Consider the following 72,089-nt stretch of genomic DNA (forward strand, 5'->3'; position numbering starts at 1 on the left):
TATTTACGTAGTTGTTCAGCAAATGTATATTGACAGTCAATTATATTCCAGACTCTGCTGTGCTAGAGGCTGGGGAGATGGGAGACAATCTTTAATTCTGAAAGGATTTCAAGCTGATTGGAGATGGAATACAGACCCCATCCCAATTAACAGAGGAGAGAGACAGACAATAAAACTTTGGGATTTCTGAGGAAGTATTCCAAGGTCCACAGGCTGAGAACAATTTCGTGTGCAAAATGAGACTAGACCTCAATGGGTGGGCGAAAAAGACCTTGCTCTACTCCAACTCCCTCCATCTGCTCTCTACTTCCCCACAAAAATGAAATATGCTCTTCCTTGAATTTTGTTTTCACCATGTGATGGATTTCAAGGTTCTTCTCCAATTGTCCCCACACTCTGTGGCAGGGAGACCTGAGCCATGCTGAAGGAAAAAACAAATGAGAAACTGACCAGTGAGTCAAAAATGGAAGAGAAAGGCTTTTGAGGACTACCATCTGCTCACCCACCCAAACCCAAGAATTTTTGGATGAAAATGAAGAAGAAATGAGTAAACAAGCAAACCTAAATGGTTTATAAAGCTACATCTTGAGGGCAAGAATAGGCATCTATGCAATTTGGGATTGCAACGAAAGTCAAAATACAAATTGCAAAACAATTAAAAAATACAAATTGCAAAACCTCAGGATAAAGGTTGAAACCCCGGTGCAAACTTTCCAACCACAGCAAAGAAAAAAATAATAAAAGAATTATGAAAGAGACAAAAGAATTTAAGACACAGGCAAAGTAAATGTTAAATGCTAGAGGAAATGGAAAATTTAAGAGGAAGCACAGTGAAATCTGTGGGACGATCTAAACACCGACTCATAACCCTCCCAACTTTTCTGAGAAAATCTTAAGAAAAATAATCAACATTCATCAACTCAGAGCCTAGGAAAGCAATGCTTGTGGCCCACCAATAGGCCAAAGAGCAAGAACATTTCGGATTTAAAGGGCCCAAATCCACCATGAAGACTTTGAATAAAAAGCAGAATTCAAATCAAAAGTAGAAGTAAGCAGCGAAACGGGGCCACCACTGTCAACTCAACTATATATTTTCAAGTGTTAAAAATAGCAAGGGGAAGGATATAGTCTCAAAAACTTTTCTTTTAATGGAAGCAAATGCCAACTGAATTCAAAATAACAAATTCCAACAAAAAAAGGAAAACACAATCTGCTGATTCAAATATAATTCATTAGTAAAAATAAGGTTGTTGAGGAGTAGAGTACTCTGGAAACCCCTGAGCAAAAGTGGAGACTAAACAGATAGCAGGCCATTGGAGGGTAATGATTTTCTGATAGTGGTAAAGAGAATTACAGGTACTTAAGGGGGCATACATAGAGTAGAGGGATCTGTAATATATCCTCAGCCTTAGAACTATGATTGTTATGGGGGGATAGTTTTTTCAGGTTGATTCATATTCTCTCTCCCTCTCTAACCCTCTCTCTCTCTCTCTCTCACAAACACACAAACACACACACACACACACACACACACACATAAACCCTGGTACTCAATCTTCCCCCTTTTTTTTCTTCAACAAATTCACTTGTCTTGCCCATTACCACTTCTATACCAAATGTTTCCTGATAATGACATTGTATTTTAGCAAACCCTAATGTTCCTTGCAAAATTATTTGATTAGTTCCTTAACAAACAGCTAGGTCCAGAGGGTATGACACATGGGACAGATAAGTTCTGTGAGAGAAGGCGAAAAAGAGGAAAATGTGAAGTATTTTCAACACCTACAGTATAGTCCCTGCTTTTCTTAGCCCTGTTCAGTAGAATCACAGAGGTGTGATTGCCCCAGGTTTGACCTTGTTTGGGTCCTGAGCCAGTTCTGACAAGGAGAGGAGGCATATTAGGTGGGGGATCCCTCCGGTAGGGTTACCACTAGAATCAGTTAACCTGCTGTAGAGGATAAACCTAAACAGGCTTCTGATCCACGAGCAATAACAAGGATTTGAAAACAGTGATGTCTGTCTCTCTGAAACACTGTATTCCCACTTGTTCTGAGTCTAACTAAGAACAGCAATACAGAAAACCTTCCCAGACACAATGGACCCTTGCTGCCACAGTGGCTCAAAGTCTTTCCACATTAGGCTTTGAATCCATGTCTCTCTACCTTCCCCCATGGATTTTCATATATCCCTTCCTACTCCATGCTCCTACCCCTCTCCTTGCATGCTTCAGTACTGCATAACCCTCTCTCAAATGCACATGCCCAGTTAGGTATTTTCCTTTGCCTAACTGCCCCTCCCTCATCTGCTTGATGAAGCTCAAATCCCTTGCCCAACACTCTACACTCCTCAATGAAAAGTGAGAGGAAAGAATTCAAATACTCACAAGAATAGAAATACATTAGCTGAAATTCACACAGTCTCATATCAGGTCATCCTCTGAGACCTGGCTGTGGGGAAAGGAAAGTAAGTCGATGAACGTCCTGTGTGCTTAAAGAGTGGGATGGATAATTTGCACATCGCCTACCACAGAATCACAGTCACTCCTGCACTTGATCGCAGACATCACCAAGGCAACTTGACAAAAAGGCACAAGACCTGGACTGGCTTGCTTTCTCATCTCAGCTCTGAACTACTATGCAACTTCACATCCATGAGCCTCCATTTCCCAATCTGCGAAATAAGAGCTTAGAAAAGATGATCTCTACCGTCTTTTCCATTATTTAAAAAACCTGCAATTCTAAAAGATGAAGATAGAACACTTCCTAACACCATACACAAAAATAAACTCAAAATGGATTAAAGACCTAAATGTAAGCCCAGACACTATCAAACCCTTAGAGGAAAACATAGGCAGAATACTCTCTGACATAAATCACAGCAAGATCCTTTTTGACCCACCTCCTCGAGAAATGGAAATAAAAACAAAAATAAACAAATGGGACCTAATGAAACTTAAAAGTTTTTGCACAGCAAAGGAAACCATAAACAAGGTGAAAAGACAACCCTCAGAATGGGAGAAAATATTTGCAAATGAAGCAACTGACAAAGGATTAATCTCCAAAATTTACAAGCAGCTCATGCAGCTCAATATCAAAGAAACAAACAACCCAATCCAAAAATGGGCAGAAGACCTAAATAAACATTTCTCCAAAGAAGACATACAGATGGCCAAGAAGCACATGAAAGGATGCTCAACATCACTAATCATTAGAGAAATGCAAATCAAAACTACAATGAGGTATCACCTCACATGGGTCAGAATGGCCATCATCAAAAAATCTACAAGCAATAAATGCTGGAGAGGGTGTGGAGAAAAGGGAACCCTCTTGCACTGTTGGTGGGAATGTAAATTGATACAGCCACTATGGAGAACAGTATGGAGGTTCCTTAAAAACCTAAAAAAAGAACTACCATATGACCCAGCAATCCCACTACTGGGCATATACTCTGAGAAAAACATAATTCAAAAAGAGTCATGTACCACCATGTTCACTGCAGCACTATTTACAATAGCCAGTACATGGAAGCAACCTAAGTGTCCATCAACAGATGAATGGATAAAGAAGATGTGGCACATATATACAATGGAATATTACTCAGCCATAAAAAGAAACGAAATTGAGCTATTTGTAATGAGGTGGATGGACCTAGAGTCTGTCATACAGAGTGAAGTAAGTCAGAAAGAGAAAACAAATACCGTATGCTGACACATATATATGGAATCTAAATAAATGGTTCTGATGAACCTAGGGGCAGGACAGGAATAAAGATGCAGACATATAGAACGGACTTGAGGACACAGGAAGGAGGAAGGGTAAGCTGGGACGAAGTGAGAGAGTAACACTGACATATATACACTACCAAATGTAAATAGATAGCTAGTGGGAAGCAGCTGCATAGCACAGGGAGATCAGCTCTGTGCTTTGCGACCACCTAGAGGGGTGGGATAAGGAGGGTGGGAGGGAGATGCAAGAGGGAGGGGATATGGGGATATATGTATGCATATAGCTGATTCACTTTGTTATACAGCAGAAACTGACACAACATTGTAAAGCAATTATACTCCAATAAAGATGTTAAATAAATTACTTAATTAATGAGTTAAATAAAATTTTTAACATAACAAAAACCTACAATTCTGCTGATTGTTTAGAGGAAGAGACAATAAATTTGCCTAGAGCCTTTGAGGTCACTGTGAAGGAGGAATGCACCATTTAGTACATGAAGATAGCAATTTATCTTATTTTATTTATTATTTATAAATTTATTTTTATTAAAAATGCCCTATTAACATTTCCTGGAAGACCTAAGAGTGCTCTTCAAATATGTGGGAGGCTCTCACATGGGTGCTGTCTTCCTCAAATAGAACTGTTTTATATATAATCCCATAAGGCAGGACTGAAACTGATGGGTAGAAGACAGACTTAAGTTTAATATAGAATAAATGTTTTATTCATTTCGGGATGGTCCAGATACAGAATCAACTAAAAGAATTCCACAAACGCATCACTTTATCCCAAGGAGATCTCTGAGAATGGAGAATGGAGTCAAACACTCTGCAAGTATTATTTGATGATTGCTCTTACACTGACTTTCTTGGATAAAGGATCCTTCCCAATGCTTCTTACTGCTGCCTGCCTCAGCCAACATCCTGTCCAACAGAAGGGCTTTTTAGCTCTCAGATCAAAGCCTCCCTGTGTGCAAAGTGCCCATTGTTCATTAGTGAAATGTGACTTGCACCTGCTCCGCTGAGGTGTACTGCTTTCACTGCATCCCTCTCGGTTTCAGCAGGCTGTAGCAAGATCACAGGGCCAGTCACTTTGGTGACGAAGGAAGCCACGCTCTGCCAGTCAAAAGCTGGACCAGCTGTGCTGGGCCTGTGTGAACCAGGTGCCTCCTGCTTCCCCAGGAACCTGCTGCCAAGCCTTGGCAGCTGGGTGGACCAGCAGCTGCTCCTCTAGCTTCAGTCTTGCTCTCTCTCTCCTCCTCAGTCTGAGAATCCAAGTGCAGTCCCCGGGGAGGCCCATCACAAAGAGGAGGAAAGAGAACTTTGAAAGAGGGAGATACAAGGGCGATGATTACAGCCGGTTGACTGAAGGCATGAAAAGCAGGAAACACAGTCAACATGAGAACTATGACAAACTTCAACCAGTCTAAGCGTCTCATATTCTGAACAGCGTCATCCTTACGATGGGAGAAATACACAACAGAAAGGCAGAGATCACAGTGAGAAAATAAACTGTTTATTAATAACATCATTGACATTACTATTCAGCATAGCTTTTAAATCCATGCCAGTACTGACCCCCAATAAAACAACTGATCATGATAAAAAACTAAGAGCCTCAATTTAGATTATCAAGCAGTGCCCTCTGCCCTGCAAGGATACTCATTTTCAGGATGCTTCATGAAATAATATGGACAACAGCAGCAGGGAATAAGATTTCCATTGGTTCCTGTGAGCTTGCCTTGGTTATAGGTTCACTCAGTGTCATGACTCAGGAAACACTATTAAGCTATAACTAAATTGTATGGATTTGAGTTGTGAATTGCATGTTGTCTGTCCTTTTCTAGAAAGTATTTAAGCACCACCAAACCACTCAGCCAAGGGAGTGACTTCCTCCCCTAAAATGCTCTTCCTTGCACATTGCCCTTGGAGATGTGGCAAAGGGCTCCTTCCTAAGCAGTACATCCCAGTCTGGGGCAGGGAAGCGGGGGGATGGAGGAGAGTGTAAATGACACTGTTGTGCAGTGACTCATCCTTTCACTGACTTCATTCACTTCTGTGTTTGCAGCCAGTTGGACAGCTGTGTTGGCCATGTGAAGTCAGAGAAATTTTTTGTTCCAAAGACAGGAAGATGGGGGGGAGAAAAACAGATAAAACAGTGGATGCGTGTGTGTGGAGCCATAATTGCTGCATGACTTCAGCTTCTCTGACCAGCTAACAGTCACCGCATTAGTCACCAGTCCTCAAAGGATAAGACGGGGCTGGCTGGACCCAACATGAAGTGAGACGGGCCTGGCAACTGCGGCTCAGGTCCAGGAAAATTTTCTCCCTGTGTCACAGGGAGGTGAGGGGCAAATGCTTACAACTAAAGGATAAGATGATTAGCTGAAAACTGAGGGGAATCAAGCTGTTACAATAGTAAGTGAGATAAGAACCTGGCCCTCAAAGTGTCCACAATCTAGGGGGAGAGGCATCTGTGATCAGCCAGAAGTGTAAGCAACACTCTGGGATCACAAAGCAGGAAGTAACAAAGAATTGCTAGACGCTCGCAAAGCAATGCAGGCAGGACCAGCATCCTTTTACACGTCAGTTGGACCCTCAGCTCCACCTGTACGCTCTCCCTGTCACTGATCAACACTTACTCTCATTTCCCACAAAGACTATTCCAAAATTCCAACATTCACTTCAAGCCTCAACCTTCCAATACAAGGGTCAGCAAACTGGCTCGCAGACCAAATTTAGCCCACTACCTCTTTTGTAAATAAAGTTTTGTTGGAACACAGAATTCATTTAAGGTAACGTCTATGGCTACTTTCCCACTAGAATAGCAGGGTTGAGTAGCTGTGGCAAAGACCAGATAGCCTGCAAAGTCTAAACTATTGATTATCTGTCCTTTCAGAAAAAGAGTCTGCTGACCTCTGCTCTGATGCATAGCAGAAAACAATGTCTCTTACTCCATCAGGAAGATGTGAAGGTGAATTCTCTCAACTTTTGACCCAACACCTATAGCTGTTCCTATTCCCATCTGGGCCTGTCCAGACTCAGTGGACAAAGGTGCCTCCTTGGCTATTCAAGACAAATCTGTTCACATTGGCCCTTGATGCCATCCTCCCTCTTTCCTCCAGGTGTTTGCTTTCATGTCTTTAATCTAAAATCGGAGGATTGGTCTTCAGCCCACTTTTCACTCTATTGCCTCTCAGGGTGAGAGTCTGCCTTCTTTGATGGGATTTCCAAATTATCTCTATGCTCTCCCTTCCTGCAGCTTTGACTTGTAGTTCCAATGGATCGCTAACCTCTGCACCCAGATATGTGAGAACCACAAAAACATCATGTCCCAAACTAAATCAACATCTTTGAAAGCTTCTCCTCCCTCAACCTCCCTATCACTGCTGCTGACTCCACCATCCACCTAGGAATCTGCAAGCCAACTCTGACCGCCCCCCTTTCCCTCCACCACACATACAATAAGACAAAGATGCTATTGAATCTACCTTCTAAATCTGCCCACCTTAAGGAAAAACCCAGTGCTCACTGCCCTACTGACTGCCCTAGTCAGCCTCCTCTTCTCTCACCTGAACAACTACAGGAGCCCCTTAATCAGGGATCCTGTTGCCTCCTATCTCATGCTCCACCAGTCCAACCCTCACACTGCTGCTTGAAGGCTCCCATCCATGCAAATCTCACCATATATCATCCCTGTTTAGAATCCTTTACTGATTCTGTATGGCCTATGAGTTATAGATCCCTTAGCCAAGAATTCTCCATGATATGATCTATAGCTCTCTTTCCAGCCTTACCTCCTACATGTTTGCCCTGCCCTAGGCCTGTAACACAACCTGATGCCACCATGGTCCTCTTCTGAACCCACCAGTTCATGAAGGCAAACAATAAATACCCACTAGGTTTTAGAACTCTCACTCTGGGCCTCAGCCCCCTTAATTGATCCATACCTGACTTTGCTCCAATGCCATCTTCTCCTGACTCTACATTTTTGCCTCTGGGATTTCAACTTGGATCCCACTATGGCCTTTTGAGTTTAGCATTTATAGTTAATCTTTCTGGTGAATCTAGACTTTCTTCTAACAGTCTTTGACTTAAGATTGATGTTCCAGTCTTGGAATCTTTGTTTGCTTTGGACATGAACATCATATACCAACACTTAAAAACTCTTTGGATCCAATTCTAAGTTGTAACTCAGCCAACATTTAACAAGACTAACCCCAACACCCAGGAATGAGACATTAAGATACCTCTGTCTTTATATTTGCTTGCTCAGTACTGAATTATTTACAGTTCCCTTAAGACCTCCATGGTGTTTCATGCCCATGCTCTGTTTGGAATGATATTTTAACTCTTGTTCACTTGGATAAATACTAGATACTCCACATTCATCTCAACCTCACCCACATAACCTGCAGCTTAGTGGAAGGTGCTGATCAGAGGAGAAATATGGGAGAAATCCAAGATGTAAGAAGAGGGGAACATCAAGAAGTTAAATTAATAAAATTCGGGAGAAGCTATAGGACAGCCCCATCTTGAGAAGAGAGAAAGAAAATGAGAACAAACAAAAAAAGTTGTAACTGTAGAATGACTCACATGTTTTTAACTTTTAAAAACTTAAATTAACAAAATACCAAAAGGATTCTGGCCAAGTAGAGGTAAAGAATGAGCTAAACTAACATTTTCTCTGGCAATAGAAACAAACCTCGTAATAACAGCATTGTAATGAGAAAAATCAAATGTAAATGAATACAGAATAGAGGCAGCATGTTTTCCAATTAGCTCTACCTTACAGGAAGATCTGGAGAGAAATTTGTGGGGTGTTAGGAACACAGACAAAAAATATGGAACTAAATGGAAATAATAAGACAAGGAGTTAATTCAAGAGTGTATATTCAAGAGAGCTTTAAGACATAGCTAGTTCTCTGGCTGACCTTGGTCTGAGCAGAGCTAAGTAAAAAAAAGTCATGAAGCTGGGTATCCTCAACATCTTATCTGGTCTTTTCAGGCATCACAGCTTGAAAGAAATCCCCAGGCATCATGAACCTGGGCTGAGGGGAAAAAAGGATGCTGGGTCTTTGGTTTCTTGATCACAGTAATCCAGGCACACTGCTGCCTGGCGTAGCCCTCTCTCCCCTGGCATCTCCTTAAGGTTGGACCCAAGGATGGAGAGGAAGGATGGGAAGAAATGGATTAGAACCAGGAAGTCACATCTTCCCTAAATACCCTCCACTCAGAATGAGTTCACTGCCCCTCCTCAAGTCTCTAAAAGCACCCTGTGATTAGTCCGTCATGGCACTCTGCACATTTTATTGGTAGTATCTGTTTATATACATATACCCATTTCCTCTAAGAATATCATACTATAGTGGTTTAATATAGGATTGGATAAAATGAGATGTAATAAACTCTGATATTTCAGCAGCTTAGTACAAGTTTTTTTTTCTCAATCCTACAAAGTCTGATGCAAGGTAGTAGAAATGTTTTCCACCTGGAAATCATGGGCCCAGGCTCCCTCCACTGTGTGACACTGCCAGGTCAACACATCATTTCCTGGGCCACAGCAGCATGGGAAGAGAAACAAGAAGTAGCGTGCTGGCTCTTAAATGCCTCAACCCATGAACTGCGTTCACATCTCAGGATCAGAACTATTTACCTGGCTCAATCTCCAGAGAAGGGCTGAAAAACATCACCTCCTATGCGTTCAGAAGGAAAATAATTCAATACAGGGAGCACTGAGAGTTTCTACCTCTCCAATCTCATTGTCCTTGTGACCCCAATACCTGGAAGATGGGCAAGTGCATGCTAAATACTGAATAAAGCCTTGCTGAACTGTATTGACTCTGCCTGGTGAACGTAAGGGAAGTGTGCACAGAAGATGAGACCAAGAAGCAGAGAAGAGGCCCCTTCAAAACCCTAACCCCAAGAAAGGAGTCTGAAACAAGAGAAGAACCAGGAGAAAGCATTTCTGAGGAATCCAAATGAATGAATGAAGATAAGAATAGTCAATAGCATCACATGCCACAGAGGAAATAAATAAGAACATGACTGAAAACAGGCCATTAGATTTGACAATTAGGTCATTAATGGCTTTTCTCTGGTGCAAGCCAAATCTCATTATGGTGAGTTTTAGACGGGATCCAAATCATTTCAGTGAGCTAGAGTTTCATAGCATGAACGTTGCTTGAAACAGATGGCTGTTTGAGATTTGTGGATGTTTTGTTTCTCTGAGATTTTTAACCTTAATAAAATTTCTTGCCATGAAATAGTAAGAATAAGAATAGCTACCATTCATCATCCACTTGCTAAGTACCCAGCACTCTGCTAAGTGTTTTATCACACTATTACTCATATTTAACAACAATCCTAGAAAGAAGGTATTGTTATATTCTGGTCCCATGGTTAGTATATACTACAGTGAGGTTGGGGCCCAGCTCTTCAGTTCCAAAGTTTGTGCTCTTTGAAACACAGTCTGAACAGTGTGATATATTTGAATAATGACATTTTCACAGTAAATTAACAATAAAGCAAATGTAAACTTCTCAGATTTTGTAGGGAAAACAATGTGAAGTGTATATTGGTTGAATTGTAATTAGATTGAGAGAATATCTCTGGAAAATTCTTTCTGAGTCAGTAGGGAACTGGTAAGGAAGCCTTGGAAATATTATTTTGGCCATATCAATAAGCAAACAATTCAAATTTCATTTAAAGCTCCCAGAGGATTTCATCCTTGGCTAATACAGTCCTACAGTTCTATGGTGCCTGATTTTTTAACCATCTTAAAATGACTAGCCAAGTTGCCTTTTAAATTCATACCTGCTATTGAATACTTACCTGGCTGGCCCATCTAGAGCATGACTTATGAACAGTCTTCCATACACACTTTCATATATGGCTTTTTATTTTATTAAAAAATTCACTGGACTTTCTGGATGAGAGTTATTAAGACACATATTATACCTTGGCTTAAGTCAGAAATGTATAGTTTAGCACTTATAAATTTCATTGTAATTTTTATTCTAAGCTTCACCAGGAATTTCAAGTTTGTATTTTACTATCTCAGAGCCTGAAAATTAAGTGACTATTAAAAGTAAGAATTGGGGCTTCCCTGGTGGCGCAGTGGTTGAGAATCTGCCTGCCAATGCAGGGGACACGGGTTCGAGCCCTGGTCTGGGAAGATCCCACATGCCGCAGAGCAACTGGGCCCATGAGCCACAACTACTGAGCCTGTGCGTCTGGAGCCTGTGCTCCGCAACAAGAGAGGCCACGATAGTGAGAGGCCCTCACACTGCGATGAAGAGTGGCCCCCGCTTGCCACAACTAGAGAAAGCCCTCACAAAGAAACGAAGACCCAACACAGCCATAAATTAATTAATTATTTTTTTAAAAAAAGAGATCTTAATAAATAAATAAATAAATAAAATAAAAGTAAGAATTATTTCATGTGAATCCTTAGGAATGACTGTTAGAAAATAAATATTAGGCAGAACAGAATAATATAGGTGCGTTTCATTTACTAATTTATCAAATCTTATTGAATAAACACCTGAAGAGAGCAGAGTACTGGACTGAGTACAATAGGGAAGATACTCCTTACCCTCAGTGTGTCAAAATATAGTAGAACAATGAAACTAAGTGAATGGATTTGCATACGAAACAAGCAAAGTAGTATATCCGCAGCTACAAAATTATATAAAAGTCTGTCCTAAACTTCTGTATACTATTCAACATTCAATTTACAGAAAAAATAAATGTAAGCACCTCATGACAAATAGTTCACTTTAACAGACTCATTGTAAGTTTTCCTTAAACAGCAAACTCTTCTTATACATATTTCTACTGTGATTCTTTGGAACCTTGATCTCCCACTCTATCCCAAACAATTTTGTTTTGTTTTTGTTTTTGTTTTCTCTTACAGGACTAAGCTTTATCCCAGTACTAGGCGTCTACTTTCAGTGTATGGACTTGAATTTTACTTCACAGAGAACACAGAGACCATCTTCCTGCATCTAATTAGCTTTTCCTTCAACCTTTTGTATAATGGAGAGTATCTCACTTCCAATCAAGGTTCGGCCCCTTCAAAGATACTGTGAGTCCTAACCACCTCCACTGCTTTTACACTTTACCCCTTGAGTTTCTCCTCTTTTGCTTTGTATTTCAATCTGCAATTAAATACATTTACTGTTCACTGCCCGTCTTTTCACCGAAGTTTCCCCAGCCATGGTTTATTTGGCAGTTCACCCTCTAATCGTTTCCTCAAAATGACATTATATAAATAACATTTCCTGGGTTTTTGCACATTCAAAACTGTTTTCCTGTAGTCTTTAAACTACAGATGAAAGACATCTTGGTCATATATAAGATCTCTGGCCCATTCTTTCTTTTCTTGAATATACAAAATTGTTCCACTGTCTTTTTGGATTAATTTATATCTTTAGAAAAGTCTGATGCCTGCCCAACTTCATTCCCCCATAAGTGAGTTGATGTTTTTACCTGCTTGTCCAAAACTTTCTTTCTTTATTCTAATCACTTTAAGATATGTGTTGATGTTGACTTTTCTAGATCAATTTTCCCTGGTACACAGTAAGCCCTTTAAATATGTAGATTCATGCCTTATTTTGTTTTTAGAAAAGTTTCCTTTAATTGTATTTTTAAACATTCGTTCTGTTCTTTTGTTTTGGTTTTCTTCTTGGGAGACTCCATATGTATAAGTTAGCTTGTGTTTTTTTCCTATAATTTTGCCTCTAATTCTTTTTATTTCTGTATTTCTTGTTCGTTTCATTCACTTTTCCCATACTTTGTCTCCTTCTGTGCTTTCAATGGTGCCTACTCTTCTTGTGTTCTAATTTAGACTTCTGAAAAAAATTTTTCCTTTTTCTTTTGTTTCTTCCATGGTTTCTGCCAAATCCCATTGCACCTCTTCCTTTAATTATTTCATCATCTGTTGTCTGGTCCTGAGTTCTTGTATTTGTGCTTTTTACCCCTTCATTAATAACAGTTATTACTTGCTAAATAATAAAGTAATGTTAAGTTACAATTTTTATCTGCTTCTTAGCAATACTTTTCTGGTGCATTTCATTGTCTATAGGAAAATTTTCCAATTCTTTTCCACAGTTTGATAGCATCTCTGTATAGCTGCTTTTCCACCTCCTTTTGCTGTTACTCATATTTGAATGAGTTTAATTTTCCTGGACTAGCTTTTTGAAAAGGTTACTAGTGGGTAGAAAGGAAGGACTAAGGAGTTCCAGTCTGCCAAGCTTTACAGCTCATGGGCTCTCTCTGTTCCTGTCTGTTGCAACAGACTATTTCCTTTAAAAATAATGCCAGTTATTATTCAACCACATTCCCTTTGCCCTTAAGGTTCAGAATGGTTTCCATTGATGTGATCTTCCAGTTTCTTCACCAGCCACTGCCACACAGGACATATCTCTTACCTTCCAAGGTAGGATCTCCACTTTTTGTTGGTGCATTCTGATTGGTACTTTCTGTAGTCTGCCACCTGTGTGGACCCCAGACCCTTCCCATCTCTCCAGAATTCCACACCCTGTTCCATCTCATCTAGGGTGAATATATCTCAGTTTGTCCAAGGACTGAAGAAGTTCCTAAGACTGGGACATTCAATGCTAAAGCTAGGAAAGGTCCAGGCAAACTTGGACCAGTTGGTCACTCTGAATTCATCCTTGCTCATCACTGCAGTTGGCATTCAGGATGGGGCCCGCCTCGTCTGGAAGTAAACACTTAACTGTCTTTCCTGAAATTCACCACAGCTAATGCCCTATTCACCATCCTTCTCATTGTCCATCACCATTTACCATGCAGCTCCTTGACTGCTCCTATTGGCTTCAGTTGCTTTGGGCAGTATGTATACATAATGCATAGTTTAAGAGATCTCTGGTTCTCCAGGTTTTACTGAAAATGGAGTTTGTGAAGTTTTTTTCACTCAACTTGCTCTATATAATTTCGAAGAGGTGAAGTGGAAAAATTCAAACTAAGCCTCTCACATGTTTCCTTGGAGCTCAAAAGATATTTTCTGTTGTCTTAATAGAGTTCCAGGTTGAAGAGCCTCACTTCTAATATAATTGAATTTCTTAACCAAGAGAACTCTGCAGTCAAGACTGTGATGCTTAGAATAAGCAGACCATGTAAGCAATACCCCACACAAAATGATGAGCCAGCGAGGTGAACGCCAGGCTGTGTATGCTGCACATTACACAAGCACATCAAGGCACACAAAAGTACAAAGGCACAAGCATCAAGTGCTGTGTGGATACAAAGTAATAAAAACAGTGTGGGAAACTCTGTTAACGAAGAAATCATAATGGGAGTTAAATAACAGCCTGAAGAGAGGGTAGGTGGAACACAGAACCAGGTTGGTTTTTTTTTTTGCGGTACGCGGGCCTCTCACTGTTGTGGCCTCTCCCTTGTGGAGCACAGGCTCCGGACGCGCAGGCTCAGTGGCCATGGCTCACGGGCCCAGCCACTCCGCGGCATGTGGGATCCTCCCAGACCGGGGCACGAACCCGTGTCCCCTGCACCGGCAGGCAGACACTCAACCACTGCACCACCAGGGAAGCCCCAGAACCAGGTTTTGAATAAGCCCTCTTTGAATAAAAAGTTGCTGTTTTTTTTATTATAGCCAATTCATAAATACAAGTGTAAAAAATAGGCAGAATAAGTGCTCCTATATGCAAATCATTGTGCCACATGCAGAGGCATTGGTTATTTTACTTAAACCTAACAACTTTTCAAGGTAAGCATAATGAAATTGAGTGTCGGAAAAGTTAAAATAACCAATATCATTCAGCTAGCAAATTCCAAAGCTAGGATTCAAACCTGGGCATCTCTGGGACCAATGCCCATACTCTTCTTGCTACATCACTCTGCCTCTTTTCAATCAAAGGAAGGAATTAATGGAAGTTCAATGCATGGAAGAGAAACCTTGAGGGAGATAGTAACTTAAAACAGGGGCCTGGGGAGGGCAGTCATTGAGTTCTAACCAGATGTGGCAAAAGCTCAAGTGTAAATAGTGTAACTGCAGCAGAAACACAGAGGGAGCAAGAAAGGCAGCAACGATATTTATCAAGATTTTTAATGCAATTGCTTCCACAAGCTAGAGAGACATTTAAGATCTGAACAACTCGGTGCATCTGGTTTCATCCCCTGACAGAAGCCCATTTGGACGAAGTGGGAATTAAATTCACAAATGTAAGAAACTAGAATAGTTTATCAAATTTCTTCCTGCTGTTATGAAAAATAATGTTGTGATAGGGAATGAGATTAAATCTCTCAAAAATCAAATTTAGTTTAAAAAAAGAGGGTGGCAGGCTAACTGGTCTACCAGAGGAGACAGAGGTATCAGGTTTAATTCTTGGAAAAGGGTTTGCAAAAAGAAAGTCTGACTCTTCATGTCCCTGAAAAGCTATTAAAATTAGATAAGTTCCAAGCATTTATAAAGTGTTAGCTTATAGCCCCTTCCCAAATTACAAACATGATGCATCCAAAGACTCAGGTGATCAGGATGACATCATTGGAATCATCTTCATCTTCAATCAACCCTCACACAGACTCCACTAGGAGCAAAGCCCTCTGCATGTTTAACCTTGGCTTCTGCATAGTACCCCATGAATAGAAAGAAATTTGGGTTTGCAAGCCTTCAGTTGATAGGCAAAAACTGCACCATGCAGGAAGCTAAATGATTTGAAGGGCATATACAGTCTTGACCAGAAACCTCCCTGCAATGCCATAAATCTTAATTTCATTAATTTCCAGCTATTCCAGTAATTTATTCAATAAGAAAATAAAATATTAACCCTTTATCTCCAGATACCAGTGCATTTGAATTCCACTAATCTTTATCTAGCTACTCCAGCCCATATTGACCTCTCCTTTCTCTGAAAATTATTCCAATGGCTCATATAGTTGGACTCTTAATTAGTTTTGTAATTGTTTATATCAGTAAGCTTGGATGCAAACTAGAGGATAAGTTCTTTAAGCATTAGCTCTAAACATTGTGATAATCCAGAGAAAATTCTTGGAGAAAACAGAAACCGTCAGACAGGAACTCCCTGTGCTGCCCAAAGACACAACATACATACTACCTTTCATCCCTCTAGCTGAGGCCAATTCTTCCCTCTGCATTCCAGATTCTATCCTTTCTGATTTTGTCAAGAACTTTGCATTATTTAGTGTGTATCTCTTGTATGGTTAATCTTTTCTTTCCTATTGGTCCCTTTCTATTGTATTCAACCATGCTCAAGTATCTCCAGATTTTCAAACTTTCCCATGTACTTTCTCCCCATTCTCACTAAACATTATTACTCTCTCCTCCCTTCATGGAAAACTTCTCCAAGGATTGTCAAGTGTCAAAGTTCCTCTATCTTCATATCAATATTCTTCACACACTCTAACCTGGCTTCTCTCTCATATGTGCCATTTAATTCCATCCAAACAATTGTATAAGGTGATCAGTGACTTCCATGGTATCAAATTCAATGGAATCTTTTAATTTTATTTGACATCTCAAAATATGCAACACTGTTATTCACGCCCTCTGACCAAAACATCCTCTTTGCTTTCTGACATAAAACTCTTCTAACTTGATTTCCTACTCCATACACTTCATTCCCCTTTCTTGGATACTCCACCTCTACCAACTCTTTAAATGGTAGAGTTCCTAACTGAATTTCCCTGGGCTTTTTCTCACTGGGTCAGTAAGTGGCCTGTTACTCTGCGTTTATTTTTCATGATAGGCTGGGATTCCAAATATGTAAGTGTGCTGTTTTTATTTTATGTTGGAAAACTCTTTTCCCCTCTGAGTAGCAGAGCTAACATTAATTTTTTGGCATAGTGTGGAAAAGTATAAAAAATTTTCCAGGACTTCATCTTATCTGTTATTATTTGATTTCGATTTTCAGGTAAAACGGTAATGGACCAAGGGGTGATGTCAGTGAAAACAGTTGAGTAGGATCATCGAAAATTCTGTCTCTGTGAATGCAATAAGACTACTGGCAAAATTGTCAGAATCAACTTTTTCAGAACTCTGATAATTAACCAAAGGCTTTCAGCAATCCAGGGAGTGTTTATTCAAGAAAAACATATGACTCTCAGTAAGAACAGTGACCTTTGTAGCATTTTTATTCCGATCGCCCTGTCCCCACCTCCATGGTAACTTTGAAAGCCAGCAGCCTGAAATCACAGTGGAAACCAGTAGCCTAGCAGTCACTGGAGGCGGGGGACGGAACTGAAGCTCCATCAAAGCCTCATCTTGTGCCAACAAATCAGATAATCTAAATAAAATGGACAACTCCCTAGAAAGATACATATGACTAAAACTAACTCAAGAGAAATAGGAAATATGAATAGACCTATAACAAATAACATGATGACATTAGTAACCAAAAACTTCCCACAAAGAAAAGCCCAGGACCAGATGGCTCCACCACTCAGTACTACAAAATATTCAAAAAAGAATTCATATGAATACTTCACAAACTCTTCCAAAAACTAGAAGAGGGAAGAGCACTTCCTAACTCCTTCTATGAGTCCAATATTGCCTGGAAACCAAAACCAGACACTCACAATGAGAAAAGGAAAAATACACACGAATATTCCTAATGAATAGTGATGTAAAAATCCTGAACAAAATACTAGCAAACAAAATTCAGCAACACATAAAAAAGATTATATATACCATGTGACCAAGTGGAATTTATCCTACAAATACAAAATTGGTTCAACATAGAAAAATGAATCAATGCAGACACCATATTAGTAAAATAAAGGGTTAAAAGCCACATGATCATCTCAATAGATACAGAAAAAGCAATGGACAAGATCCAAAACCTTGCATGACAAAAACATTCAATAAACTAGGAATAGAAGGAAACTCCTTCAATCTAATAAAGGGCATCTATTTTTTTAAAAACCACAACATATTTAATAGTGAAAGACTAAAAGCTTGAAAGATTAGAAACAATACGAAGATGTCCATCTCACCACTTCCATTCAACATTGTACTGGAGATTCTAGCCATGCCAATTAGGCAAGAAAATAAAAAAAAAAGACATCCACATTTTTTAAAAGAAGCAAATTTATGTCTATTTGCAGATGACATAGTCTTCTTGTATACAGAAAATCATAAGGTACCACCAAAAATAAAACTATTAGAAGCAGCAAACACATTTAGCAAGGTTGCAAGATATAAGATCAATGTACAAAATCAATTGTATATCTATACATTAGCAATAAACAATTTGAAAATGAAAATAAGAAAACAATTTTATTTACAATAGCAACAAAAAGAATAAATACTTAGGAATAAATTTAACCAAAAAGTATAAAATGTGTACACTGAAAACTATAAAACATCTTTGAAAGAAATTAAAGAGTATCTGTAAAATGGAGTTTTACGTGTATTGAAGTTCATGTATTGAAGTTCATGTATTGAGTTCATGTATTGAAGGATTAAATATTTTAACCCGAAAATACTCCCCAAATCAATCTACAGATTCAATACAAAGTCCATCAAAATCCAAGCTGCCTTTTTTACACATATTGCCAACCTGATCCTAAACCTCATATGGAAATGCAAGTGAATCAAAATATTCGAAAACAATCTTGAAAAAGAATTACAAACTTAGAAGACTCACACTTCCTGGTTTCAAAACACACTACAAAACTACATTAATCAAGGCTGTATGGTACTGGCATAAGGACAGAGATATAGAAAAATGGAATAAAATAGAGAGTTCAGAAATAAACCCATAGGCTTTTGACCAACTGATTTTTGACAAGCATGAGAAGACAATTCAATGAAGAATAGTCTTGCCAATAGTACTGGGACAACTGGCTAACACACACAAAAGAATAAAGTTAGATCCCGACCTCACACCACACACCAAAATTAACTCAGAATGAACCAAAGACCTAAATGCTAGAGCTAAACCTATAAACTATTAGAAGAAAACATAGACATAAATCTTCATGACCTTTAGGTTAGTCAATAATTTCTTAGATATGACACCAAAAAAACCCAGGCAAAACAATAAAAAATAGATAAATTAGACTTCTTCAAAATTAAAAACTTTTGTGCTTCATATGATACTATCAAGAATGTTAATACAACCCCTGGAATAGAAGAAAATATTTGCAAATAATATATCGGATAAGGGACTAATATCCAAAATATATAAAAACCCTTACAACTTATTATTCAGCCTTAAAAGAAATTAAGTACTGCTATATGATAAAACATGGAGGAACCTTGAAAACATGATGCTAAGAAGGAGCCAAACACAAAAGGCCACATATTGTACTGTTCCATTTATATGAAGTGTCCAAGGTACTCTAAGGTAAATCCATAGAGACAGAAAGATTAGTTAGCATGTGCTAGAGGTTGTGGAGAAGGGAGAATGGAGAGTACCTTCCAGTGGGTACTGGATTTCTTAACATAAAAATACTCTAAAATTAGATTGTATCAATGGCTGCACATGCTGAATATACTGAAAACCACTGAACTGTATGCTTTAAGTGTATGCATATTATGGTATGTGAATTATATTTCAATAAAAAAATTTAAAAGGGACTTATGCCACTCAGTAATGCCACACTTAGGTATATATTCTATGGAGAAACCTCACAAGGAGACATGTACAAGAATATTTATTCCTGGGCTTCCCTGGTGGTGCAGTGGTTGAGAGTCTGCCTGCCGATGCAGGGGATGCAGGTTCGTGCCCCGGTCCGGGAAGATCCCACATGCCGCGGACAGGCTAGGCCCCTGAGCCATGGCCACTGAGCCTGCGCGTCCGGAGCCTGTGCTCCGCAACGGGAGAGGCCACAACAGTGAGACGCCCGCGTACCAAAAAAAAAAAAAAAGAATATTTATTCCTGCACTGTCTGAGAAAAAAATAGAAACAAATTAAAGATCCATCAACAAAAGAATGGATAAATTATGATTTTTTTATACAGTTGAATACAGCAGTTTAAATGCACCAAAGCATGTGTATTAATGTATATTGAGTGAGAAGTTAAAGAAGCCCAAAACATATCGTTTAATAAGGATGGAAAACAGGCAAAGCAATGTTATAAATTATTTATGGGTACACATATAGTACAGGTATAAAATATTCACAAGAATTAAAACTCCATGTTCAGGATACTTGTTACCTCTGCTGATGGCAGGAAAGAAATGGAATCAGGTTAGCTACAGGGGCTTCAACTATATCTGTAAGATTTCAACTTGGAAAGGAGAAGGGAGGTAGGGAGAAAGATAGATCTGAAGCAAATTTTTAAAATCATTATAGGAATGAGCTGAGTGGTAAATACATGATTTTTTGTTATATTAGTGTCTATACTTTTCTGTGTGTGTGAAATATTTTATAATAAAATGAAAGATATGCTACTATTTAAATATACATTTATTTTATATATCGATGGATATAGATATAACCAAAACATAATCAAATATAATTTGACTTTAATTCACCAGTTCTTCCAAGTGTAGAGACCAGAGAAATTAGAACTTAAAGTGGCTTACTAGTCTACTGATGTATTTTGCTAATTAATTTTCTAAGAGATCTCTATAGAGATCTCCTTTTAATCTTAAGATAATTTTTTTTACTGTTTGAAAAATCAATTCATGATTATTCTCAATATTTAGAAACTATGATAAAGTATAAATAATTCAATATAAAATTACATACATAATCATACTGCTGAGAGATAGCCGCTATTTATATTTATATAAATATATTTATATTTATATCTGGGTACTTTCAGTCTTTTTCTTACAGCAGACATATATCTTTTTATATAAAATTAGGGTCATGTTATTCACATGTAAATTAGACTCTCATTTGTCTGCTGAAAACTTCCAATGCCTTCCTAATACCCTCGTATAAAATCTAAACTCTTTACCTAACCTTTGCCTCAGAGACCCTATAGGATGTAGGCCTGCTTGCCTGGTCTTCTCTCACTCTCCCCCGCACCTATTCTATTTAAACCTCATTAGCCTTCTAATTGGACTAAGCTTGCTACCAACACAGCACTTTTGCACATGTTCTTCTTTCTTCCTAGGATGTTCTTCTCTCATGGAATTGTTTGGATTATTGTTCATCAAATATTCACCTACCTCTCCCACTCTAGATGGAATATGCTTCCCTGTCCCATTGACAGGCTTGTTGGGGTGATGTGCTTTGGAATTTGCAATGGAATGTCAGCAAACATGGTAACAGTTTGCAATATGCTGGGATGGCGAGGTTTGCCCTCTTGTGCCTCTGTCATCACCACGAGAGGAACATACCCCAGCTGACCTGTTAGTCCAAGAAGGATGAGACTCACATGATGCAGGCCTGGGCATAATTTTCACCTTGGTGCCAAGCCATGCCAAGCTCACACTGAATCAGCTAAGCCCTGTCTACCTACCTCAGAGAGAATAAATTATGTGGAGAGAACAAATTATTTTAACTTATCTTAAACCACTGAGTTTTGTGGTGGTTTGTACCCAAGATTATTATGGCAATAGTTCATGGATATATCCTGTATCTTTGCATAACTTATTCTTGCACTTCATTTAAATCTTGATTCATGTGTCACCTTCTTTAAGCCACTTTTTATCCCCTTGACTCTGCTTTATATTTATCCATGATATGATCATAATATGTATTTGTTTGCTTGTTGTCTCCCCACTAGAATGTAAGCTCATGAGAATAGACACTTTATATTGTTTACGGCAGTCTCCGTCATGCCTAGAATGTGCCATGAACATCGTACATACTCAATAAATAATTCTTGAGTGAATGAATATTTGGACTTTTTTTTAAACTTTGTATCATACCCTAGACATCTAGTTTTAGACATTTAATTTACTTCTTACTTTTGCTATTATAAATAACATTAGGATAAATATCCTAGTTCCTAAATCTTTCAGTATATCACTGATTATTTCCATAGAATGTCTAAGTCAAAAGGTTTTGAACAAATTTGGGATTCTAAATGTATTTGAACAAATTTTTCTCTCTTAAGTTTGCATAGATTTTTACTTTGACCTATAACAAGAGAAAGGTTTTCATCAAAATTTTGCAAAACTTAGTTTTATAATTTTTAATCAGTAAGATTTAAAATGGTACGCCATTCTTTTCATTTGCATCCTCTGCACTGTTGATAGGGTTAAACTTTTTCTACATGAATAACACATTGTTATTAATTCTTTGAGAAATAGGTATTCATGTTCTTTGCCCAGTTTTTCTATTAGTATGTTAAGAACTCCTTTTATCTAAAGGCCGTTAAGTTTTGTGGAGAATCTCAAGCATCGTAAATATTTTCTCCAACTGTTTTTTTTTTTCCACTTTAAGCCACTGAAGCATAGCACATATAATATCAGCTTTTCAGACAGGAAGAGCTGAATTTGAACACCAGCTTTGCTTCTTCCTAACAGTATGATTTTGAGCAAATTATTTATCCTCAAAAAGCTTCCGTTTCTCATCTGGAAAATGTGAAGTATAATACCTACCATACAGGACTGGTTTTAAGCAACATTAACTCTGATTAATTTAATCAAAATAATGTACTGGGAAGATACTGAGATAGCTCACCAAATGATGGAAGAGGTAAACCATCAGGCCTTTGGAAGGGAAAGAACCACAAGCAGCCCCAGGCGTCAGCAGCAGGAGCCCTTCCGTGGACTGCCCTGCTAAGGTCCAGCCAGCACATGACCCAGCTCTACTTGCTCTTTGTCCCTGGTGTCTACATTCAATATCCAAATTCCTGGTTGAGAGAATTTGACTCTCCTAATCTAGGTTATATGCCTCCCTCTATAATCAGGAAATGGGGCTTCATTACAGAAAGAAGAGGTGGTAAGTGTGTGAAGCATGCAGCCCCAGCCGAATAACAAAAAAGAGGGGAGGAAGGGAAGGGAGGAAGGAAGAGGAGAGAATGAGGGGGACAGGGAAGGGGAGAGGAAGGGACAAGAAAGACAGAGAGAAGGGAGGGAAGGAGGAGGAAGGGAGAGAGGCAAGCTACTCCCATTAAAGTGCTAAGCTCCTTATCTGCCCCTTTAGTAAACTGGCAGAAACAGTATACTATGCACTATTTTTCTCTGGATTTTACACATATTGAGAAAAATGAGATTCCACTGAAACCAGAATCTTAAATAAGTTTCTCATGGTAAGTTATCTTTTGCTCTTATTGAGCTTATTCCCAAGAGAGTCAGCCCTTGAATCAAACTGCAAATCTTCTCAGCACTCTAAGGGCTTAATGCTTAGTAGTAGCTGTAAAGAAGCAGCAGGGCTTTTCTGTTGACTCTGCTTCCCTAGGATACACTATGCATGTTTAATTGTACTCTTGAATAGAACAGAATCCTGAATGGAACAAGTACCTGAACACAACCTTTCAGAAGATCCAATATTTCAAAGCCAAAATAGAAATGCCAGAATATCAAGTTTTCAAATTTATATAAAATAACCATGATGGAAAATTCTCCAAAAATATTATCCTTGGAATGGACTTAACCCTTCCAGGACTTAATTTCCTGTCTTTAAAATGGGTTTAATGGTATCTACCTCTCATGATTACTCTGAAAATTAAAACAAGATGAAAATAAGATTGAAATTATAAGCACCTTATAATAGAAATCCACATTCCACTATCTCTTTTTCCTTTGAGCCAACTGAAAGCCCTATGAAAACTTTCTTTGCCACAAAGATTTTATATACATATATATTTATATATAAATATATAAGCATATAATATATAATGAATAGGGAGTATAATAATAAAGACCATAATTAAAGTATTTAACAAGAGGCCTATAAAACATCTTACCAGTATCCAAACATGATATTACTCTTCATCGCAACCCTGCAAGTTCCATTTTACAGATGAAGAAAGTAAAGCTCAGAGAGTTTAAGGAAGGGGCAGGTCAAAGTTCAAACTTATCTCTGACTCAAGAGTTCATGCTCTTTCCACTAAGCTACATTATCTCCTAGGAAGATACAATGATTCATAAAGAAATCACTATAGAACTAGACAGCACAGTAATCAACTGCTCAAGATCTCTTCAGCCAGTGATCTGAAAGAACAGGAAGTAACCACTGAGTGGTTTAATGTATCTAACTTCAGCACCACACTGAGTTCTATATGGGCACATGGGAAAAATCTTGTCTGCAGCTTTGGGAGAAGACTCCATGGAGGAGGAGGGATTCCAAATGCCATGAAACATGGTTTGAGAAAACCATCAAATTTTAGGTCAGTAAAATTTTTACTGATCTCCCCCATCCGCGTACCCAGCAATTCAGACTGCTATTTTTGCTAGTAAAGAAAAGGAAGAAAAATAAGAAAGAGGAAGCAAAGGAGGAAAGGGAAGAAGAAAAGGAGGAGGAAGAGGGCGGGGAGAAGACAAGACCAACCAATCTGAACAAGTCTGTTATCAACAGTTTTCATGACTGGTAACCTTTGATCATTTTTTTTCCCTCTGATGGGCCATAGTATTTGAAGTAAATCTTTCAAAGAACCTGATATTTCAAAGACAAAAGGGAAACTCCAGCATGCCAAGTTTTAAAATTTGTAAATATCAAATTATTAGTATGATATAAGCATGTTAGAAAATCCTCCAAGGAAACTGATCCTAAAGTATGTCTTACTTGGATAAAGTCACAGCCCTAAAAGATATTTCCTCAAATTCTCTGAATTGGAGCTAAAGAAGTATATATTACACATATCTAACTTTTTTTTTTAGTATTTGGAGATGAATTTTTTTCAACCAATATTAGGAAATAGAGTCAATCAGATTCCTGTAAGGAACACCAAGGGGGCTTCAAAACGCACATAGCAACTCTCCTCTCTTCGAATCACCACCATCCAGCTAGATTCTGAATGAGGGAGTGCTCCAACAGGATTGGCATCAGCCCTACCTATCCCTGGAAGAGTCTTGTTATTAAATTATTTTTCAAAGATTCATCTTCCCCTAGTCTTCGGAGGCAGTACAGCTGGGAGTCATTAGCTGTAATCAGTGGGCAGCCAACAAAAAGAGGAAGCAGTGGGGGAATGCTCTTTCTGTAGAAGCCATCTGGGCAGAGGGAATTTGGTTTTAAACCCTAGAGGGTAGAGGAAGTTATTGGGATCTTGTTATATTTGGACTTGACTTCGGACCCTAAACAAAAGATCTTTTTTTTCCCAGAACTTTGCTTTTTTGAAGTAGGAGTAAAAGATAGCTGTAGTAAGCTAGTGGCCATCTCACAGGACATTATGGTCAAAGCAGACAATCTGAAAACAAAAGCCAAACACTAGTAGGTTGGGAGTCTATTTCTGGTTTAGAGTTTTTGAAAGAAAGGAGGATCTCTTCCTACTGTGAGCAATCTCCCTTTTCTCTTCCCTTCCTACCCACCTTCACAAAGAAAAGCATACCTCTTACACTCAAAAAAAAAAAAAAGATTATGCTTGCCTAAGTTCTCCATACAAAGAGACCACTTTTGACTTGTTTCATAAGAGGGAAAGCACCACATTTTTCATTTCACCCTTTCTCTCTCTTCTCTGAGGATGCTGGTAATATGGTATAATAAATAACGCGCAAGAACACACTTTGAGGCCAGAAACCTGAGTTTGATCCTGGTTCCACTACTTACTGTGTGGTCTTAGCAAATTAGGTCAGCTCTGGGCCTCAGCTCCCTAATCTATAAAACAGGTTAAGAATAGATCTCTCATAAGGTTGCTAAGAGAATTTGTGATGAGGTGTGTCAAGCACCTAGCATCTCCCTGGAACACAGCAGACATCCAACAATTGGTTGCTATTGTTATTTATGTTATTTATACCAAACTTTTAATAAAAGTAGCAAAATTCACCAAATCACTTCATAGGATTTGGGGGGGTGGATTATGGGGGGAGAAGGTTAACACAGCTAGTTAAACATGGCTCATACCTCCAAATCAGAGGATCTGTGGGACCAAACAGCACCTATAGATGTGTTTTGGCTTCACAGGGTTTTAATTTTTTTTTTCATTTATTTTGAGCATCTCAAAATGCAGATTTCCCATTAAAATATATATTTCCAGCTGTGCTTGAAAAACCGAAAGTTGAGCAACCCAGGGCCAGCATTCCTGGATGGCAACAAAGCGCTAAGGCTGAACAGGGATTACCCCTCTCAGATAGGATGTGTGCTCTTCAGTTTGTCAGTCCTCGCCTTCCCCACCCCTTCCCGGTCTCTTACCCTGCCTGGCCTTTTTAGGCATTTGAATCTGTGATATCTTCTCTAACCCTCTGCCCCAAAGTGTAGGTGGCTGAGAATAAGAGAAACATAAAGGTGCTTCATGAAGGATGAGTTAGTAGTCGCAGGGCAGGGAGTGAAAAGAAAATATCACGTGGCATCTTAATTAGGGGATTAGTAGGCCAAAGGGCACCAGACCCAGTGACTGCTCCAGGAACTTAGAGACTTGTCATTTAACTTCAACAAGTCTCAGGTTCTAACCTGTAAAAGGCAGCTAGTATTTACTGACACTTTACAAGGTGGATTTGAGGATCAAATTATGTAATGCATACGAGCAAAGTGAAAAATGTTATGTATAAATAAAAGGTAGATTACCAAACATAATGGACACAATATTTAAAGGAAGAAAATCATTTTCTAGCCCATTTCTAATATTATATCTTCCACAGAAATCACACAACTGAAAGGATTCTTTAAAATAATTAATCTAGCCCTCAATTTCACAGATGAGCAATTGGAAACACAAGAAGCAGCTTTCACGAAGCTTACAATATAGTGAAGTAAGACAAAATGTATGAAAAGGGTATGCACTGAAGGGATACCTAAAGTTATGTAAGCCTCTATTAAGTCCAGGGGTGGAAATAGCAAGTCACCTGGAGCAAAAAAAAAAAAAAATGTTTTTCGAAAAAAATAACCTAAACAACAACTTAAACTGCTTCTGCCTTGTATTTTTTTTTTTTTTCTTTTCTTTTCCTTTCTTTTCTGCAGTACGCAGGCCTCTCCCTGCTGTGGCCTCTCCGGTTGCGGAGCACAGGCTCTGGACACGCAGGCTCAGCGGCCGTGGCTCACGGGCCCAGCCGCTCCGCGGCATGTGGGATCTTCCCAGACCGGGGCACAAGCCCGTGTCCCCTGCATCGGCAGGCGGACTCTCAACCACTGCGCCACCAGGGAAGCCCCCTGCCTTGAATTTTGAAGGGTAAATTCAAGGTGCCTAAGGGTAACAGGCACCCCTGTGGTCTGAGAAAAGGATATAACAGGACATAAGTCTCACAAGCAGACACAGAAGATGTCTCTCCCCATGACTACTGAGCTCTATGGATAGGGTGAGAAAATTTGCAGAAACTATGAGTCTTCTGAGGAGGGAAAACTCACCTCAAACTCCCTGAAATCCACAATCAGGACATCTGTCAGGAAGGACCAGAAAGGCTTTTACTCAAGGTCCACTGGCAAGAAAGGGAAGTCCCAAAGTGGAGCTCGCCAGGAAAGAAGGAGCATAAGGTCAAAACAAGGGTCTAAGAGTTCTAGTAAGTATGGGGGAGGCTGGAAACCCTTCAGTGTCATTTTGGATCTTCCTAAAAACATATTATCAAGATAGGATGAGATATACAAGAGATTTCTTGGGGGAAATTCTCCTCAAGACTAAAGGGGAAAGGAACAAGAGAAGGTTAGGAGAGTCTTCGGATCAGACTGACACTTGTGAAGGGAGAGAAGGAAGCAAGTAGGATTATGTTCTGAGGAAGTCTCAGCCGAGCCAATGGGGCACCTGTTGCAAGGCTGCCTATTAGCAGCATCTGTGTTGGGCAGAAAGGTCCCAGTTCTAGTACCCTCCCTCCTATCTAGGCATCTGGACCTGCAAGAAGATTTTTTTCTGAATGCAGAAGTGTCCACCAGGCTGGACAAAACCAATGTTCAACAGTGGACAAACTGGAATTTTCAGTCCTTTCTCTGCCTTTCTTTTAGAAACAAGATTTGTCCATTTTGGATGGAGTAAACCCCTTAATCTTTAAAAAATTAGAGAAGGGGGCTGTTGGGAAATTCCAAGAGGGAGTTAACAGATTTCCTGCTAATAACAGTAGGTATGGGGTAGGGAGTAGATCAAGCAATGAATTAGAAAAATAACATGTGATGTCATTATATTTGTATTGATACCTTGGCTGGTGAAGTGAGTTATACTGATTAAGTATAGATACAGGAGGGCTAAATAACAACAGAGTTTTGATAGAGTCAATCAATAATAGAGATCTCTAACAGCAGAAATGATAACTTATACCTGTATAGGACGTTACAGATTACGAGGACTTTTACATATATTACATTTGTTAATTCCCATGACAATCAGCAAGATTCAGAATAGTCTGTCTCCATCTTAGGTATACAGAAAATGGAAGCCAGTGGAGATTAGCAAATTTATCTGAACCACCATTAACTTCAAGAAGAAAAGTTCATACTGGAATCCTTTTTTTTTTTACTTTTTTTTTTGCCCAAACCCTACTTTCTATCCTTTCTAGGTTGACTCCCTAGATTGCCAAATCAATGCAACTGACAATAAATTCATAGGATGTTAAAGGAGGGAAAGATCTTATTTGAATGAAGCCGTCAGAGAAGGCATTCCAGAGCAGGAGAGATGGGCTTTGCTTCTTGAATGATGGGCAGGATTCAGAGATAGGGACGAGTTGGATGTTCCAGATGGGGAAAACACAGGACACCGGGGAGAGAGCAAATAAGACAGCTTGACAGGGCTTCCCTGGTGGCGCAGTGGTTGAGAGTCCGCCTGCTGATGCGGGGGACACGGGTTCGTGCCCCAGTCCGGGAAGATCCCACATGCCGCAGAGCAGCTGGGCCCATGAGCCATGGCCGCTGAGCCTGCGCGTCCGGAGCCTGTGCTCCACAACAGGAGAGGCCGCAGCAGTGGGGGGCCCACGTACCGCAAAAAAAAAAAACAGCTTGACAGGTACGGGGAATAGTAGAAAATAGGGAACAGTAAGTTGGGACCAAGTTGAAACTATATCCAGAAGGAAGTGGAAAGTACTAGGTTTTTGAAGGAGGGGTGATGCCATCAAAGCCATTGGGAAGAGCACTGTGACCAGAGCCCTATAGGTGATGGTTCAAAGGAAGAGAGAAGGACCTAATTAAGGAATTAATTTAAACAAAATAACAAAAGGACTGGAAAATGATTATAATACTAGTGAATACAGAAGAGTTAAATGTTAGGGAAGAAAAGACTGAGAAAATTCCCATCACAGAAGTCACAAGGATATATTCCAGAAAGAGGGACTCAAGAGACAGGATCAAATACAGATAAGAAACCATTCTGAACAGCTTTTATCTTAAGGATTCTTTATTTGAACCAATTCTGCAGCAAATGAGGTTAAGAAATGTTTATGTTAGAAGATTTTCGTGTAGAACACTGTTTTCCTCTTCTTGGTTTCAGGGCAGCCAGACAGAAGAAATTAAGTGTAATTAAATATAAAAAGTATCAATTAGCACTGATTCTCCCATCTACAGAGAGAAATGACCAGTTGGGAGTGAGTGATCTCATCCTCTTTCAAGTCTCAGAAGGAGTTGGAAACAAGACATATTCTGTACATCTAATCACGTGAGAAGACATCATAGGAAAGTAAAGGGTCCCCAATACCAATAGGGGATTTTTTTCCCCAAATTAGCCCTTGTTCAGCGGGTCATTATAATCTCTAAAGTAATAATATTTTATGTCCTATTAACTTACACTAACAGAAATCTGACAGCCTTGGGTGAAATGGAATCTTAATCTTGAATGATACGATACTCCTACCCACTGCTGAATGTTTAAAACCTTTATGTATCTAACAAGAGGAAGCATAATCTGGCAGAAGGAACACATTTAGCGTCAGTTCCCACTTTCATTAGTTTTTACCAAGCAGATTCAAACCAACCATTTCTCCATTCTCAAAATGATTTCACGTATCAGTGTTCAATGGGATATTCCCAGATTACAACGTTCTGCTTTTTCTGCAATCATCCACAATGGGTCCCACCAACACCTTTTGTCAGAGTGCCTTCCCCACTTCTCTCTGCTCCTTGGTTCAATGCATCACCAGTCAATGGCTTTATGGCATTACCTAATTGGCATAGTTTTCCTCCACTTTCCCCAATATTTAATATCCACTCTCCCCCTCCAAACATACCCTTATGCATACACAGCCTTTTAGTAATATTCTGAATATAGAGGGCAGATGTTTCATCAGAGTTAATTGAGTTTAACAACATAAAATAATTCAGTGGTTTGTATAATAAGCTGATAAATTCCCCTCAATCAGGTAAGTACACCCAAACCCTACCCACCCACTGACTCCTGAGCATATCTGATTTTACTCAGGTGCCCAGATACTTCCAGTCGGAATGATTCCCCCCCACCATTCTTCTGGGATAAATCCTCCTTTTAATAACTAGACAAAACTCCCAAGCCATACATGGCAGGAAGCCTAGAGCCTCCCTCAGGATGTGCCTCTGCCTCTGCTGAATTAGTCACTCCACAACCTGCCACCACCTGCTGCTCCATCTCTACTTGCCCACCACACACACTGGACACCATGGTTTTTCTACATTTCCTAAAGCATCCCTAACATCCCTAATGCACACAGTAGAATTTTACTGGTGATGAGAGGGTAATAGAGAGCAGCACAGAGCAGGAAACAACTTCCTCTCAGCGCCAGACAACGGTAGATGCGTGCTGCCCATTCTGTACTACAAGAACTGTTCAGAAGCCATATTCCTTCATAGGCCACGCAGCACCTCCCTCCGCGTTCCTGGGAGTCCCTGCTCCTCCTTTGTCCTCCTCACACAGCCCTCTTCCCTCTCCATTCACAGCCCCCTCGATCTAGATTACTCCTCCATATGCTCCAGAAGTCTTGTTTTTCTCAGTCAGAAAGTCTATCAGGGCTTTTTCCAAAGCAACAGAATCATTCCCTTGGGAATAACATATCATGCCATTCTCCTAGAAGGCAGAAACAGTAACAAATTTTTCAAATTTTTGCTTTGTTAATAATTTGTTCCTGCTTCATTTGCAACAGCTGAATATGTGGAAAGTCTTTTATTGAGGGCACATTTTCCTGAAACTCACACTACAGTGTCCTGCACTGTATGCTCTCCTGCATCCTGAAAGATGTGGATCCCAGCGGTAATCAAGGACCCTGCTAGCCATGGGCTGACCTCACTCTGAAACCCATTCACAAGACCACTAATACCACTGATTTCTCCAAGGCAAGGGAAATTTTTTTTTCTGCCAGGCTATCTTTTATTATTCTCCCAGAGGTACCCCTTTCTCTTTGCCAGGCAGTAGAACATCCTTCCCCACTTCCTGTGGTAACCTTGCTCTCTAAACAGTCCACACACATCTTTCTTTCAGTCCTCCCCCAGTGCCTGGCCGTGAGCTTGCTATTTATACCAGTGTGACCCTTATTTACCATGTGAAAGCTTGGAAAGATTTTTGTATATATACTTTCCAGAAGACCCTCTGGAATGAGATGACCCTCAACATCTGAATTTATCAGTCTTCATTTTCTAGCCTTGTCCACCTCTCTGTCAGTTTCCATCTTTCCTTACCTAGAGCCCTGTATTTGTCTCCTAGGACTGCCACAACAAATCACCACAAACTTGGTGGCTTCAAACAACAGGAATTTATTCTCTCACAGTTCTGCAGGCAAGAGGATCAAAATCAAGGTGTCAGCAGGACCGCACTCCCACCAAAGTCTCTAGGGGAAGAGCCTTCTTGCCTCTTCCAGCTTCTGAAGGCTTCAGGAGTTCCTTGGTTTATAGCAACATAATTCCAATCTCTGCCTCCATCTTCACGTGGTTTTCCATCTCAAGCCTCCCTCTGCCTTTTCTCTTATAAGGATGCTTATCGTTGGATGTAGTGCCCACCCAAATAACCCAAGATGATCTCATCTCAAGATCCTTAATTTAATTACACCTGCAAAGATCCTATTTCCAAATAAGGCCACCTTCAAAGGTTCAGTATAGACACGGCTCTTGTTGGGGAGGAAGACCACCATCCAGCCCACTACAAGCTCCACACTTCTAAAACCTTTGGCCTGACACTTGCCTGTGAAGAACATCCTTCCTGCAGACTCCCCAGAGCCCCAAGAACCAGGAAAGAGATTCACTAGGTTTGTCCACTGTGCACCGCATGGGCTCAAGGGAACTCTGTTCCCTTCACCTGAGGGCAGGTAGTAGATACTGTCTCTATGCATAGAGAATTGCTGCCAGAGACCTAATTAAACACGGGAGGATTCTACAGTAGTATAAAGTGGGGAATGTAATCAGTCTCACTTGACTTTTCCACCTCCCTTAGCAGAATGGAAATTTTTACTTTCTCTTCTTTCACCTTCCCTGGAATTTGTACCTAATATCACATGACAACATTTTCCAAACCATGATCTGCAGAACAGGAGATGTTGCTGAGTGTTCTGCAACTAGATGCTCTGAGAGAGTGAGCACGCACACAAGCTTATTAGCAGCTCTGAGAAGCCGCCAGTAAAGTAAGTAGGCTTTAATATTTTACTAAAGAAAGCTGGTTAACCACATTTAACCCAAACTCTCTTGACTTCAAAGACCTTTTTCTTAGAGTATCTTTTGCGATCTCATAAGAATGCTAATGTCCTACAGAATACATATGGGAAATTTTTTTGAAAATTTGAAAAATGAGGAGTGTCGTAAAATTAATATTACATAAGCAACAGTTATTGTCTTCTCATTCCCAACATTAGGATATAAAGCTGTGTTTTAAGTCACCTTGGTACTATAGGTCTAAAATTAAAGTCTTAATCTAATTTTGGTTTTTCTACATAGATCTGAGCACCCTCAATTATCTGGCATCTGTAGAGGATGAAGGAACAAAACCAGCACAGAATAACCCTCAAGATTTTTTTTTTTTTTTTTTGGCGGTACGCGGGCCTCTCACTGCTGTGGCCTCTCCCGTTGCGGAGCACAGGCTCCGGACACGCAGGCTCAGCAGCCATGGCTCACAGGCCCAGCCGCTCCACGGCATGTGGGATCCTCCCGGACCGGGACACGAACCTGCGTCCCCTGCATCGGCAGGCGGACTCTCAACCACTCCGCCACCAGGGAAGCCCCCCTCAAGATATTTTTGAAGGCAGTGACCCACCTCCTCTTCATTTTCTCTCTCCAGCCTCCTCCTAATAGTGGTACCTTGCATATAACAAGCACTGACTGTTCTCTAAGAACAAAGTAGTGAGTTATAATGCTCCCTCTTGCACTAATGTAATCTATATGTGACAATAAGCCCTAATTATTTTTCCTTTCACAGGCATAGTAGAACAATATTTCAGTGATTATTTGTTTTTAATATAATGAGAAACACTACGAGTTACAAGATAGATAATTTGCAAGAAAGTTTTCAGTGAGTCATTTCAAATTACAGAACTTGATAACTTTAAGCACAGACACCACACATTGTTCAAAAAACGGGCACTATCTGTGTGCTAATGAGCCTGACTGTAGGTTCTCCCTCCACTTCCTGAGCTGCGGATGTTGGAATGGACACTGACCCAGAAGTCAGAAGAGACAGGTTTCAGTTCCACTTGGATGACCACAGACAAATCTTTCTGAAATTGGAGCTCCTTTCTGGAGTTTCCAAATACGCAAAAAGGACATACTAATACTGCCAATCCTTACTACTCAAAGATTCCGTATTTGCAAATTCACCTACTTGCTAACATTTATTTGTAACCCCCAAATCAAAACCCATGGTGCTTTCAGTCATTCATGCACATGCACAGAGTGGCAAAAAATTTGAGTCACCGAACATGCGTGTTCCCAGCTGAGGTGGGACAAGGCAACACTAAGGCTTCCAGTGTCAACTCTCATACTGCAGACAAATATCCCTTTCGTGATCTGTTTAGTGCAATATTTGCACACTTTTTTGTGCTTTTTTTTGGTGATTTCACTCTTTAAAATAGTCCCCAACCATATGACCCAGCAATCCCACTACTGGGCATATACCCTAAGAAAACCATAATTCAAAAAGAGTCATGTATCAAAATGTTCATTGCAGCTCTATTTACAATAGCCCAGAGATGGAAACAACCTAAATGTCTATCATCGGATTAATGGATAAAGAAGATGTGGCACATATATACAATGGAATATTACTCAGCCATAAAAAGAAACGAAATTGAGTTATTTGTAATGAGGTGGATAGAAGACCTAGAGTCTGTCATACAGAATGAAGTCAGAAAGAGAAAGACAAATACCGTATACTAACACATATATATGGAATTAAAGGAAAAAAATGTCATGAAGAACCTAGGGGTAAGATAGGAATAAAGACACAGACCTACTAGAGAATGGACTTGAGGATATGGGGATGGGGAAGGGTAAGCTGTGACAAAGTGAGAGAGAGGCATGGACATATATACACTACCAAACGTAAGGTAGATAGCTAGTGGGAAGCAGCCGCATAGCACAGGGAGATCAGCTCGGTGCTTTGTGACCACCTAGAGGGGTGGGATAGGGAGGGTGGGAGGGAGGGAGATGCAAGAGGGAAGAGATATGGGAACATATCTATATGTATAACTGATTCACTTTGTTATAAAGCAGAAACTAACACACCATTGTAAAGCAATTATACTCTAATAAAGATGTAAAAAAAAAAAAATAGTCCCCAAGTGTAGTAATGGAGTGCTGTCTAGTGTTCTTAAGCACAGAAGGCTGTGATGTGACTTAAATACGTGTTGGATAAGCTTCGTTCAGGCATGAGTTATAGTGGTGTTGGCCATGAGTTCAGTGTAAATGAATACACAATATATATTAAATAAGGGGCCTTTAAGCAGAAACACACGTAAAGCAAGGCTAGGTACTGATCGGTTAATGACAATGTTGTGACAGAGGCTCACAGGGACTTAACCATGCATTTGCCTGAGGAGCAGTGGTTCAGTATTCACTGATTCAGTGTTTCTGATGACTTTATAGAACATAAGCACCATGAGCAATAAGAATTAACTGGATATCTCAGCCTCATAAAGTAGCTTTGATGCACAAATTAGAAAATATATATTTATATTTTTATTGAAGTTGATCTTCATTTTGAAGATCAACATATTGAAGTTGATCTTCATTTCTTCATTTCAACTTCATTGAAGTTGATGACATTTAGGTTATTTCCATGTCTTAACTATTGTAAATAGTGCTGCTATGAACACTGAGGTGCATGTATCTTTTCAAATTATAGTTTTCTCCAGATATATGCCCAGGAATGGGATTGCTGGATCATAGGGCAACTCTGTTTTTAGGTTTTTGAGGAACTTCCATACTGTTTTTTTTAGTGGCTGCACCAATTTACATTCCCACCAACAGTGCAGGAGGGTTCCCTTTTCTCCACACTCTCTCCAGCATTTGTTATTTGTAGACTTCTTAATGATGGCCATTCTGACCAGTGTGAAGTGATACCTCAAGAAAATATATTCTTTAACAACATATAACAAATTATTTCTGAATACCTGTCACACACCAGGCTCTGTGTAGACACTGTGGACTGAGATACACCAGTCAGAGTCCCTGTCTCACAGAGGAGGTTTAGGCGAACACTTAGAAGAAGCTTTAAACAATATGTTATGTTAACATTTTTGTTAATGTTTTCCTAATATTAAGGCTATTTAAAAATCCTTTGTCTTCAAAATGTAGGCTTTGTTCTTTTAGGACCAGAAGTGGATTTGGAAAATTAAATGTCTTCACAAAATTCCCCTAATTTAAGCCATAGAAGTGAAGAAAGAAAACAAACGTAAAACATTTCAAGAAAAATTCAGTATTAGATTTGGGATTATAAAAACTTTGTATTACAATAGTTATTAAGCACAAAATTTACACAGCGTTTTACAAAGAGAAGATCAAAATTCCCACCAATCTTTAGAAAACTGAATTTACATCAAGGAGAACACAGAGGTACAGCAAAGGAGTACTGGGTTACCAAAGGGTCGTTTGGCCATAGGTGCTCAGAAGGCTAATCAAATACATAAAATAAAGACAATTCTGATCAGAATAGAGAGTAAGTAAAACCAAGGAGGTACAAAAGTAAAACTAAGAGATTCACCTGGATATTAAAGTCCTTCTCCACATGATTCAAATTATAGCCACTGGAGTATGAGAGAAATAGCAGCAGTCAAGACAGGTCAAAAGATGCAGAAGCAAATGCCAGGAAGGGTGTTTGAACTGCTGCTCCATGTCATTTGGCCAGTTTTACCAATGAGACGGTCAGCTCTATTTTGAAGACGGTGGCTAAAATGTTTCAGGTGTTAGAGTGCCATACTGAATGGTTACGCAGCTTCTCCCAGTTTATTTTCCCCAACTCCACTATCAACTGATTGAAAGGACTTAAGATTTTGAAAATCTAATGTGCCTCACTCCCCTGGGTGGGTATGTTGCTATGTAACAAAGAACATGCCAGTTTATCTTCCCCAGCACTAGGCACAGCTGGAAGGAAAGAAAAGCAAACCCATTTTAAACCATTTGAAAGCTACTCTCTATTCCAGACTATGAGGCTGCTCTCTTTAGGGTCTAAAATATGCTTACTTTACCCATCTTTGTTGACACAACCACAAACTTCAGCAAATACTGGAACCAGACTCAACCAGATTCCTTATAAACTTCCATATGTGAGCAAAATTCCCCTTTGATTTTGCCTAATGTTCATCTGCTATAATTTTTACCAAGTTCTAAAAAGGAAATCTAGCATTCTCTATTATGTATTTTACTGTAAAAGAATAAAATGGCAATTGGACAACACTTACCCATTTCAATCTATAGTAAATTCTGTCTCTTCATCCTCTCAAAAACTTTTTTTCTGGTAGTCATCATTTATCTTTATATCTTATAAGCAGTCCTGCTAACCCATGGAACTCTTTTTTTTTTTTTTTTTTCTGACACCCAAAGCAATGAGGATAATTGGACTTACTCTTGCAGGATAAAAAATAAAAACAGAAGTCAGAGCTTCAGGTTGTGTTGGTAGTTGGGCTATGGGACCATCTTTTTTCTGAAGGAACCCTAAATGTGTTCACAACTGGCTGAGTCTCCACTGGGAGAAATGTGCTGTCCTACATGCAAAACTGAGAGCTCGTGTCCTCTGCCTTCGTCCTCAGATCTTCCTTCAGACTTGGCATCGTGCAGAAAGCCAGGAGCCCTGCCTCGAGAGAGCTGAGCCTCTTCTATCTCAGACAGCAGCTGGCTATGTAATCCTGGACCAATGTCTGGTAACTTCTCTGAGCTTCAAGTTCTATTCAGCCTTCCCTGATTTCCTCTAGTAACAAATTCTTTCTCCCTACTGTCCACTCCTTCCTTATGGAACTTTTCACATTTGTGTTGTATTAGAGTTATTTATATACAGCTGCATCTTGTCTATCATATGTAGGCAGAAACCTCAGTTCACCCATATTTCTGTCTCCCTCTTCTCTGTACTCCAAGGCCCAGTCAAGAGTCTCAACTTTTAATAGATATCATTAAGTAGTCATTAGATTACTAAATAAAACATATAAATACATTTCACTATGCCAGTCTCTCTTCAAATGTAAGTGGACATAGAAAGGGGGTGATCATAGTTGCTAACAAGCTTGAGACTATCTACCGAAAAAGGAAAGCAAATATTCATTATGAAATTAACAGTGCTATATGATAAAGATAAGCTTATATGATAAGTGTTGTATGATAAGGAATACAGGGATATCAAAAGCTTGATTCTGTTTATTAAAACTTTTGGGAAAAGCAATGTGTGTATCTTGCAGCTGGCCTCCCATGTTGATCCCATAGTGACCCTACTCTTCGGCATGTCCCCTAGGCCAAGTTTAATCAGCACGGAACAAGGTGCTCTCCACCTAGAACAGCTGAGGCAACCTCAGCCTCTTTTGATACCTGGAACTCCAAGCTCTCTCCGGCATTATAATAAAGCACATTCACTACTACTAGTATTAAGAGAAAGGGAAGGGACCTTAAATGTGTGATGAAGTGTCAACCTTGAAATCAGATGGGGGAATTCATGCATTTTAACATGCCTCTTTTGTAAGGTGACACATTCCTACCCAGTAAGGAACAAGGCTGCCAAGGATATAACTTCCTTTCTCAGAATCCAAACACCTTTCATCTTAAAAAGTCACATACGACTCCTCAAGTTTTAAACATCAGCTTCCTTTCACATATGTAATGACATATCCAAGAAGGGCTTCAGAAAGGAGTGGGATCAAAAGACCTGTCTGAAGCCTCAAATGCACAGCATACATTCACATTCACATTCTAGTTATTTGTGCAAAAGGCACAGCCCACAAGGCCCTCTCTGATCTGGCCTAGTTACCCCCACATTCTTGAACACCTGACACATCGAGCAGCTCATCACTATCTGGACATACTGAGCTTCTTCTCAGCTCCTCCTCTTCTCTGCTAGATGAAGCGCTTTAAGCTTCTGCTTTCTGAATCCATTCCAGAGTGAGGTATTTGTCCCTGCATCTGTGCTCACATATGACTTTATTTAGTACTTGGATATCATGTTTGGTTAGTTGTGTATCTGTGTGGCCCTCACCACCCTAGACTTACCCATTTTTCATCTTCAGAAATTAGCATGGTGCCTGACATACAACTGTGTTTATTCATACCTGTCCTCCCACTTCCTTGGTATAGACTTGTCACTTCAAAGTATCTGTGCAGGCCAAGACTAAGAATCTCACAATCCCCTTTTCATCTGGGTGGGGCCATCCAGTCAGCTCTCCCCATGGTATATGAGCAGAAGTGACATTTGCCTCTTTCAGGCCAAGTTGGTTAAGAAATGGCTGTGCCTGGACTTCACTGATGGCGCAGTGGTTAGGAATCCGCCTACCAGTGCAGGGGACATGGGTTTGAGCCCTGGTCCGGGAAGATCCCACATGCCGCGGAGCAACTAAGCCCGTGCGCCACAACCACTGAGCCTGCGCTCTAGAGTTCGCAAGCCACAACTACTGAGTCCAAGTGCCACAACTACTGAAGCCCACGCGCCTAGAGCCCGTGCTCTGCAACAAGAGAAGCCACCACAATGAGAAGCCCAGGAACCACAACAAAGAATAGCCCGCGCACAGCAACAGAGACCCAAGGCAGCCAAAAATAAAAATAAATAAATAAATAAAAATTTAAAAAAGAAATGGCTGTGCCTTCTTAACCTTCTGTTTCTCTTTATACCAGCTGGATGCAAAGGATTCCAAGGCCTGGCAGCGTCACAAGATGGAAGGTACCTAAGTTCTTGAGTCACTGCGTGGAGGAAAGCCTCCCACCAACTGGAACACTCTCATTAGATTGTTACATGAGCAAGGAATTAACATCTATTGTGTTAAACTACTGAAATTTGGGGTTTCATTTGTTATAGTAGTTTTAGCCTAAATAATACAGATTAATTCTCAAAATGTGTACTTTATTAAATAATTCTGTGTAACAAACCATGCTTAGTCTCTCTAATGTCTAAATCATATAGCATGGATATAGGAGAGTGAAGGAAAGGGAACTGAGCAGGAGGGAAAGGAGGGAAGGGAGATGGAAGGAAAGAGAAGGGAAGAAAGGAGGGAGAGAGGAAGGAAAAAGAAGCTGTATACAATAAAGAATTGTAGTCAAGCTGCCACCTCAAACGTAAGCTGCCTATATCCTTATCACCAATCAAGTACATTATAACCAGGTCATTTTTTAATTTTGCTGCTGTATCTGCAATGCCTAAAATTTCCTGCGATATAGGAGATGCTCAATAAATATGTGCTGGATTAATGAGTAAATAAAATTATGAATTAATACCATGTTTTTCTTCCTTATAAAATGACCCCAAGAATTCACTCCTCCTTAGGGCTACAGATTATGGTATTCAATCAAGTATAAAATAATTTCTCTCCTCCAAAAGTTTAAAAAACAACACATAAGACTGTAACATTGATCTGAATGCTTATGATGTGCCATGGGCCTTATGGAATCCATGTTCCCTGGAAGCTTTCTTCTAAAATAATAGCACATTGCTTGCTGTTAAAGAGTTGATGCTTAATGGTTGGCTCTGAACTAAATGAAAGAATTGTTCTCCCTTTCTTATCCTAATCTCCAAAATGAGTTACTTATTATTATAAGAATTTTTAGGAAAACTTTCAGAAGATATTTTTGGGGAGAAGAGCAGGGGAAGGAGAATTTTCTAAAACAGAAAAAATAATAATCCTACCTTAATATTGAGTAAAGGGAAAAGATACCACATGTAGTGAAGAGACCAATTTAATCTACATCCTATGGTCCAATGGTCCAATTACTGCAATACATATGATGCTAAATTTTGCCCAGTCCTGCTAATCAGACAGCAGCTCACTGTGTCTGTTTATCTCTAGGCCATTACCCAGTTGTACAGTAAATCTGCATTTCCAGAGATGGTCTAAAATAGAAACCCATGCTGGCTAATTTTGTTTTGGGACATATCAGGCAACAGCTAGAAATTTTTAAATGACCAACTTGTATTCCACCGAGGCACTGAATGAATTGATTAGGGAAAAGCTAAAAATTGAATAGTATTTTCCGGAGTAGGCTAAGGTTAGTGCTGCCAGTGAAAATGTGTAACTACCAAGTGAACGGCTATCAATCAGAGCTGGTTTTCAAATAGAAATATGGAAAAAATGAAATTAAATGGGAAAGGGGAATATCTTATTTTCCTCTCTTTATGGCCGTTTCCAACTAGGTAATGATATAATTAATTCCTCAGGAATACATGCGAACTCCCACCACTAAAATTATGATAGAAGGTAAGTTTTCCCACCAGCCAGAGGTTATTTCTCGGTTGAGACAACCTTTGATCTGAAGATGGACACACACACTCTGAGAGAGCTGACACTCAAAGGACCAATATCGCGTGATTGATTGGTTTCTAATATGGAGAGTGCGGCGCTGCCGTTGAGAAGAAGGGCTCTCTTGAGAGACAAGCCCAACTATTGTTTGGCTGCTCTCATGTTAGCGAGTGCCCTGCGGTAACCCTCATGCTCTGAAATACTCATATTGGTTATTTCAAAGTTGGGTGCGGAATTGTGCTTTCCCATGTCTGTCACTAATGACTTGCAGCTGTTGCTAATCTGTGCCTCTGATTTCCTTTGATTACTATGTGTATTGATGCCTGTGGTAAATAGGCATCTGCCAGGTGCCAGCACAATCAGGGGAAAAATATAAAAAGTTCCCTGTTTCAAATTCAATGTGACATTGTGCAAGTTGAGAGGCAGCCATTTAACTATTCAGAGGAAACAGCTTCCTGGGGCACCTCCGGCCTCCTGGCCAGGGACATTCCTCCCATTCTCCCCACACCCACCCCATGATGCTGATTTTCTTCAGGATGGTTTTCAGCCACGACAGGAGGGCTTCCATTGCCCATGACATCAGCAGGGAGAAATATTTAAGATGGGTGGTTACGACCCAAGTTTCTAGAGAGCATCTCACCCCTCAGCTGATTTAAGCCTTAAAGGACCTCACCTGTTCCACTAACTGCCCAAAAGCTTCTCCACAACAGCTGTCCTGTGTTTTTCCCTCTGAGGAACACATCTTTCTCAGCAAAGGCTCTGGGCTGTATCACCTTCTCTTTCAGGAGAACCAGGTGATAATCTGGAAGAAAACAAAGCAAGATGTAGGCTTTCAGTGGAAAAATGCAAAAGTGATCAGGATCAAAAGCCAACACCTGAGGGTACAATGGCATGTAGCTTCTTTGGAGCACTTGTGTCTTGCTTTTTTGGTTCTCAGGGAAGCTACAGACAGAGGTTGAGTTCATCCATTTCTTACTCTAACACAGCAATGTTACACAATAACTTTGAAGGAAAAAAGGAGCCTCTGGTGTCCCCAGGTAGGAGTTTTTCTCCATGGCTTCCTCGACCCTCCTTTACCACAGCAGTAAGAGTGATGATTTTATCATTGTTAGGAAACAGAGCAAGAGGCAGGTCTGCTTTGGAGTTAGTGGTTAGGTTGCGAAGTTAGGCACCTCAAGGAAGGGACCAAAGAATAAAGGCTGGCCAAGTGAAGCCTAGAACATTGAGAGAAAATTTCATGAGATCCCAAGATATATTGACGTTAAATAGGTCATTTGAACCTTACAAAAATCTGATATGAAAATGAGCATCTGATGGACTCTTATCATTCCCACTTGGGCAATTTTAAAACCCAGACTGAGGCTGGGACATTGATTTACAAGCAGAGCTCAGGAATGTCTGGTCTTCTTCCATCAAACTGGAACAAAGTGTCCACTCTAGACATTTAATCCCTGTGGCTTCAAAAATCTGCCAGTAAGACAGTATGCCCCAGCAATAGATAAAAATAGAACATAAATGAAAGAGGACCTCATATCTAAGTCAGAAGAAATAACTAGAAGAATTTAGTAAATGCCCATTAGCCCAGTGATTAAGGGAAACAGATGCATCATAGTAATCATCTAAACATGAATTGTAAGATTCAGAAAGAAACCTCTGAGTTAAGCAAATTACAAGGCTAATAATAAGGGGATATAGCTAATAAATTAGCAAAAGTATGAGTCAACATTCTTAGAAAGAGATATTATATCATTCCCGCGATATTCAGACAACAAATACTTCAAAACTATTTTACTACACTGCATTTATTTAAAGACAGTGGTAAAAAATAAATTTCCCAGATCCAGACTGGAAGCAAGTCAACATCTAAAAGAGTCCTGGGGACGAGGGGAAGATGGCGGAAGAGTCAGATGCGGAGATCACCTTCCTCCCCACAGATACACCAGAAATACATCTACACGTGGAACAACTCCTACAGACCACCTACTGAACACTGGCAGAAGACCTCAGACCTCCCAAAAGGCAAGAAACTCCCCCACGTACCTGGGTAGGGCAAAAGAAAAAAGAATAAACAGAGACAAAAGGACAGGGACGGGACCTGCACCAGTGGGAGGGAGCTGTGAAGGAGGAAAGGTCTCCACACACTAGGAAGCCCCTTCGCGGGCGGAGACTGCGGGTGGCGGAGGGGGGAAGCTTCGGAGCCGCGGAGAAGACCGCAGCACCAGGGGTGCAGAAGACAAAGCAGACAGATTCCCGCACAGAGGATCAGGGCCGACCGGCACTCACCAGTCCGAGAGGCTTGTCTGCTCACCCGCCGGGGCGGGCGGGACTGGAAGCTGAGGCTCGGGCTTCAGTCGGAGCGCAGGGAGAGGACTGGGGTTGGCGGCGTGAACACAGCCTGCAGGCGGCTAATGCACCACGGCTAGCCGTGAGGGAGTCCTGGGAAAAGTCTGGACCTGCCGAAGAGGCAAGAGACTTTTTCTTCACTCTTCGTTTCCTGGTGCGCGAGGAGAGGGGATTAAGAGTGCTGCTTAAAGGAGCTCCAGAGACGGCGCAAGTCGCGGCTATCAGCGCGGACCCCAGAGACGGGCATGAGACGCTAAGGCTGCTGCTGCCGCCACCAAGAAGCCTGTGTGCGAGCACAGGTCACTATCCACACCCCCCTTCCGGGGAGCCTGTGCAGCCCGCCACTGCCAGGGTCCCGGGATCCAGGGTCAACTCCTCCGGGAGAACGCATGCCGGCCTCTGCCGCCGCAGGCCCGCCCCGCACTCCGTGCCCCTCCCTCCTCCCGGCCTGAGTGAGCCAAAGCCCCCGAATCACCGGCTCCTTTAACCCCGTCCTGTCTGAGCGAAGAACAGACGCCATCCGGCGACCTACACGCAGAGGCGGGGCCAAATCCAAAGCTGAGCCCTGGGAGGTGTGAGAACAAAGAAGAGAAAGGGAAATCTCTCCCAGCAGCCTCAGAAGCAGCGGATTAAAGCTCCTCAATCAACTTGATGTACCTGCATCTGTGGAATACCTGAATAGACAACGAATCATCCCAAAATAAGGAGGTGGACTTTGAGAGCAACACTTATGATTTTTTCCCCTTTTCCTCTTTTTGTGAATGTGTATATGTATGCTTCTGTGTGAGATTTTGTCTGTATAGCTTTGCTTCCACCATTTGACCTAGGGTTCTATCCGTCCATTTTTTTTGTTTTTTGGGTTTTTTTTCTTAAAAAATTTTTTTCTTAATAATTATTTTTATTTTAATAACTATTTTATTTTATCTTATTTTATTTTATCTTCTTTCTTTCCTTCCTTCCTTCCTCCCTCCCTCCCTCCTCCCTCCCTCCCCCTTCCCCCCTTTTTCTTTCTTTCTTTCTTTCTTTCTTCCTTTCTTCCTTCCTTTCTTCCTTTCTTCCTTTCTTCTTTTTCTCCCTTTTATTCTGAGCCGTGTGGATGAAAGGCTCTTGGTGCTGCAGCCAGGAGTCAGTACTGTGCCTCTGAGGTGGGAGAGCCAACTTCAGGACACCGGTCCACAAGAGACCTCCCAGCTCCACATAATATCAAATGGCAAAAATCTCCCAGAGATATCCATCTCAACACCAGCACCCAGCTTCACTCAATGACCAGCAAGCTACAGTGCTGGACACCCTATGCCAAACAACTAGCAAGACAGAAACACAACCCCACCCATTAGCAGAGAGCTGCCTAAAATCATAATAAGTCCACAGACACTCCAAAATACACCACCAAACGTGGACCTGCCCACCAGAAAGACAAGATCCAGCTTCATCCACCAGAACACAGGCACTAGTCCTCTCCACCAGGAAACCTACACAACCCACTGAACCAACTTTAGCCACTGGGAACAGACACCAAAAACAAGGGGAACTACGAACCTGCAGCCTGCAAAAAGGAGACCCCAAACATAGTAAGATAAGCAAAACGAGAAGACAGAAAAACACACAGCAGATGAAGGAGCAATATAAAACCCCACCAGACCTAACAAATGAAGAGGAAATAGGCAGTCTACCTGAAAAAGAATTCAGAATAATCATAGTAAAGATAATCCAAAATCTTGGAACTAGAAGAGACAAAATGCAAGAAACATTTAACAAGGACCTAGAAGAACTAAAGATGAAACAAGCAACGATGAACAACGCAATAAATGAAATTAAAAATACTCTAGAAGGAATCAATAGCAGAATAACTGAGGCAGAAGAACGGATAAGTGACCTGGAAGATAAAATAGTGGAAATAACTACTGCAGAGCAGAATAAAGAAAAAGGAATGAAAAGAACGGAGGAGACTCTCAGAGACATCTGGGACAACATTAAATGCACCAACATTCGAATTATAGGGGTTCCAGAAGAAGAAGAGAAAAAGAAAGGGACTGAGAAACTATTTGAAGAGATTATAGTTGAAAACTTCCCTAATATGAGAAAGGAAATAGTTAATCAAGTCCAGGAAGCACAGAGAGTCCCATACAGGATAAATCCAAGGAAAAACATGCCAAGACACATACTAATCAAACTGTCAAAAATTAAATACAAAGAAAACAAAAGCAGCAAGGGAAAAACAACAGATAACACACAAGGGAATCCCCATAAGGTTAACAGCTGATCTTTCAGCAGAAACTCTGCAAGCCAGAAGGGACTGGCAGGACATATTTAAAGTGAAGAAGGAGAAAAACCTGCAACCAAGATTACTCTACCCAGCAAGGATCTCATTCAGATTTGATGGAGAAATTAAAACCTTTACAGACAAGCAAAAGCTGAGAGAGTTCAGCACCACCAAACCAGTTTTACAACAAATGCTAAAGGAACTTCTCTAGGCAAGAAACACAAGAGAAGGAAAAGAACTACAATAACGAACCCAAAACAATTAAGAAAATGGGAATAGGAACATACATATAGATAATTACCTTAAAGGTAAACGGACTAAATGCTCCCACCAAAAGACACAGATTGGCTGAATGGATACAAACACAAGACCCATATATATGCTGTCTACAAGAGACCCACTTCAGACCTAGAGACACATACAGACTGAAAGTGAGGGGATGGAGAAAGATATTCCATGCAAATGGAAACCAAAAGAAAGCTGGAGTAGCAATTCTCATATCAGACAAAATAGACTTTAAAATAAAGACTATTAGAAGAGACAAAGAAGGACACTACATAATGATCAAGGGATCGATCCAAGAAGAAGATATAACAATTGTAAATATTTATGCACCCAACATAGGAGCACCTCAACACATAAGGCAAATACTAACAGCCGTAAAAGGGGAAATCAACAGTAACACATTCATAGTAGGGGACTTTAACACTCCACTTTCACCAATGGGTAGATCATCCAAAATGAAAATAAATAAGGAAACACAAGCTTTAAATGATACATTAAACAAGATGGACTTAATTGATATTTATAGGACATTCCATCTGAAAAAAACAGAATACACATTTTTGTCAAGTGCTCATGGAACATTCTCCAGGATAGATCATATCTTGGGTCACAAATCAAGCCTTGGTAAATTTAAGAAAATTGAAATTGTATCAAGTATCTTTTCTGACCACAATGCTATGAGACTAGATATCGATTACAGGAAAAGATCTGTAAAAAATACAAAAACATGGAGGCTAAACAATACACTACTTAATAACAAAGTGATCACTGAAGAAATCAAAGAGGAAATAAAAAAATACCTAGAAACAAATGACAGTGGAGACACGATGACCCAAAACCTATGGGATGCAGCAAAAGCAGTTCTAGGAGGGAAATTTATAGGAATACAATCCTACCTTAAGAAACAGGAAACATCTCGAATAAACAACCTAACCTTGCACCTAAAGCGATTAGAGAAAGAAGAACAAAAAAACCCCAAAGTTAGCAGAAGGAAAGAAATCATGAAAATCAGATCAGAAATAAATGAAAAAGAAATGAAGGAAACGATAGCAAAGATAAATAAAACTAAAAGCTGGTTCTTTGAGAAGATAAACAAAATTGATAAACCATTAGCCAGACTCATCAAGAAAAAAAGGGAGAAGACTCAAATGTATAGAATTAGAAATGAAAAAGGAGAAGTAACAACTGACACTGCAGAAATACAAAAGATCATGAGAGATTACTACAAGCAACTCTATGCCAATAAAATGGACAACCTGGAAGAAATGGACAAATTCTTAGAAATGCACAACCTTCTGAGACTGAACCAGGAAGAAAGAGAAAATATGAACAGACCAATCACAAGCACTGAAATTGAAACTGTGATTAAAAATCTTCCAACTAACAAAAGCCCAGGACCAGATGGCTTCACAGGCTAATTCTATCAAACATTTAGAGAAGAGCTAACACCTATCCTTCTCAAACTCTTCCAAAATATAGCAGAGGGAGGAACACTCCCACACTCATTCTACGAGGCCACCATCACCCTGATACCAAAACCAGACAAGGATGTCACAAAGAAAGAAAACTACAGGCCAATATCCCTGATGAACACAGATGCAAAAATCCTCAACAAAATACTAGCAAACAAAATCCAACAGCACATTAAAAGGATTATACACCCTGATCAAGTGGGGTTTATCCCAGGAATGCAAGGAGTCTTCAATATAAGCAAATCAATCAACGTGATACACCATATTAACAAATTGAAGGAGAGAAACCATATGATTATCTCAATAGATGCAGAGAAAGCTTTTGACCTAATTCAACACCCATTTACGATAAAAACCCTGCAGAAAGTAGGCATAGAGAGAACTTTCCTCAACATAATAAAGGCCATATATGACAAACCCACAGCCAACATCATCCTCAATGGTGAAAAACTGAAAGCATTTCCACTAAGATCAGGAACAAGACAAGGTTGCCCACTCTCACCACTCTTATTCAACATAGTTTTGGAAGTTTTAGCCACAGCAATCAGAGAAGAAAAGGAAATAAAAGGAATCCAAATCGGAAAAGAAGAAGTAAAGCTGTCACTGTTTGCAGATGACATGATACTCTACATAGAGAATCCTAAAGATGCTACCAGAAAACTACTAGAGCTAATCGATGAATTTGGTAAAGTAGCAGGATACAAAATTAATGCACAGAAATCTCTGGCATTCCTATACACTAATGATGAAAAATCTGAAAGTGAAATCATGAAAACACTCCCATTTACCATTGCAACAAAAAGAATAAAATATCTAGGAATAAACCTACCTAAGGAGACAAAAGACCTGTAGGCAGAAAATTATAAGACAGTGATGAAAGAAATTAAAGATGATACCAATAGATGGAGAGATATACCATGTTTTTGGATTGGAAGAATCAACATTGTGAAAATGACTCTACTACCCAAAGCAATCTACAGATTCAATGCAATCCCTATCAAACTACCACTGGCATTTTTCACAGAAGTAGAACAAAAAATTTCACAATTTGTATGGAAACACAAAAGACCCCGAATAGCGAAAGCAATCTTGAGAACGAAAAACGGAGCTGGAGGAATCAGGCTCCCTGACTTCAGACTGTACTACAAAGCTACAGTAATCAAGACAGCATGGTACTGGCACAAAAACAGAAAGCTAGATCAATGGAACACGATAGAAAGCCCAGAGATAAACCCACACACATATGGTCACCTTATCTTTGATAAAGGAGGCAGGAATGTACAGTGGAGAAAGGACAGCCTCTTCAATAAGTGGTGCTAGGAAAACTGGACAGCTACATGTAAAAGTATGAGATTAGATCACTCCCTAACACCATACACAAAAATAAACTCAAAATGGATTAAAGACCTAAATGTAAGGCCAGAAACTATCAAACTCTTAGAGGAAAACATAGGCAGAACACTGTATGACATAAATCATAGCAAGATCCTTTTTGACCTACCTCCTCGAGAAATGGAAATAAAAACAAAAATAAACAAATGCGACCTAATGAAACTTAAAAGCTTTTGCACAGCAAAGGAAACCATAAACAAGACGAAAAGACAACCCTCAGAATGGGAGAAAATATTTGCAAATGAAGCAACTGACAAAGGATTAATCTCCAAAATTTATAAGCAGCTCATGCAGCTCAATAACAAAAAAACAAACCCAATCCAAAAATGGGCAGAAGTCCTAAATAGACATTTCTCCAAAGAAGATATACAGACTGCCAACAAACACATGAAAGAATGCTCAACATCATTAATCATTAGAGAAATGCAAATCAAAACTACAATGAGATATCATCTCACACCAGTCAGAATGGCCATCATCAAAAAATCTACAAACAATAAATGCTGGAGAGGGTGTGGAGAAAAGGGAACACTCTTGCACTGCTGGTGGGAATGTGAATTGGTACAGCCATTATGGAGAACAGTATGGAGGTTCCTTAAAAAACTACAAATAGAACTACCATATGACCCAGCAATCCCACTACTGGGCATATACCCTGAGAAAACCATAATTCAAAAAGAGTCATGTACCAAAATGTTCATTGCAGCTCTATTTACAATAGCCCAGAGATGGAAATAACCTAAGTGTCCATCATCAGATGAATGGATAAAGAAGATGTGGCACATATATACAATGGAATATTACTCAGCCATAAAAAGAAACGAAATTGAGCTATTTGTAATGAGGTGGATGGACCTAGAGTCTGTCATACAGAGTGAAGTCAGTCAGAAAGAGAAAGACAAATACCGTATGCTAACACATATATATGGAATTCAAGAAAAAAAAATGTCATGAAGAACCTAGGGGTAAGACAGGAATAAAGACACAGATCTACTAGAGAATGGACTTGAGGATATGGAGAGGGGGAAGGGTAAGCTGTGACAAAGCGAGAGAGTGGCATGGACATATATACACTACCAAACGTAAAACAGATAGCTAGTGGGAAGCAGCCGCATAGCACAGGGAGATCAGCTCGGTGCTTTGTGACCACCTAGAGGGGTGGGATAGGGAGGGTGAGAGGGAGGGAGACGCAAGAGGGAAGAGATATGGGAACATATGTATATGTATAACTGATCCATTTTGTTATAGAGCAGAAACTAACACACCATTGTAAAGCAATTATACTCCAATAAAGATGTAAAAAAAATAATAATAAAGAAATAAAAGGGTCTTGATGGATTGGAAAGGGGAAAGACTTTACTGAGATACAGAATATATTGCCAAGGAGACCGACCAAAGGCAAAGACATCAAAGAGATTCGACTCTGCTGCTGCCCTTTTAATCAAAGTTTTGCCAAGTATGCAAAAGCATCTCTCTTCTCATTGATAGTCAGAAAAGAGATAGAATGAGATGAGGTGTAGGATTGATAATCATCCAGAATACCAGTAGGAAAAGGCTAGCTGGGAACATGTTAGTCTTCTAACGCCAATTCACACGGCCACCTCCCCACCATCCCCATTCTCCAAAAGAATGTAATGTCAGGCACAACATACTCTTAGCCTCACAAGCAAACCTGCATGGCAGAGAAATCTTTGGTTTTCCAGCTCCTTGATATGACCTCTTATAATTACCCGTAATCTTAGTAATGGGATTTAAATTGCTATCACACATCTGAACACAATATATTCCAGAAAGACCTGTAAAAGGAAACTTCCTGCTGGAGCTCTGTCAAGGGTCTAGGTCCTGCTCAGACAATGAGGTTGAGCTGAATCCTGCACAGACAGCAAGAGCTAGTTGCAGCCAAGTGAAGTAATCCGCTGGATCTTCTGTCCATCAACCTCCCTGCTCCATCCGCAACAAAACTCTTATTCAGTAACTTGGAGGAATCAGAAATCACAAAAGAAATCCACTAAATGTGAACTCAGTTTTGTCACCATGAGTGTTCCTTTCATTACTGGGTGAAAGTATGAGATATCTAATGTTTAGTGATATCAGTTTCACATTTAATTCAGGTCATTGGAATGGCAGTTGCCCCTTTTCCAAATATTTAAACAGGAGTTTTGTGACTGGTTCCCAAATAGTGATGCAAGGGGAGTATCAATGTGAGCTGCTCTACAAATTAAAATAAAATAATTAAAACATAAAAAGAATTTGGAAAAAGTGCTTATTATGTTATGCTCCCTTTTAAGTATTCCTAAAATACACTACCACATAATGGATTCTGGAGGAGTCCTGAAGTTCAATAAAATTTAATCTAGAATTCTGATGGGAAAATTACTTCATACAGACAATACCTGTAAATACATGAGAAAAAGTGTTTCATGTTCATGCTATTTTAATATATTCATTTGTCTACACCAACACAGACATTTTATTACTTACAAATTGGCAAATGTAGGGAGTACTTCTACTATAGATTTTCATCTATATAATTTGGTCCATAAAGTGGCCATGATAATAAACTTTGGCAATAATCAAGATGAGACAAAAATCACTGTTCAAGTGAAATCCTGTAGCAGGATAAGTTAATTTGGGGTCTTTCTTAACTGCCTATTATATGTTTTGTGAAATATTTCATTTGTATTAATGAAAGTGGGAAATGTTATGATTTTTGCCACAAAGAAATGTGATCTCAGGGAAATCCTACAAGCGTTTCATAATAACATTCATCCTCTACGCCCTCAACCCCCAAAATTACTATGTAAGTATAATCAGATGAGTTTTAAAGAAGACCTTCCATGTGAAAAGCACGTGATAGAGACTGACAGTCCTCATTCCTTGTTTGGGAGCTTGTTAAATTCAGTAGATGAGGCACGATAACTCTGCTAATACTTAAAGACATAGTACTGTAAATGCTGTAAGGGAATAAAAGAGGGCCAGCTCCCAATTACAACTGGGAATATCAGGCAAAGCTTCATGAAGTGGATGTCATTTGAGCAGAGCCCTAGAGAATGTGCTGATCATTAATAAATAGAAACAAGGGAAGGAAGAGAAAAGTATTATAGCATGACCAAAGAGAAATATCAGAAAATGAAGAGAAAAGTTGCATTCAGATTTTTTTCGGGTCTTGAATACTAGGTAGGACATTTGAAATGTGAAAATAAATTACATAAACAATAAAGAACCAATGAAGATTTTTAAGAAAAGAAGCAACCCTTAAAGAGCTATAACCTGGGAGGAGCATGTGGAATGGATGAGGAGAGCAGTCTAGAGCAATGGTTCTCAAAGTGTGGTCCCCTGGGCAGCAGCAGCATCACCTGGGGCCATGTCAGGAATGCATACTCCTGGGCCCCACCCCAGACTTAGAAGTCAGAAACTCTGAAAACGGGACCCAGGAATCTGCGTTTTAACAAGTCTTTCAGGGGATTCTGATACATGCTCAAGTTTCAGAACCACTCATCTAAAGGCAAGAAAATCAACCACAAGATAATTTTATTCATCTAGATGACTGGTAATGAAGATATCTTACCTGGTATCTTAATCCAGGTAAGTAATTGTAGTAAGAAGGAAAAGGATAGAACAGATGGAGGAAAAGCAGCTAATTTCACCGAAAGATCAGTGATCTAAAGGATGCAGATCATCACGTCTCTTCAAATGCTATCCCAAATTTCCCAGACAGAAGACCACAGTTCCCTTTGTTTTTCCCCAGCATGTAAGCAATATTGTAGAAGCACAATTGAACAACTTCTGAAGACTAACTATATATAAGGAATGAGGGATACAGAGGATTTAAAATAACTCCAAGTTTTAAGCCTCAGAGATAGGTTGTTGAAAGATGCCTTTAACAAAGACAATTAAGAAAAGCAGGGCTTCCCTGGTGGCGCAGTGGTTGAGAGTCCCCGCCGATGCAGGGGACACGGGTTCGTGCCCCGGTCCGGGAGGATCCCACATGCCGCGGAGTGGCTGGATCCATGAGCCATGGCTGCTGGGCCTGCGCGTCTGGAGCCTGTGCTCCGCAACGGGAGAGGCCACAACAGTGAGAGGCCCGCATACCACAAAAAAAAAGAAAAGAAAAGCAGGAGGAGCTATAGATGGAAAAATGGAATGAATCCATGTGTTTAGTTTTTACTTATTTATAACCCTCTCCAGTGAATAAAAGGATTCACAGAAGCTTACAAAAATGCATACTCTACAGTAAGGTAAAGTAACATAAAAGAAAAGAAAAAATAAGAAAGAAAAAATGAGGCCGGAGAAAAATAAAGGTAGAAAAGTAAGATGAAGCCACAAGTGAGCCAGAATAGGGCCACGACTATGGCTTTTTGCTTCCTTGTAATCATTACCCCAAAATATTCACAGGATTCATGAGAGCAAAGCAAATCAGTTACTTAGGAAAAGTCCATTTTTCCTTTGTACTGAAACCAGGGAGGAGTTTCCCCCTTAGACCATCCAAGAGGGGATTTATAATGTAGCAAACAGTCCTGTCAGTACTGCCCTTGGAGATAAATAATTTGGTTTGAGACTGCCACATGGAACTATATGTGCATGTCCTTAGAACAATAAAGTTAATATTGTTGCTATTAGGACTTATGCCTATGGTATAGAAAACACTACCTAAATAAGATATAATATTGTCACTAAGATTATATAGCAATAGGTTTCAAACATGAATAAATATTTAATTGAACATATAAAAATGAACAGCAAAGGAAACTATCAATAAAACAAAAAGGCCATCTACTGAATGAGACAAGATATTTGGTAAAAGGTATTTGCAAACGATATATCTGATATGGGAGAAGATATTTGCAAATGATATATCTGACAGGGAGTTAATATCTAAAATATACAAAGAACTCATACAACTCAACATCAAAAAAACAAACCACCCAATTTAAAAAATGGGCAGAGGGACTGAACAGATATTTTTCCAAAGAAGACATACAGATGGCCAACAAACATAAGAAAAGAAGCTCAAAACCACAATGAGATATCACCTGAAGCCTGTCAGAATGGCTATTACCAAAAAGACAAGAAAAAACAAGAGATGTGGCAAGAATCTGGAGAAAAGGGACCCCTAGTGCACTGTTGGTGGGAATGTAAACTGGTGCAGCCACTGAGAAAACAGTATGAAGGTTTCTCAAAAAATTAACAACAGGGACTTCCCTGGTGGTGCAGTGGTTAAGAATCCGCCTGCCAGTTCAGGGGACACAGGTTCAAGCCCTGGTCCGGGAAGATCCAACATGCCACAGAGCAACTAAGCCCATGCGCCACAACTACTGAGACTGCGCTCTAGACCCCGTGAAACACAACCACAACTACTGAAGCCCACACACCTAGAGCCTGTGCTCTGCAACAAGAGAAGCCACTGCAAGGAGAAGCCCACGTGCAGCAACGAAGAGTAGCCCCCGCTCGCCACAACTAGAGAAAGCCTGCACACAGCAACAAAGACCCAACGCAGCCAAAAGTAGATAAATAAATAATTTTTTAAAAAAATTAATAATAAAACAACCATATGGTCAAGCAATTCCACTTCTGGTATTTTTCCAAAGAAAATAAAAACTGTAATTAGAAAAGATATATGCACCTCTATGTTCACTGCAGCATAATTTACGATAGCCAAAATATGGAAGCAACCTAAGTGCCCATCAATAGATGAATGGATAAAGAAGATATGGTAAATATATATACAATGGAATATTACTCAGAATATTACCATAACAAAGAAGGAAATTTTGCCACTTGTGACAACATGGATGGACCTAGTGGGTATTATGTTAAGTTAAATAAGTGAGACAGAGAAAGGCAAATACTGTACAATTCCACTTATATGCAAATCTAAAAAACAAATAAACAAACATAACAAAACAGAAACAGACTCATAGATACAAAAAACAAAGGGTGGTTGCCAGAAGAGTGGGGGTGAAATATGTGAGAGAGATTAAGAGGTACAAACTCCCAGTTACAAAATAAATGAGTCACTGGGATAAAATGTACAGTATGGGTAATACAGTCAGTAACATTGTAATAACTTTGTATGGTGACAGAACTAGACTCATCTTGGTGATCATTTTGTAATGTACAGAAATACTGAATCACTATGTTGTGCACCTAGAACTAACATAGTGTTATATATCAATTATACTTCAACTATATAAATGTATATATATATGTGTGTGTGTGTGTATATATATAAGTGTTTCCCTCTTGGAAAAAACCTAAATTCATCAAACTTTAAATTTATAAAGCTGATGAATAATAAGCATTCCAAAAGATTCAAAATAAGCTGTCAACATTAATTTTTATTGACTAGCAATTGCCGTTAGTGAAGTCAATTGATAAAATTTCATTTATCACTAGGTTTTCTTTCTTTTTCTTTTTTTTTTTTTGTTTTGGCTGTGCCATGTGGCTTATGGGATTTTTAGTTCCCTGACCAGGGATCGAACCTGTGCCCTCAGCAGTGAGAACACGGAGTCCTAACCATGGGACTGCCAGGGACTTCCCTATCAATAGATTTTCTGGGGTTTTTTGTGGTTTTCTTTTTCATTTTATTTTATTTTGTTTATACAGCAGGTTCTTATTAGTTACCTATTTTATACATATTAGTGTATATATGTCAATCCCAATCTCCCAATTCATCCCACCACCCCCAACCGCCACCCACTTTCCCCCCTTGGTGTCCATACGTTTGTTCTCCAAATCTGTGTCTCTATTTCTGCCTTGCAAACTGGTTCATCTGTACCATTTTTCTAGGTTCCACATATATGCATTAATATATAGTATTTGTTTTTCTCTTTCTGACTTACTTCACTCTGTATGACAGTCTCTGGGTCCATCCACATCTCTACAAATGACACAATTTCATTCCTTTTTATAGCTGAGTAATATTCCATTGTATATATGTACCACATCTTCTTTATCCATTCATCTGTCAATGGGCATTAAGGTTATTTCCTTGACCTGGCTATTGTAAATAGTGCTGCAATGAACACTGGGGTGCATGTGCCTTTTTAAATTATTGTTTTCTCTGGGTATATGCCCAGTAGTGGGATTGCTGACATATGGTCATTCTATTTTTAGTTTTTTAAGGAACCTCCATACTGTTCTCCATAGTGGCTCTATCAATTTACATTCCCACCAACAGTGCAAGAGGGTTCCCTTTTCTCCACATCCTTTCCAGCATTTGTTGTTTGTAGATTTTGTGATGATGCCCATTCTAACTGGTGTGAGGTGATACCTCATTGTAGTTTTGATTTGCATTTCTCTATTACTGATGTTGAGCATCTTTTCATGTGCCTCTTGGCCATCTGTATGTCTTCTTTGAAGAAATGTCTATTTAGGTCTTCTGCCCATTTTTGGATTGGGTTGTTAGTTTTTGTGATATTGAGCTGCATGAGCTATTTATATATTTTGGAGATTAATCCTTTGTCCATTGATTTGTTTGCAAATATTTTCTCCCAATCTGAGGGTTGTCTTTTGGTCTTGTTTATGGTTTCCTTTGCTGTGCAAAAGCTTTTAAGTTTCATTAGGTCCCATTTGTTTATTTTTGTTTTTATTTCCATTACTCTAGGAGGTGGGTCAAAAAAGACCTTGCTGTGATTTATGTCAAAGAGTGTTCTTCCTATGTTTTCCTCTGAGAGTTTTATAGTGTCCAGTCTTACATTTAGGTCTTTAATCCATTTTGAGTCTATTTTTGTGTATGGTGTTAGGGAGTGTTCTAATTTCACTTTTTACATGTAGCTGTCCAGTTTTCCCAGCACCACTTATTGAAGAGACTCTCTTTTCTCCATTGTATATCCTTGCCTCCTTTGTCACAGATTAGTTGACCATAGGTGTGTGGGTTTATCTCTGGGCTTTCTATCCTGTTCCATTATCTATGTTTCTGTTTTTGTGCCAGTACCATGTTGGCTTGATTACTGTAGCTTTGTAGTATAGTCTGAAGTCAGGGAGTCTGATTCCTCCAGCTCTGTTTTTTTCTCTCAAGATTGCTTTGGCTATTCGAGGTCTTCTGTGTCTCCTACAGATTTTAAGATTTTTTTGTTCTAGTTCTGTAAAAAATGCCATTGGTAATTTGATAGGGATTACATTGAATCTGTAGATTGCTTTGGGTAGTATAGTCATTTTCACAATATTGCTTCTTCCAATCCAAGAACATGGTATATCTCTCCATCTGTTTGCCTATCACTAGTTTTTTGTTTGTTTGTTTGTTTATTTATTTTTGGCTGTGTTGGATCTTCGTTGCTGCGTGCAGGCTTTCTCTAGTTGCGGCGAGTGGGGGCTACTCTTCTTTGCAGTGTATGGGCTTCTCATTATGGTGGCTTCTCTTGTTGTGGAGCTCGGGCTCTAGGCATGAGGGCTCCAGTAGTTGTGGCTGTGGCTCATGGACTCTAGAGCGCACACTCAGTAGCTGTGGTGCACAGGCTTAGTTGCTCTGCAACATGTGGGATCTTCCCAGACCAGGGATCGAACCCGTGTTCCCTGCATTGGCAGGCGGATTCTTAACTACTGTGCCACCAGGGAAGTCCCTATCACTAGTTTTTGAAGAACGCATCCATTGCATTAGATGTGGCAAATATATTTTAAAGCTACAATACCAAACATGTTTCACAAAACAGTTTGTACAATAAATGTGATATCAGATGAACAATGAAAAAACTCTGTTGGGTAGATTAGCTATTCTATTATGTCATGAAACAGTAGAACTTTCTGATAAGGCTATTTTTAAAAAGTAAATATATTCCAAAGATCAGTGTATGACTGAGGACTGTTTTAGTTGTAATTATCAGAAACTGATTCTGACTTTAAACATTATATATATGTATATATGTACATATACATCTGTATTATTGGAATGATACATGAAGTCACTCACGGATCAAAGGCAATTTTGGAGAGTAAGGACAACAGGATCTAATGGGCAGACTGCTCAGCGGGCACTACCGTTATCAGTATGAATCAAGCCTCCAAGTTTTCTATCCTCTACCACTCAGGTCAAAATTCCCAGTCCTAGAACAGAGAGTATTGCTTCACACGCCCATCTCTTAGCTAGAGAAAGGCAGGGCCCCTTGCACAACAGCCTGTCTCAGGCAGCCTGTCTTACAAAGATGTCAAGGTTGTGCTATGGCAAGAGACAATGGACAGCGGAAAACAAATGTGCCCCACATGGAGTAAGTGTGCATTTCTGACAGGAAGGAAAATAAAAAACAAAAAACATGTACATTGACATAAAACATGAATCCAGTCGTCATCCCAGAAAGTGGAATATCTTCACATTCACATCTTTTGAATATCTTAAGAAACCAAGATTTTTCCATAGCTTTTTATCAACTCAAAAGGACTCCTCATCAGATCAGGAGGATTTTTTCTGTCAGTAAGAATGTGACAGAATCATTTTGTCTTATTCTTACATTTCATAAAAATTAAAATAAAATTAAAAGGAACAAAGGGTAGTATTGACCTTATGCTTGAAATAAGCCAAAATTATACTAAAATACTAATGCAACCTTAGACAATGTGAATTGGAAAATTAAGTCCAAATGACAGGAAGTACAGGCTCAGTGCCTTCTGTACTGTTGAGACAGAGCATTGTTTTGAATTCTGAGTTTTATAATTTAGAAAGGATGCAGCAAATTAAGAGTATGCTCAGAGGACATGACAGGATATCAAGGAAACCATCAGAATAACAATGACAGGAAATGGGAACAATTCATATATAGAGAAGAGGACTTGGGAATTAAATGACAATGGTCTTGAATGTACTATACTGTAATGTAAAGAAAAAATGAATGTGCACCCCAAAGATCTAGAATCTAGTTCTCACTCTTTTCCTATTTTGCTGTGTGATCTGGGACAAGTTGCTTACTGTCTCTGGGTCTTGATCATCACATCTATAAAAGGACTGGCTACATGTTGTAGCCAGTGGCAGGAATTTTAATCAGGTAGGCCCAGGTTCAAGTCCCATTTTCACTTCTTATTGGTTATAGGATTTTGGTCTGAGCCTCTATAAAATAAAAATAAATAAAGATGAAATCTCCCTCAGAGTTAACTTTGAAGATAAATAAAATAATGCAAATAAGATGCCAGGTACAGTGCCTGACATATACTAGATCATAAATTTAGAGTGTTCAATTACCAAAAAATGGTAATTGTAACTATTCAGTAGTATGAGTCTAGGAAATATTGATATTTGGAGTACCATTACAAGAAATAAACAGGTTTTCTGTCTTGCCATGGGACCAGTTGGTAGAAGCTATAAGTAGGTAGATTTTTCTTTAATTAAAGAAATAACTCTCTAATAACTAAAACTTAACAAGAGAAAAAGCTGACTTGTGAAGCAGCAAGATTCCCAACACTGCAAATACTCAAAAAGGGCAAGATGAGTGTCAAGCGGGGAAACTACAAAACAGTTCCTATATTTTATATGAGTATATAAGTATATAAATTCCCTTACTAACCCAAACATCTATGAATTTCAGCTGAGAGCAGTACCAAGCACACTCATAGTTTATAATATTAATGTACCACTGCCCTCTAGTGTGTAACCTAAGAAGATAAAATCATGGACACACACACAAAAAATAAAGAAAGAAAGAAAGAAAAGAAAAAAAAATTGCATAAGCACCACGCAAAATTATTTTTACTTGCAAAAAGTTATCTCACTGATCATTGAGTAAAACCTTCTCATTTTCAGATGCAGAAGCTGAGGAAGAGAAAGCAAAATGATTAGCCCAAAGTCAGCTGCAGTGCTTGGTCTAGAAGGCTGGCCTCATCGCTCTCAGGTCAGGGTTCCTCCCATTACATCACATGCCTGGTCCTGCAGGGCACAGCCAGGTAGGTCTTCCCTGTGTAGCATCACTTATTGGAGGCGAGAGTCCTTGGTTCTAGCCATGTAGCAAGTAAAAGTTTCCCTTAGCACCATGAGCCCAGTGCGTCCTCAATCACAAGTTCAACCCTTACAACTATTTTTCTGAAAAAACAATGGTTAATGAGGCCTTGTTGACAAGAACAGTCCGTTATCAGCAAGCTAATGACCACTCAGGCCGCAGCAGGGATGCCAGCCTACAATTAGGTCTGCAGTGATGTACACACAGAAAGGGACTCTAGTTATAATTAAACCTGATCCTTTGGTTCAATTGCTCATTAGGAAAGAAAATAAAACAAAACACAGACCCCACAACAAGAAGGCCTAAAACTAATACTTTGGTCAAGGGATGAAATTCCAGGCCACTGATCTATTAGTCCATGTCCAAGTATCTGTCTCTGAGTGAGCACTTAAGCTTATATTCTTATTCAAAATATTTTGTAATGGAGGAGGAGTTGTTTTACATCTTAGTGATTTTAAAAATCATGGCACATAGGATGGTGGGTGACCTTTTATCTTCTTCATTTTGCTTATCAGTACTTTCCAATTGTTTTCACTATAAACTGTATAACTTGTGTAACTAAACATATTTAAAACTTACTAAATCTTGGCAAAATCTCTTTAAGTGACGAAAAAATACCTAGGTATTAAATACAAGAATACATAAGAAAACAAATCTTTCATAATTAGAAGGAGGAAAAACAATCTACTGAATGGCAAAGTGATGTTGTAAAAAGCCAGCATGAATTCTGGGTTCTAGAGACAGACCAGAGTTTGCACGACAGCTTTCCTAGTTAATGCCTTTGATACTTTGGACAGATATCTAAAATCTTTAAGGACGGTGATTGTGATTAAATGAAAGGTCTTATGTAAAGATCCTGGCACATGTAAAAAAAAAGTGATTATTAATTATAGACTTCTTCCTCTTCCCCATATTTCCCTGTGTTACCATTTCTTTCTCCCCATAATTCTAAGAATATGTCTAAATCTAGAAGGAAAGATGCTTTATTAAGAAAGAACTACCTACTTAAAGCCTTGGATTGCTGAGGAAAGTAGTAAGAAGAGGTGGAGAAAAGGAGGTAGGTGTTGACAGCAAAGGGGGAACAGCCTGCATTTGAGTTTTAGCTCTCTGGAGCGTTGAGAAGGTGGTGAAGAAAAGGCAAGAGAGATGGAAGCTAATAAGATTACAAGAGACTTGTTTTCTCCACTTCTTCCCATTTAGTCCCCTTCTTTCCTTATTGCCTCTTTTGGATTTTCCTAGGAAATAAATGATGAGGGATTTTCTTATGCCTGCCTGTTCATCTGCAACATCTCCTTGCTCCTTAGTAAGCCTGCCCACTGCCCCTGTGCTTCTGAATCAATCTCACCAGCATCCTCTGGAATGATATGTCATAAATATTCTTTTCATTACGTATACCTTCTCACACATTCCTTCAATCTGTTCATTTCTATAAGTCTCTTATCCATCTGTCTAAAAGCATTCTTAGATTATCTCTATACTTAATATTCAATCCTGCAAGTTTTTAAATTGCCATGTTCTCCTTTCTGGATAATAGAAAGGGAAAGCACTGTGAAGAATACATTATTTTTTAAAAAACTGGTTCCTGTGCGCAAAGGGCTTATAATTTACTTGTGTTGACAAGACTGCTACTTCACTAGAAACAGTGGTGATCAATAAAAGGCAGTACATAATTAAGTCCTAAACTGTATTGTCAGACTCTGAGTTTCTATAGCTTCAGGAATGCAGGAGGAGTTCCCCAAGGTGCTATGGCCAGGGATGACTTGAAGGAAGTACACAACCAGAATACTGCACATGACAACTACTCAATAAATGTTTGTTATTTGATCCTTGAAAATCATTATCATAAGATCGTCAATTCTCCCATCCATTTGACAATTACCCTTACTCATTGAATTGAAGGTGCATATTATTTCACATTTTAACAACTCTGAAACAAGGAAGCATCTTTTCATCACTATCTCAGTAGGTATCATAAATTAATTGGTAGTGCTTTTCTTTCTTTGCGTATGTAAAATAATGGTATAGCTTACACCTGATGGCTTCTTAGATTCCATATAATACAGTATTTATTGAGCATCTAGTATATTTCATGCTATTATTCTCGATCTTGGGGATATGTGAACAACAAATGCAAAGTTTCTCTCTTGTGGAGCCTGCATTGTGGTGATGGAGATGTATAATAAACAACTGAACAAATATTTGATGCATCGAAGCTAGGTACTGTGACAGAGACTGAGAGGAGAAACTAGATTTAAACCTAGATCCCAATCTATTGTGTTAGAAAAGAAAAAGTATTCAGAAGCAAATTTTAAAAATCAGATTTCACATAAGGGGAAATTATAATTTGGGAGGAATTTACATATATTTTGAGTATTCATCTTCCCCACTAGACCATGGGCTTCTTGAAAACAGGAATTGTCCTTATCTATCTTTCAATCCTCTGTGCATACAGCATCATGTATACAACTGTGAAAGAAAGTGAGAAAGAGAAAGAGGGAGGGGGAGGAAAGGAGGGAAGGGGGAAGGAAAGAGAGGAAAGAAGGAAGGAAATAGAAAAGGAAGAAAATTAGCATAATATTGTGCAGTTGGCCTTGTTCTGGGTACTGCGATAGGCACTTCATTTATATTAGCTTCTTTTAATTAATAGCTGTTGAATAAGTGAACTTTTGGAAGGGGAGAACTTATAAATAAAAGTCAACAGAATTTCCATGCTAGACTAACTTCACTTTTTTTTATTTGTTTTGCTTTAAGAAAAGTTACCATGTTGCAGATATGGGGATGCTGTCATCTCAAGGTGTTTATTTCTGAAAAGCATTTAATTAGAGAAGTGGTTTATAATATAAATAGTTATGAATTGGATATAATGATCAAAGCAGCTGATTAATGGAAAGACATCAAACTTAGCAACTGTCTTCAAAGCTATGACATGTCCCTACAAAGCCTTGTCTTATTCAGCAGTTTTGTCGGTGATTTGGGCCAATAAGAAATTACATTCCGTAAACTGGTACAACCACTGTGGAAAACAGTATGGAGGTTCCTCAACATAATAAAAAGAGAGTTGTTATATGATCCAGCAATCCCACTCCTGGGCACACACCCAGACAAAACTATAATTTGAAAAGATACATGCACCCGCTATGTTCATAGCAGCACTATTTACAATAGCCAAGACATGGAAACAACCTAAATGTCCATCAACAGATGAATGGATAAGGAAGACAGAGATATATACATACATATATATATATAGTGGATATTATATATATAATGGAATATTACTCAGTCATTAAAAAGAATGAAATAATGCCATTTGCAGCAACATGGATGGACCTAGAGATTATCATAGTAAGCAAAGTAAGTCAGAAAGAGAAAGACAAATGCCATATGATATCACTTACATGTGGAATCTAAAACATGACACAAATGAATATATCTATGAAACAAAAACAGACTTACAGATATAGAGAACAGACTTGTGGTTGTCAAGGGGGAGGAGGGGTGGAGGAGGAAGGACTGGGAGTTTGTGATTAGCAGATGCAAACTCTTATATGTAGGATGGATAAAAAACAAGGTCCTACTGCATAGCACAGGGAACTATATTCAATATCCTGTGATAAACCATAATGGAAAAGAATATGAAAAATAATATATATATAACTGAATCACTTTGTTGTACAGCAGAAATTAAATACAATGTTATAAATCAACTATACCTCAATAAAATTTTTTTGAAAGAGAAATTACATTCATATCTAATTTGCAGGTGATAAATCTTGGAAGGATAGCTAATACATCAGATGATGGAGCTAAGATTCAAGAAGATCATGACAGAACAAAACAATGGGGTGAACCTAACTTAATAAAAATAACCATAAAATCCTGCTTTCAGATTAAAATTTTCATCTGCAAAAGTACAGTATGGAGATACATGGTGAAAGAACACTATATGTAAAAAGATTTGAAGATTTTAGTTTCTGACAAAATCTACATGAGATAAAAGTGCTGAAGCTAAATTTTTTAAGTACGCCATGTTTAATACACCTTATTCTACTTGCACTATTACCTATCTGGAGTGAAAATTGTATTCAGTTTTGGCTGACGTAATTCAGTCAGAGCTTCTGATTCTTTTAGCAAGAATCAACTAAAAAAAAAAAAAAGGGGTTTCCCTGGTGGCGCAGTGGTTGAGAGTCCGCCTGCTGATGCAGGAGACACGGGTTCGTGTCCCAGTCCAGGAAGATCCCACGTGCCGCGGAGCATTTGGGCCCGTGAGCCATGGCCACTGAGCCTGCGTGCCCGGAGCCTGTGCTCTGCAACAGGAGAGGCCACAACAGTGAGAGGCCCGCGTACCGCAAAAAAAAAAAAGAAAAAGAAAACAAAGCAGCATGGACAATACATGCACAGATGAACATGACTGTGTTCCAATAAACCTTTATTTACAAAAACAGGTCACAGGCTGGACTGGCTCTGTCCTGTAGTTTGCTAATCCCCAGACTAGAGAGCTGCTCCTCAAGACTCCTAGAACTCTAGAATTCTTTGGCTCTGAGGTTTGAACCCAGCGACCTATTTACCCACAACCATACACAATATCCACAGGAACCCCAGATTTTTAGGAAGGCTACAAAGAAGAAAAAAGAACAGCAACGTTTATGGTGAATAATGAACAGAGATGAACCAATTTACAAGTTTTTGATCAAAGACATAATTTAAACTCCTCCCAACACAGTATGGCCTTCTAGATAGATTCAGAGAATCCTGCACTAAAAAGAACAGGCCTTTTAACAGCCACAGGTAAGAGGTGAGCAGGTGATTAGCGAAGTCTGTATCCTCAGCCTTGGCCTGTTCCACTGCGGTCAATTACACAACTGGTTATAAGTGTGTGTTTGCACCTGTTCAAGTCTTCAAATGTGCTGATCTCATATTAATTAAACAACTTCTTAAAAGCAGGTTAAAAACAAATTAGACCCTGCCATCGTGTGCCTGTCCCAGCCATCCCTCAGTGGCCCTTCATCTATAAGGGATCATCTACACAGGTAAGGAGCAGTGTTTCTTTGTAATTAGGGAGGGGTTCATTATCCTCCATCAATTAACGCTGCCACCACTTAGTGAAAACGGTTGTTGCTACACAGCACAGATTAGTGACTAATTAATAAGGGTTGATTAGCTAAGCTCCCTCACAAGGTAGAACAGATAACAGCCACCTTCCACATGGACCACTGATTGACTGATGGAAGCAGTCAATGACATCAACAGTCTAAAATGCCATCAACTGTCTAAAATGAAAGACAGGCATGATGAGGACTCTCGTCTTTCTAAATGCCTTAAGAGACAGCAGTTCATAGCTAACCAGTACCTCTCCCAAATGTAACATTTTCAAATGACTTAAGGTGCCAAGGATCTCTGGCTTGCAATCAGTTAAAAAGGGAGGCATCTAGAACCATGATACATAAATATGGGAGGTAAAAAAATTGACTCAATATATAGGATACACAGTATACTACAGAACAAGAATACTTACCTATTTCAATATCCCTACTGATATTTTTCAACGTTATTTTTATTAGGAGTATGGAAGAGTGGGTAAAAACATTGGACTGAGATTTGGGGGGTTTGATCAGTTACAGACCAAGCAAAATGTTCATGTTCTATTACAGCAGTTATTGTGGCATGTCATAATTATCTGTTTATATATACATCACTCAGGCACACAAACAAGGCTTTGCTACTGAGAGTCAATAAACTGATAACTTGCACACAAGGCACTTTCCTATATGAATAACAACATAAATTACCATGATTAATCTTTCATTTTTGAAACTCTATGATGCTGAAAAGCAGATGGTTTGCAGCAGGTCTGTCATCCATTCTCTCCCTTTATCAGGGGCACTCCCAGAAAATAAAAAGAGAAATATATATTCTCTGACAACCACTATATACCAGCATTGTGCTAGGCAGAGCTTACATAGTAAAGGTAGCATAAAAAAAAAAAATCCAGACTTTCATGTGTATCGTTGCAAAGAGCAACTGAACTTCAAGTACTCTAAATACTGAGATTTAAAATTCTCTATTCCGTCAGTCACTCACGGTTCAATGTGGATTTTTTTCTCTATTAGTTGTCATTATTACCTTTTAATTCTTCTTTTCTTTCTTCATCTTTAATACCTTAGTCACATGTACTTTATTATTCTTTGTTTATATATTTGGGGGTTTTTCATTTATAATATCCAGTGGTAACAAGGGTGTGAGGTTACAGGTATACTAATATGTTGCTGGAGGAGATGTGTAGTAGAGAACAGTTTGAAAATTGTTGAGCCAGCATTTCTACTCTTAGGAATTTAGCCTTCAAAAGCACTCCCATACTATGCAAAGTTTATGAGTAAAACGGTGTCAACAGCACAAATTTCCTTCAATACAAACATGGCTACAAACCATGGTTTATTCACACAATGGAAAACTATACAACCATTTAACACAATGATATATAATTAGATGTGCTCATATAAAAAGATTCACAAGAGATAGGGCTAAGTGAAAAAGCAAATTGCAAAAGAGTGTTATTCCACTGTAATACAAATAAGGACAGCAATCATAGCAACAACAACATAGAATATTATTATAGGGCTTCCCTGGTGGCGCAGTGGTTGAGAGTCCGCCTGCCGATGCAGGGGACACGGGTTCGTGCCCCGGTCCGGGAGGATCCCACATGCCACGGAGCGGCTGGGCCCGTGAGCCATGGCTGCTGAGCCTGCGTGTCCGGAGCCTGTGCTCCGCAACGGGAGAGGCCACAACAGTGAGAGGCCCGCGTACCGCAAAAAAAAAAAAAAAATAGCAGAACTTATGTCATTTTGCAATTCAGAAGTAATCCTGCAGCTCTTGCGAAGCAAAGGGAATCTACCAAAATAGTAACAACTGGACTTTGGCTGCGGCTTTTGTCAAAGTATAATAATAATACGGAGGAGGAGGAGAAAAAGAGAAGAGCGGGAAAAGGGACAAGGAAGGAAAGGAGGAGGGCGTGGAGGAGGGGGGACAAGTAAAAGGGGGAGGAAGAGCAGAGGAGAGCAGAAGGGGGAGGGAGGGAAGGAGGAGGCTCTAAAAGTCAAGGACCCCTTCAGGCAAAAACAGCGCTGCTGGGCTTCCCTGGTGGCGCAGTGGTTGAAAGTCCGCCTGCCGATGCAGGCGACACGGGTTCGTGCCCCGGTCCGGGAAGATCCCACATGCCGCGGAGCGGCTGGGCCCCTGCGTGTCCGGAGCTTGTGCTCCACAACGGGAGAGGCCACAACAGTGAGAGGCCTGCGTACCGCAAAAAAAAAAAAACCAGCGCTGCTAGATATGCTTTCTCCCTGCATACAGAGACCAAACAAATGCTTTAAGGTTGCAAAATATCATTTTTTAAAAAAACAGAAAAATTGATGGTACCCATCAACTTGATATAACTCTTCTCCAGTGCTGGGAAATACTAGCTGGAATACTTCGGTAACCCAGAGTATTACAGCAAAATTCCTTCGGTCCATTGCTGAGGGCAAGCCAAGTTGAGGACATCTGTCGACACACCTGCAATCAAGAAATTCTTTCTTTTCCTTCTAGGAAAAGAGATAAAGAGAAGCCAAGAAGTCAAGGGCAGGGCTTCCCTGGTGGCGCAGTGGTTAAGAATCCGCCTGCCAATGCAGGGGACACGGGTTCAAGCCCTGGTCCGGGAAGATCCCACATGCCACGGAGCAACTAAGCCCGTACACCACAACTACTGAGCCTGTGCTCTAGAGCCCGCGAGCCACAACTACTGAGCCCATGTGCCACAGCTACTGAAGCCCGCACACCTAGAGCCTGTGCTCCACAACGAGAAGCTACCGCAATGAGAAGCCCACACACCACAACACAGAGTAGCCCCCACTCGCCACAGCTAAAGAAAGCCCACACACAGCAACTAAGACCCAACAGAGCCAAAAATAAATAAATAAATAAATAAAAATTAACCAAAAAAAAAAGTCAAGGGCAGACAGCAGAAGAAAAGCTAGCTGGCAGTTTGTAGGGCAGATCCCAGAAGGTCTTCCTACCCATTTTCAAATTTAAGTGCCCTTGTTAACAGAGTAAAACATTAGCATAAAAGTCCACTAAAGAAAGTGTTCAGTAGAGCCCTACAGAAGCTGGGACAAAGAAGTGGTGCCCATCACTAAGCTTTTAGGTCCTATGAAGGCAACTGATTTGACTGAGAAGTTTCAGTACATGTTGTATTCTCAGGGGAATTTTATTAAGATTTTTTAATGGTCAAAGCAAATGCTTTGTAACATCTAAGGTTTTGCAGGCTGAAATTAAAGAAATATGACCTTTGGCAATAGTTCCCAAATTTTTAAAGTGTGAGAACTTCCTAAACATCAAAATACAGTTTTGCAGATCTCCCATGAGTAAGAGTTTTGCTCTGAATATCCATTTATTTAAAAATATTTGACACACTTTAAGAGAATGATGCGAAATGCATAGATGGTACTCAATAAATATTACTGAATGAATGAAAACTAGCAGCACACAGATACAATATTTCACCTACAGACAGTGCTTGTGGGGATTGGCTCCTGATCTCCAGATTAGACTATTTTCCTTGGAGCGAAAAGTGATGGCCTCCTTTGCCCATCTGTCTCTGTGTTAGAACAAAACTTAAGCTATTAATCAAAAAGAGTCTTGACCTCGCCTGGGCTCCACCCAATTACAAATGGAAACTGTGGAGCTTTCCACACGGCATGTATCCTAGTAGGCTCCTCAACTTACACAAACTGTCAAACTTCCTCCCTGCTTAGCTGTTAAGCACATTGTCTGCACTCAGCCAGCAACATGACTTACCTGTTCTTCAGCAATTACTGAAAGGATAACGCTGAAGTCACTGCCACTTAATTTTATCAAAACCTAGTTAAGAGATTTAATTTATACAAGAATGTCAGGCAGTCTATTTTCCTCTAGATATAAGATTTATGCTCAGATCATCGATCTCACTTATATGTAAAATCTGAAATAGTCAAACTCTTAAAAGCATAGCGTAGAATGGTAGTTGCCAGGAGTTGGGGCAGGGCAGGGAAGGGGATGGGGAGATGTTGGTCAAAGGGCACAGAGTTTCAGTTATGCAAGATGAGTAAGTTCTGGAGAGCTAACATACAGCATGGTGACTAAAGTTAACAATACCATATTGTATACTTGAAATTTGCTAAGGCAGTAGATTTTAAGTATTCTTAACACACATACCCACTTAAAAAAAAAAAAGAAAGAAAGAAAAAGAGAAAAAGATGATGAAGAAAATGGTAACTACGTAAGGTGATGGATGTGTTGTTAATTAGCTTGATTGTGGTGATCATTTCACAGTGTACACATATAGCAAAACATCAAGTTGTTCACCTTAAATATATACAATTCCTATTTGTCAATTATACCTCAATAAAGCTGTTTTTTAAAAAAATTTATGCTCACATCAAACTATTCCGTCAAAATGCAATTTACCTAGTCTGGACACAGTTACTTGGTTCCCCTCCCTCATAGAACTGCTTTCACCAAACTCATTTTACATTTACCCCATTGGCTCACATTATGGAAAGTAAAAAGTTACATGTTAACTTGGAGAACATTGTTCACTGAAGAACACAGGGTTCTCTCTATAAGGGCCAAGGGAGCAGTTTATCTCAGTACCAGGAAAAGTTTTACTTCTCCTAAGCAATTGCTAATTGCTAATTACCAATAAATTTCTGAGTGATGGTATTTTCCTACTGTGTCAAGAAATCGCAGAGCCAATTTTTGTGAATTGAGTTATCTCCAAGAATCTCAAAGAACTAATAGTATATATTTTGTGTACTCACCTGTCCCTAGTTTTTACTGTATTTTTTCTGATCTTCCTAATTAGCTTGAATTTCCCAATGGTGTTAGGTGCTAGAAGTGACAGAACTGGTGACTAGATCCACAGCTGAGAACAAGTCTCTAAGCAGAGCACATTCTAAGTTCAGAAGCTCACTAGGTCTTGCAGCCAGCCACTTCCATGAAGAGCTTCCTGAAAGGGACCAGCTTAGCGGAAGAAGCACTGACACCCCCACCTCAACATTCAAAACTGCTCCTACAGTTTGCTCCTGCACCACCATCCTGCTCCAGCTTCCGGGGCTTCCTCCCTGCACAGCCTGTGAGCAACAGCCCTTCCCTCGCACCTGACTGGGCCTCTGGGGCGAGGAGGTGCTGCACGAAAGGAAATCCGACGCACAGAGGAGTTAACCGCCTGGTCCAAGATCACAGAACTAAGCTGTGAGACTTGAGTTGGTGTCCTTCATGCATCACATCTTCCCCATCACTTAAGAAGCCATTGACATACGTGCGTATTTAGCTGTCTCCTACCTGCCATGTGGCTGACAGGGTCTCGATGCTCTGGCCTGGTGTTAGGCCTGAGCTTCTGAGGTGGGAGAGCCGAGCTCAGGACACTGGACCATCAGAGACCCCCCAGCCCCACATAATATCAATGGGAAAGAGCTCTCCCAGAGATCTCCATCTCAACGCAAAGATCCAGCTCCACCCTACAGCCAGCAAACTCCAGTGCTGGACACCCCATGCCAATCAACTAGCAAGACAGGAACACAACCCCACCCACTAGCAGAGAGGCTGTCTAAAATCATACTAAGTTCACAGGCACCCCAAAACACACCACCAAATGTGGTCCTGCCCACCAGAAAGACAAGATCCAACCCTACCCACCAGAACACAGGCAACAGTCCCCCCCACCAGGAAGCCTACACAAGCCATTGAACCAACCTAACCCACTGGGGGAGAGACACCAAAACAACGGGAACTACGAACCTGAAGCCTGCAAAAAGGAGACCCCCAAACACAGTAAGTTAAGCAAAATGAGAAGACAGAGAAATATGCAGCAGATGAAGGAGCAAGGTACAAACCCACCAGACCAAACAAATGAAGAGGAAATAGGCAGTCTACCTGAAAAAGAATTCAGAGTAATGACAGTAAAGATGATCAAAAATCTTGGAAATAAAATGGAGAAAATACAAGACATGTTTAACAAGGACCTAGAAGAACTAAAGAGCAAACAAACAATGATGAACAACAAAATAAATGAAATTAAACATTCTCTAGGAGGAACCAGTAGCAGAATAACTGAGGCAGAAGAACGGATAAGTGACCTGGAAGATAAAATAGTGAAATAACTACCATAGAGCAGAATAAAGAAAAAAGAATGAAAAGAATTGAGGACAGTCTCAGAGACCTCTGGGGCAACATCAAACGCACCAACATTCAAATTATAGGGGTCCCAGAAGAAGAGAGAAAAAGGAAGGGTCTGAGAAAATATTTGAAGAGATTATAGTCGAAAACTTCCCTAACATGGGAAAGCAAATAATCAAGTCCAGGAAGCGCATAGAGTCCCATACAGGATAAATCCAAGGAGAAACACGCCAAGATACATACTAATCAAACTATTAAAAATTAAATACAAAGAAAAAATATTAAAAGCAGTAAGGGAAAAGCAACAAATAACATACAAGGGAATCCCCATAAGGTTAACAGCTGATCTTTCAGCAGAAACTCTGCAAGCCTGAAGGGAATGGCAGGACATATTTAAAGTGATGAAAGGGAAAAAACTACAACCAAGATTACTCTACCCAGCAAGGATCTCATTCAGATTTGATGGAGAAATTAAAACCTTTACAGACAAGCAAAAGCTGAGAGAATTCAGCACCACCAAACCAGCTCTAAAACAAATGCTAAAGGAACTTTTCTAGGCAGGAAACACAAGAGAAGGAAAAGACCTACAAAAACAAAAACAAAACAATTAAGAAAATGGTAATAGGAACATACATATCGATAATTACCTTAAATGTAAATGGATTAAATGCTCCAACCAAAAGACATAGACTGGCTGAATGGATACAAAAACAAGACCTGTATATATGCTGTCTACAAGAGACCCACTTCAGACCTACAGACACATACAGACTGAAAGTGAGGGGATGGAAAAAGATGTTCCATGCAAATGGAAATCAAAAGAAAGCTGGAGTAGCAATTCTCATATCAGACAAAATACACTTTAAAATAAAGACTATTACAAGACACAAAGAAGGACACTACATAACGATCAAGGGATCAATCCAAGATGAAAATATAACAAATGTAAATAGTTGTGCACCCAACATAGGAGAACCTCAATACACAGGCAATTCTAACAGCCATAAAAGGGGAAATTGATAGTAACACAATAGTAGGGAACTTAAAACACCCCACTTTCACCAAGGGACAGATTATGCAAAATGAAAATAAATAAGGAAACACAAGCTTTAAATGACACGTTAAACAAGAAGGACTTAATTGATATTTATAGGATATTCCATCAAAAACAACAGAATACACTTTCTTCTCAAGTGCTCATGGAACATTCTCCAGGATAGATCATATCTTGGGTCACAAATCAAGCCTTGGTAAATTTAAGAAAATTGAATCGTATCAAGTATCCTTTCCGACAACAACACTATGAGACTAGATATCAATTACAGGAAAAAAAAACTTAAAAAAATACAAACACATGGAGGTTAAACAGTACGCTACTAAATACCCAAGAGATTACTGAAGAAATCAAAGAGGAAATCAAAAAATACCTAGAAACAAATGACAATGAAAACACGACGACTCAAAACCTATGGAATGCAGCCAAGGCAGTTCTAAGAGGGAAGTTTATAGGAATACAATCCTACCTCAAAAAACAAGAAAAAGCTGAAATAAACAACCTAACCTTATACCTAAAGCAATTGGAGAAAGAAGAACAAAAACACCCCAACGTTAGTAGAAGGAAAGAAATCATAAAGATCAGATCAGAAATAAATGAAAAACAAATGAAGGAAACAATAGCAAAGATCAATAAAACTAAAAGCTGATTCTTTGAGAAGATAAA

The sequence above is a fragment of the Globicephala melas genome, chromosome 11, assembly GCF_963455315.2.
Source record: "Globicephala melas chromosome 11, mGloMel1.2, whole genome shotgun sequence".
In the NCBI taxonomy this organism is placed as follows: Eukaryota; Metazoa; Chordata; class Mammalia; order Artiodactyla; family Delphinidae; genus Globicephala; species Globicephala melas.